We start from the raw sequence: 72,089 nt of genomic DNA, 5'->3' as shown, positions 1-72,089 counted from the left end.
CAATGACTGTTCTTTGCTGCAGTGTCCCACTCAGTCCACGTATCTCAATCCTGTTGAACATCTTTGGGATGAGCTGGAAAGGGCTGTTTGCTGCAGGCCTACACCTCTGTTGAATTTCAAGGAACTGCACGACACACTTATGTCTGCATGGTACTCCATTCCTGCACAACATTTTCAGCATCTTGTATTTTTGTGACACCCTGTATATATATATATATATATATATATATGTAAACTGCTCTGCCATTAATATCTGGACACCCCTTCACAGATGGGGAAACAGGTCCATCACAGAACTTGCTATAAATATGCCCACTGGGCTTCGTACAGACAATTGCAAAAGTGGGCATGCAAGATGACACGTTCAACAGAATTATCTCAACAGTTTAACAGAATTGATCACCTCAACAAATGCTAGACACCAATTAACATTGTGTAAGGACCACAAATCCTGGACTATAGAGCAGTGGAAAACAGTATGGACAGATGAGTTGAGGTTTGCACTTTACCAGTCTGATTACTCTATTATCAGCAAGACAACGCACTCTACCAGTGCGTTGTCTTGCTGATAATAGAGTAATTTGAGGACACAGGTGTGGAAAAGTTGCATTGGCCAACCCAGAGAGGTGATCTGAACCCTATCGAGCATCTTTGGGATGTATTGGATCTTCGGGTACATGCACATCGAGATCGGCCAAAGAACAAAGCCGAACTGGTGGCTGCGTTAAAGGCCGAGTGGAGGAACATATCACCTGATATTTATAAAAAGCTGGTGGAGAGTATGCCGCGAAGATTGAAGGCTGTCACAAAAGCAAAAGGTTTCAGCACAAAATATTAAATGACACAATAAAAGCTCTTTTTTTCCTTTTTTTTTTTGTCTGAAGGCAGGTGTCTGGTAGTAATGGTAGGGCAGTGTATATTATTATTAGCATATGGAGCAAGGAAGCCTGAGGCTTATGCTGCACCAGCCAAAAAAAAAAAATTCTGAATTACCCTGAGAGAGAGACAGAGAACAAGAATCAGAAGTAGAAGGGAATCACCAAGAAAGAGAAGAATGATGATATCCAGCTCAGGTCCCTGGGTGTGCCAAGCCCATACTCACCAGATGTGAGCCCTTCATCAATACAAGACCATGATCTGGCCTAGCAGCCCCTATACACAGTTCAGAGAACTTCATATTTCTATTTAAATTGTACTGAACTTATACAGTAATAATCAGACAGTTCCAGAATCATACCAAGTTTCAGTGCCATTGCGATTTAAGCAAAATGTTTTTTATGTACTCATATATTAACTCAAGAATTATGCCACTGAACTGCAGTTTATTTTCATTGAATATTGCAACAAAGATATTATTTTAAAATATTATTGTTAAAAAAATTAAAATTTTTTGTTAGAACATACATTTTATAAAAATATTATGGTTATCCAGTTGTCGTCTATATTTGGGAGTGAACATTTTATTCTTTAGAACATATCCTCTCTTTACACCATTATATCTATGGGAAGATCACTGTCATATGAGCCTTCACAGGTAGCAGGGTTAGTAGAATCAATATCCTCTCCGCACCGAGTGGAAAAGACCTGAGTTTGAATTCATATGAAGAATTTTTATAGGCTTTTTGTACAATGTGTTCAAGTAAGTTGTCTCAGGTGAGGGCAGGATGGTTTTTACTCCAGAAAACTGACAAATCAACCACAGAACATATGCAGTTTACAGGCAATATATATACAGGGTGTTTCAGTTAAACGTTTCAGAACTTCTAAGAGGGGTAGAGTACATCCTGACAACTTGAAATCATATAGCAATGTGGGGTCGGAAATGCTTTCCTGAAGCGGTGTTGTACACAGAAGCACCATAAAGAAAAGAGACCGTAAGTGAGAAATCGTTTTAATAATACATGAAAAGAAGCAAAAGGTACATGGATTAAAGTAAGTGTTCGAAGTTTCTTCCACTTGATCCACCTATCTACTTGATCTTTCTGCAGCAAGTATTGCCACAACTTTTGAGAGATGAACAGATTTCTGCATCGACGCAACAGACAATGTGGTTCCAACATGATGGAGCCCCTGCCCATTGTAGCGGAGATGTTCGTAACTACCTGGATGTCACATTTGGTCAACAGTGGATCGGACGTGGCGGTCCCGTGCGTTGGCCTGCTCGGTCACCCGACCTATCATGTCTTGATTTTTATTTCTGGGGTCATATGAAATCGCTAGTTTATGACACCCCTGTTGACAATGCTGAGGAGCTGGTTGCAAGAATCGCAGTAGCTGCCGAAGAAATTCGAAATTCGCCTGGAGTATTCCAGAATGTTCGGATGTCCATGCGTCGGAGATGTGAGGCGTGCATTGTAGCCCGTGGAAGAAACTTCGAACACTTACTTTAATCCATGTACCTTTTGCTTCTTTTCATGTATTATTAAAACGATTTCTCACTTACGGTCTCTTTTTCTTTATGGTGCTTCTGTGTACAACACCGCTTCAGGAAAGCATTTCCGACCCCACATTGCTATATGATTTCGAGTTGTCAGGATGTACCCTACCCCTCTTAGAAGTTCTGAAACATTTAACTGAAACACCCTGTATATATATATAGCACAATATGGCCTAAGTTGCTGATGTGCCTTAAATTCTCCAACAACAACAACTGTCATAAAGAATATCTCTTATGGAATGCTGTCCACAATCACAAAAAGCAGCAAACCAGAAATTGGCTTCATTGTACTTTCTATAAAAAAAAAAAAGTTAGTTTGTAACAAAAAAATAGTCTTTCATTACGGTCTGTAATGAAAAAGTAAATGAGATCAGAATTCTTTCCTTGCTGTAGCAAGTTAGTCATGATTGGGAAAAGAAATTTGATATAATTTACTTTCTGTGGTACAAGCAGAACCTATGACCGGATGTCCTTTCACTTATCACTCCAAAATAATATTCAAGAAATATTGAGAAAAAATTCCTAAAAATATGTTTTAACAAAATTTTGTAGTGCCTACCCACATCATATGACTATAAGGATAGACAAGCTAGCTGAAATAGTTATGTTCCTTGGAAGTAAATACCGTTAATTTGTTGCTAGGCTGAAAAGCTGAGTTGATGATGACTGTCTTGAGCAAGGTGAGTGGTGGTCAGAGGTGCATTTATAAATATGCAGGCTCCAGAAAAAATATGCATATAGGTCCCTTCCAGGTTCCCTATAGAGGGAACCTGGAAGCATTTTTCAAATAATAATGTTAGAAAGACTAATCTGATTATCAATTTAACTATCTTTAAGTTTTTTTTTTCCTAAATTTGGAATTTGAGGGTATTTTTTTTTATTTAAAAAATATATTATCTCTCACTGTTATTATTACTATTAAACGTCAGATGTACTAAATGACCTTTAACTTTCCAGATGTCATTAGATCAGGAATAGGAGCTTTTATTTGGGCTGCGCTACTTATAGCATGGACAGTGACATTCCAGATATACAGAGCTGAATGGGGAGAAACAGCTGACAGTTTATCTTTCATTATACCAATAGGAGTACCATAAAGCCATAGAAATATCACCTGATGCAAAATAGACAATAATTTTAAGAAAAAACCTTCCAGCTTTGCTGTGTATATTAAAACAACAAAAAAGAAAAGGAGAAATAATGAGGATCCAAGTTATAATGAACATTTGTAATTCAGAAATTGTTTGGTTATATGACAAATCTACCAATCAGTATATGTATATACTTTTTTTTGACTATTGGTAATATACTTCATGCAAGCAATTGTAATATTAATTTCAGTTGAATATTTGTGTGTGTACTTATTCTATATTGTTAGTGATTAAAGTTTTAATTACACACATTCCACATTTCTGCAAAATTTAAGTAATAAAATTTGCCTCCATATTCCATCATTTATTAGAATTTTTTGGGTAAGTAAATATTCTTATTTTTTGGGTAGAAATATTCTTGCTCAGATTTTAACGCAAAGATTAACTTATCTGAGTTTACATCATGAGTATTAGCATTAGTAGAGGCATATGATATGAGAAAGCAAGCTTATGCAACATCAGACAGAAAAAAAAACCCTTTTCATTTCACCCATCCATTTGTTCCAAATGTTTGTCTAGTTCTGCCTTGAATCTATTTAAGCTATCAACTACCCGCTGGCTAAAGGAAAATTTCTGCACAGATATTCGACAACTCTTTCCTCAGTTTTAGTTTATGCCTCCTCAGGTTTGTAATTTGAGAAAGAGGAAGAATCCCATCAGCATTGAGCCTGCTCAATCCATTCAACACCTCAATCAGATTGTCTCGCAGGTGCCTAGTCTCCATATGCTGCAATTTTCAGAACTTAAGCCTTTCTTTGTAAGAGAACCCCCTTTGTTCCCCTCAACAGTCTTTTGTTGCCCTTCTCTGTACTCATTCTGGCAACTCTACATTTGCTAAGTACTCAAATGTAGTAAACCTGTGAGCCATTCAAGGATAATCTTACAAAAATTTTGAAACCATGTTTATATATTTTATTTTTCTGGTAACAAAATTGATGTGTACGATAAAATACTTTCAGATCCCATTGTTTTTAGAATCACAATTGGTAATATTTCATTTTAATTGTAGATATGTTCAGTAATAAATAAATGTGACATATTGTGAAAAATGTTTTTGAATAACATTGTTAAAATGGTAAAGAAAAGATTATGGATGATTCTCATCTCTTCCTATCACATCTGATTATAAGCAGAGGTGGATATTAAAAACATTAGACAAGAGTTGTTATTGTCAGGTTTTTTTTCACTCCCTTTTAATTATTTTAAAGCAAAATGAAAAGTAACAAAAAATCGGTGATTTTATTTACAGCAAGCACAGAATGAATTACATATGAATGCATCATGTGGCAAGCAGGATCACATTAAGATGAGAGCCTAGAGGCAACTGGATTCCAGTGCCAGCAAAGTGAATAGTATCAGTGAATTTTTTTCTTGTAGTGTGGGACAGTTGAATACAGTATTATTGGGGCCTTTTCCTGTAATTGAGAAGTTGGCCATTTTCTTGTTTCCAGGCACTTTTGACTTAACTCTAGAATACTATACCTCATAAAGTTTACAATGGTCTCCATAAATTTAAACAAACATATCATGCATTAACTGTTACCATAAAACTTAGCATGAATGTATTTTTTTGCATATTTCATTGCTCATATGCAGTGGCATGATTATATTTTGTTAGTAGCTATTCCTTTTTTACTTATTTGTTATTCTCTTGCCAGTAATTATGACATCACTACCCTGGGGTGCAACTTTTGTCAGCAGCAAAGTTATGTAAACTATTAAAAGGTAAATATACATATGCATTAAAAAAAACCAAAAAAAAAAAAAAAAAAAACCTGTTTATACTCTGTGGTCAGTGGAGTTTACAATAAATCATCAATCGTACAGGAACTCCCCGACTTATGCAAGGGTTGCGTTCTCTGGAATGCTACATAAGTTGGAATTTCCCTAAATAAGCATTTAGGAAAATTCCACAATTGCAATTATGCAAGCTGAATTTGATAGAATCAAAAAAGAAATGTTCAATGAATATGTAAATAGAATTATTAAATTTTTTTATCTCATGCGCAGGAAAAATTATGAAAGTAAACAAAATTTCAAAATTATAAAATTACAAAATTACTGAATAATTTTGAAATTATAAAATTTCAAAATTATTCATTTTCTCAGATTTGCCAGACAAGTTGTACTTGCTACCTGGGAGTCTAAAACGCTGATGGAACTGATATTCGGGTGACACTCAAGTCAAGTGGACCCAATTTCGGCGAAGTCCGGACGGTCTGTGACAGCCAAATCCTCTGCTTGCACCTTCACGATGGTGGGACTGTTAGTAATCCTGCGTATAACTTCCATGCACGAGTACATGGTGGGTGACCACCCAGGTGTGAACCAACATAAGCAGGGGTCGAATGTGGTGCCCACACCACATGGAGGAATGCCGCCCCTCTATGTTACCAGGCAGTACTAGGTGGTAGATGACTCTCATCAACCGGTGGAATACCACCACTTTGCTTATCGGAGGCTTGAAGTGGTGCAACCTATGTTTATCTCTAGAGCTAAGTTCCGGTCAACCCTTCCCTTTTTCTTCCATCATGCAGTAAGATTGATGACTTTTGAGCTTATGATGGACGTCGTGGCGAGATCCAATATTCCTTACATTTCGAGGGTACAGCTCTAAAACGGTGTTCGCAGGCCGGCCGCTAGTTAGTACACCGGACCGAACCTATTGGTAACTCTCTAGAAGGCTTCTGGATCAGCTAGTGTATAATCTTGCTACCTCTACTCTGCCAGATAGTGACTGGAGGGAGTCCAAGTAGTGTGTATGCGGGGAGCATTGTCGAGGCCACGTTATGTCAAGGATCTGGATATATTCTTACCACGTGTACGCCATATCAAAAAATTTCATTACTTCATACAGCATGTCCCACCCACTTTTTCTTATTGAATACACCATGAATTGTCAAACTAATAGAGCAAGCTTATCTGTGAAAAGATCTAAACCTCCCAAGGACTTCCTAATTCATTTCACAAATATACGTGGTCTCAGTTCTAATCTCAACGATGTCCATTTCCACTTGCAGTCTGCCAAACCCCATGTACATTTTCTGACAGAATCTCAGTTATCGGTTGATTCAACTACTGCTCATCTCAGATGCCCAAATTATTCGCTGTATGATTCCTTTCGCCTCAAAGGTGGTACTTGTGCATGTCTGTTCTGATATTCCCTGTCAGAGACTTGGCAATTTGGAATCTCCTCTGGCTTAAAATCTCTCTACCTCATTGTGTCAAATTCATCTGTTGTCTCTACCATTTTCCCAACTCCACTAATCACTTGGAGCTCTTTGACTTCCTCTCTTTGCAACTTGACTTTCTCCAGTCCAACTTTCCTAACAGTGAGGTAATTTTCCTTGGTGATTTTAATATTCACAACTCCAGCTGGCTTCCATTTTCTAGTCACACCGACCCAGCAGGTCGAGATGCTGCTTTTGCAATTACTAATGACCTAGCACAGATTGTTCATTTACCCACAAGAATACCGGACAATCCTAATCATACAGCCAATACGTTTGATTTTTTCTCACAAACAACCCTTCTAAGTATATGGTCGAAGTGAGAGGTCCTTTAGGCACTTCAGATCACAACTTGGTGATTGTCTCTTCTCCAATGGAACCTTTATCTCATGGCTATTCCCAACCTCGTGTTGTTTGGCATTACAAGAAGGCAAAATGGGATGACCTGCGAGACTTCTTTTCTTCTTTTCCTTGGTCGGATTACTGTTTCAAAACTTCTGATGTCAACATTTGCTCAGATCGTGTCTGAAATTATTCTTACAGGAATGGAATCCTTTATCCCACACTCCACTTTAAAACCTCGTCCTTTATCTAAACCTTGGTTTTCCAATAAATGTGCTAAGGCTGTTCAAGAGAAGAATGTTGCATATCGTAATTGGCTTGTTTATAATTCTTCAGTTTCATTTATTGCCTACACCAAAGCTTGCAACAATTGTAAAGCAGTTATTAATCAGTCCAAACTAGAGTTTGAACAGGCTAAGAGTAGAAAACTTGCTTCTTGCCCTAATGGTAGCCGAGCATTCTGGTCTCTTGCCAAAGCTATTGGCTGCAACTTTTGCCCATCTCTGCCAAACCAGATGGTTCTGTTGTCACTTCAGCCAAGGATAAAGCTGGCCTGCTAGCATCCCATTTTTCTTCCAGCTCACGTATTGATCTTGGTAAAACACCTCCCACCATTACCGACATGCTGCATTCAATGACTGCCGTGGTCTTTCGTCAAAAGGATGACACAAGGATTTTGGCGAATCTTGATGCTAAGAAAGCGCCAGGTCCCCAATGGTATTTCTCCACTTTTTCTCAAAACCTATGCTCCTGAACTTACTCCTGGTCTTTGCCACCTTTTTTCACTTTCTTATTCCAAAGGTGTTTTTCCTTCTGCTTGGAAATTTGCTCATATTCAGCCAGTTCCTAAAAAGGGTAACAAATCCCTCCCATCCAATTATCGTCCCATTGCAATTACTCTTTCTAAAGTAATGGAGAAATCAATTAACTGCCAACTCTTAAACTACCTAGAAACATTCAGTCTGATGAACGATCGCCAGTATGGATTCCGTCAGTGTTGATCCACTGGTGATATTCTGGCTTATGTTACCCATTTATGGACTAATTCAATGGAAAGGTTCGGCGAAACACAAGTAGTTGCTCTTGACATCTCAAAGGCTTTTGATCGTGTTTGGCATAAAGGTCTTCTAAACAAGCTTCCATCTTATGGTTTGCCAACTGTTTTTAGTAATTGGTTATCCAGTTTTCTCTCTGATCGCTCACTGAGGGTGATGGTAGATGGCTCTATGTCTTCTAACTTCTCCACTAATGCCGGTGTCCCCCCAACGTTCTGTTCTTTCCCCCACTCTTTTCCTCTTGTATATTAATGACCTTCTTCCATTGACTGGAAATCCTATCCATAGTTTTGCCGATGATAGCACATTACATTCCACTTTCCATTTTGAGAAACCTTGTCTTGCTCAATCAGCTTCAACGTCTCGAAAATCTGCTACCAATTCCTTAAATGCCGATCTTCAGGTAATTCTCCAGTGGGGCAAAGACAACTTAGTTGATTTCAACCCTTCTAAAACTCAGTCTTGTCTTATATCTCGCAAAAGCATTCTTCTGCTCCTATGTTTATCTTTAGGGACACTCCGATTTCTAGGAAAGATGATATATCTCTTTTGGGCATTACCCTGACTTCTTATCTCTCTTGGCGCAAGCACAATACAAATATTGCTTCCTCTGCATCTAAAAAATTTGGTTTTCTCTTTCGCTCTCGGCATTACTTTTCTTCCAAACAGCTGCTCACTCTGTATAAATCGCAAATCCGCCCTGCCATGGAATATTGTTCCCACATCTGGGGTGGTGCTCCCAAAAACCTCTCTCAGGCTTCTTGATTCCAATCAGAAGAGGGCAGTTAGGTTAATTAATGATTCATCTCTAACAGTCTCTCTCCACTCGCTTTCACATAGACGTACTGTTTCTGCTGCATGCCTCTTCTACAGATACTTCCATGGGCACTGTTCTTCTGAATTGGCTTCTATAATTCCCGCTCTCTCTTTCAAAACAGTCCGAACACGTGCCGCCAACATCCATTTACTGTCCAACTTCAAATCCACAGAACCAACTTTTCATCTTCCTCATTTATTCATTCAACTGCCGTTTTCTGGAACAACCTTTCTTCATACGTATTTCCTGAAAATTACAATCTACAGAAGTTCAAGTCCAATGTCAACAAATATCTTCTTTTGTCTTCTCAACCTCCAACCCAAGCACGGTACTAAGTACTATAGGTTCTAATACCTCTCTTGTTTGGGGTTCACATAAAAAAAAAAAACCTTTGGAGCATCAATGCCAGAATTAACTCTCCAGCTGATAAGCATGCCACTGCGGAAGTTGAGTGCTGTGGAGATTTAGAAGGGGGTTTTTCCAACACATCCCAAAATTTCTCTGCAGCTGCAGAATCGGCACTGGCGACTTTACCGCTTAATTTTAATGTTTTGGAAACCAGCATGATGCTTGAACCTATTAAACCACCCATTGCTTGCCATGAACTTGGCTTGAGGTTTGCTGTACTTATCCTTAATATCTTCATAAATACTTCTTGCTTTTGCTTGAATGGCCATTGAACTCAGGGCCACTCGCTTCTGAATCTGATTTTCCATCCATATTATTAATAGCTTTTCCATCTTCGATATAACACTTAAATGCTCTTTTGTGATCACTGTTGGGGTGGACTGGCCCCGGTGTGAAATACGCTGATTCTTGAACATGTTCTTTTATATGCACACTGTCCCTTAAAATAGTATTCACTGTTTATGCAGCAAGACCTAATTCCGTCAATAGATGACAATCTTTGTCCTGCTTTGTACTTCTTAATTAATCATCTTCATTTCTAAATAAATTTTTGTTCTGTTCCTTTTCCCTGCAATGCCAGCTCTTGCACTTTCCATTGGTCGCTTTCCCTTCATCATTGTAATAAGCGCCAACTGGGCTAGCCAGGTCGGTAAAGTGCCTGCCTGGTAACCCAACGGTCGCAGGTTCGAATCCTGCCTTGGGCTTGGATCAGAGTAAAATGCAAAAACTTTGGGAGGTGCATTATGGTCAAAGAAGCCGATGCGCCAACAACTAAAAAAAAAAAAAAAAAATTGTAATAAGTAAATAGGAATGAAGAGAAGATGCTGAAAATTAGTTTTTTTATATGATTGAAGATATCAATGAAGGGGAACACGTTTCACCATAATAACCTAAAAACCCACAGATTTCCAGTTATAGGAATTATTGCAAATGCAATAAGATCGAGTTTACTACCTGTTTATAATAGAAAAGCCCAATAAACCAGAAAGTGCAAATTGTTTTATGCTGGTGACCTTCAGAAATTGATTCTTATAACAAATATATGATAACGAAAATGTAGTGCAATTTCCATTATAAAAATGACCTTTTAGAGAGTTAAATAGCTGTTATATAGCGAAAATTTCAACTTCCGAGGTCTTGGAACAAATTACCAAAAAAAAAAAAAAAGTGTTATTGGGTTCACATTACAATATTTTCACGATAGCTCCATTTATTCCTACGGGATGGAAAATGTGTTTCCACAATTTTTTTAAGTTTGCGCCGGCCGGCAAAAACTTACATAAAGTCAAATTTGCGTAAGTTGGGGAGTTCCTGTATTTAATAGTCACGGGCTTGAACTCAGAGTGCATGCGACTGCACTCATGCTCCTGACCACTTGGCTACGTCAGGCATAAAAGGTGGGATGGGTTATGCAAGTCTCAACTGAAGATTTGATTCAAAGGAAGTAACCACTTACTAAACCCTCCATAAATTTTACAAGTAGTAGTATTAATGCCTTATCATTTGTATTGTAGAGTTAATATAGCCCTGCACACCAGCCACCAATCAATCACACAATAAATAAACATAAACAAGTATATATGACAGGAAGATAACTAATGACTGTTCCATGGTGGGAGGATAATAGATAAGTGAATTTAGTAGTTTCATATCAAATGCATTGGTAGAAGTGCCAGATTACTAGACGGTAGAGTTGACCCCAAGTGCAAGAATTAAAGTTTAGCTCACCTGAGCCTCCTTTCTGGGTCTGAGGGGATTTTCCTTTGTTGAAATTTGGAGCCCTTGCAAGGAAAGAGCTTCTCAATGATACTGCACAAAAAACTATTGATCATTGAGATGACTGAAAGTGCATAAATGTGCTCCCTTTATCCATTAGGACTGTCAAAGATGACACCACTTAACTGTCAACGCTGCAAGAAGCCAATATGATGACAGCATTGATTGAGTAAAATGCTACCTTCAGTGAGCAAATATGATGTAAAATAGCTTCAGGAATGTACAAATTTGCCATTTTTGATATTCTTTGTAAATAAAATTTTTTTTTTTTTCAGTCATAAATTTTATAAGAGGTAGTATCAGTTGTACTCTAGGATTAACATAGTGATAACATATTGATTACACAGTGGTTCTTTACACATTTGGTCAGGTTGTATGGCACATGTTGTCTTTGGAGAAACATTGAACTTGCTGTGTCACAGTGCAATGATTTACATCCCTTGGGTTGTGTGACCCGCTTCTCACACTTTGTGATTGCAAATCTGCTTATGATTAATTATACTGAAATTATTTTCACAATGAAGAAATGGAGTAGCCAATTTGAATATGTAGCTTGGGCCAATATCAATTTAATGAGGAGAGATGCAGTGTACTAAGAAGTTAGGGTGTGCGGAATAAAGTAATATCAGCATGAAATTAGCACAGGTTATTTCTTGGTAAACTGGTATATGCTGTATATCTTGTACAGAATGGTGGTTTATTTTACCACATTGTTCACAATTTCTTCACCTATATAATATCCACTTATAAGGATGTCAAGGGTTCAGCAGTTATATAGCATACTTAACAAATGAAAGAACCAGATAGTTTTTTTTTTTCTATTTTTTATTTTTCTACTTTAGCAATAGCATTAGTAGAGGCATATGATGCAAGAAAGCAAGCTTATGCAGCATCAGCCAAAAAAAAAAAAAAACTTCCCATTTCACCCATCCATTTGCTCCAAAAATTTGTCTAGTTCTTTATTAATACTTTCTTTATAAAATAGAAACACATATTTTATTATGAAAATATATTTTGTTTATATTGGTTAATAAGTGAAATAACCATATTTTCAGTATTTAAGTTTATAATAGCTTTAATATTTCAAAAAATATTTACATTTGCATAATTCATATATAAAAGTACTGGACCTCCTAGTCCCATTATTATCTGCATAATTGAATAATTAAAAGTTAAGACTAGCCATGTACACAAAACTAATAAAATTCATAAAATTTGTTAAGAACAGCAGTTGCAGTGTGTCTGGAATTTGAAACACTTTGAAATGTGAAATGAGTAGGTATGGCTCACAAGCACATAGTAGTAAATGATGCAAGCAAGCTTAGACAACATCAGTCAAAAAAACACATTGGTCACATCTATCCATCTCTGATAATTTGTGTAATACTTCCATGGCTTGCTTAAGGAGTGAGCCAATGTGGCATTGGCTCAGGGTGCCAAAGTTTAGGGAGGTCCCAAAAATCAATAGAGCAACAGAAAAAACAAAACTCTCAGTCAACAAGAAACAAATGACAAATGAACAGTTTGAGAAAGGAATTCTATAAGCTATTAAAACAAACTTATCTGCTGCTTGATTGGTATGACATTTTGAGCTAAATAAACATAAGCAAAACCCTCTACAAGAAGTCAATCTAAGTATGTCATAAGCTGTCTTCCTGCCTTCAAAATCAACTTAATACGGCAAATATTCCAGAACATATGATAAATTTAGATGTCTTCTACGCACAATGAAGCTGGCAACTGAATTGGAAATTTAACCTTAATTTGAGCACACAAGGATTCACTGCTGAAAACGAATCTTTTGTAATGAATTAGAGGATAAAGTTTGGTAGAGAAAGAAAATATTAGAATACATTTCTTTAATGTTTTAGACAATGCAATCCAGTCATTAAAACATAGGTTTCAGTTGGCTATAAAGCATAATAGTCAATTCCAGTTTCTGTATAGTTTACATTATGCCACAGAAATGAGTGGCAATTGTATGGATTTAGAAATTCTGTTTACAGACAGCAATCAGAAATGTATCTTTGGTATTGATTTAATATGTGCTAAAAACCATTTGAGTCAGTTATTCTTCACCGAAAATCTTGCAATTGTATTCTCAAACAATTTGACATTGACAAATCTCTTTGTGCCACTGGGAATTCTTATGACATTAATCAAAACTTGGTTGGCAATACTTTCACTACCTTATTTTTCTCTATATATATTTTTTGTGAACTTCACTTTTTGAGCTCAGTCATCTTTGGTATGCTTCCTTTCTTTCCTGTATTAATTCCTTAATTTCCATATTCAGCCAATCATTTTGTTTAATCTTTTGAGATTTTCTATTGCCTCTCCTGCAATTTTCTTCTCTGTTTCCTTTAGGTATTCATATATGTCTTTTACACAGAGCCGTGCCAAGGGTGAAGCAAATGAGGCACTTGCCTCACGTGAAAAGCTGAAGGTGCCAAAAGAAAGAAAGAAAGAAAGATTAAATAAGTGCCATAATGTTGCCATCATTAACAGTAGGGTGCAATTTTTCATTCTTGCCTCAGGTACTAAAATGACTCTAAATGGCCCTGCTTTTACACTCTCCCCATAGGTTGCATCTAATTCCTGATCTAATCTTCATTGATACAGACATCTAGTGCTCTCATGTTTTAGTGAGTCCACATTGAATCTTTCAGTGTCAAGTTCATTCCTCTCAAAGCCTTTCTTCCTTCTCTCCTCCTTTTTTGGTACATCAATGGAAATGACAATGTAGCATTTACCAAAAAGTGATCAGAACCACAATTTGCTCCTATATGGGCCTTAACATCACAGACAAAAATTGTACTTTGGTGTTTAGTGATCTCATAATCAATTATTGATTTTAGTCCAAATTATAAAAGCTAATTTAGAAGAGCAATGCCCATGGAAGTATCTATAGAAAAAAGCATGCAACAGAAACAGAATATCTATGAGACAGAAAGTGGAGAGACTTTGTAAATAGGTTATTAATTAAACTAACTCGCATCTATGGCAAGGGGAAGATTTAAGATGTGGGTGAGAAACTAGGAGAAAAGTAATGCTGAGATCAAAAGAGAAAACCCAGTACTTTAGATGCAGAGAAAGCAATATTTGTGATGTGCTTATTACAAGAGAGATGAGAAGTCAGCGTAATCTCCTATAGAGATATATGACCTTGCCTAGAAATCAAAGTGTCATTGAGGATAAGCAGAAGAATCCTTTTTTTGCAAGATATATGACAGGACTGCATTTCAGATGAATTGAAATCAACTAAGTTATCTTTGCCCTATTGGAGAATGACCTGGAGATCAGCATTTAAGGAATTTGTAGTGCATATTTGAGAAGCTTAAGCTGTTTGTGCAGGGCAAGTTTTCTCACTCTGGAAGGTGGAATGCAATGCTATCATGCAAAACTACGAATAGGATTTCCAGTCAATGGAAAAAGGTTGTTAATAAACAAGAGGAAAAAAGAACTAAACTTAGGGTTAGTTCTTTCTGCCTTAGTGTAGAAGTTGGACAACAGAGCCATCTATAATGACTCAGTGAGTGGTTAGAGAGAAAACCAGATACACAATAACAGAAAACAATGTGTAATCAATTAGATGGAGTGTGTTTAGAAGACCTTCATGCCAAACATGATCCGAAGCCTTTGAAATATCAAGAGCAACTGCTTGATTTTCACCAGTCATTTCCATTGAATTTTCCTACCGATGGATAACATAAGCCAGTATATCACCAGTGGATTGACACCGACAAAATCCTGATGGGATCAGTAATCAGATAGATTTCTAGACAGTTTTAGGAGTTGGCAGTTGACGGACTTCTCCATCACTTTGGAAAGAGTAGAAATAAGTGCAATGAGACAATAATTAGATGGGAGTGATTTGTCATGCTTGTTAAGAACTGGCTGGTGAGCAATTTCCAAGCAGAAGAAAAAAACCCAGTAGAATGAGAAAGTAAGCCCAGAGTACAGGTTTTGAGAACAAGTGGAAATATACCATCAAGACCTGGAGCTTTCTTGGCATCAAGTTTCCATTTCAAGGAGCTGAAATATAATCCTGAAATCCTTCTGTGCCCCTGATTAATCCTGTTGTTCTTCTCAGCACCAATTAAATGCAGCTTCCAGTTTTTATTTCACTTGTGTAATAAACATTAAACACCACTGGCCGAGCTTAAAAATTCTTTAAATTATAGTTTGGTTCTTGTCTTGGTAATTTTTAGCATACTAACTAGGTAAAGTACAGTATGCCAGCTCGTACGGTTTGTGTGTTAGGTCTGTGCAAGTGTGTATCATTTGCAAGTTTTGTTACTCGAAAATAATGCATGGGGAAAAATTCATTTTAACTAATTACAGCTCTGATTGAAGAGGACTTCAGAATTCTTGTGTAATGTTTCAAACACAGGCTTCTCCAGTGAGTAACAAAAGTACTCAAATGTACAACAAATGTTAAGGACTTACTAGATTTCGGCTGTAGACAATTAATTTGATTTTTTAAAATTTAAATATTATTTTAGAGGCATGGTGTGCAGGTATATCAAGAACTGGAAATTGGTAAAATCATGAACACTTAAACCTGTGTGGAGTGTAATCATTTAATTTCTTAACGAATTACAGATTATTCTCAGATGTTTTGTGGTACTTCCTGTGCTACTTATTCAGTGTGGTCCTGTACATTGAAGAAGTGGTACAGAAAGTATGTGGTACTTTTTCTTAAAAGGCATCTTTTTAAGTTTTCCATTTCAAACTCACATCTTGAAAATTTTTGCTACAATACACAATAATATATTTCTCAAAATGATCCTTGTAAATTTTTAGCGTTTAATCATTCAAGATCATTTTATACGCAAAGTACGACCTTTCTATTTCTAATGAAGTGACTGGGCTGTATTTAAAAATGAGTTTTGGAAGCTCCTGCTTGAAATAGATTCATTTCCTTTCCCGTTTATAAATTCATCTATTTTCCTTAAAATGTGAAATCCTAAGTTCTTTTCTAAAACATTATTGATGTTATTTCTTTTCCTATGCTTTCAGGCATGGCTGAAATTTGCAATTAAACTTTTTCCATCTCTCCAATTGTGCTGCCAACGAAAGTCCTTACATTTCAAGTTCTGTTTTACAACTAGGTAACTAGCTGAAATGGGTCTGAATGAACAATAAATGTTTTCTAGTCAAATAATCAGAAGGCATTGCGTTAGACTACTAGCTGCTGAATATGTATTATCCAAGGAATCGAGAAATATTTTTATAGAATCAAAATTTTTAGCATAAAACGATGCCATTGTACATAGGACTGTTTGCCTCTGCTCTAGTCCAGGATTTGCACTCCTTACATCATGTTAATTGGATCTAGCTACTGTTCAGGTGATTAATGGCTTGTGAGCAGGTCCATTGTAACCCATATCATGGAGTGTCCTTCATATTGTACTGGTGCTGACATTAGTCCTGATACCTCCACAGAGGGTTTTGTGTAACTTGAGACAATGGCAAATTACGATTTGTGCAGTTCTTCGCAGAATTGTTGTGTTCTTAGTTTTCGGGGTTTACCAGGCCGTTTTTTTGACAGATTCAGCCCCATTCCTCTTATTTTTTGCATATGACGCCACCAACCGTTGACCTAGGGATCCCTGGAGTAACTGCTGTCTCATACAGAACGCTTGCTTATGTGGCATCCTGCTATCATTCCATGTTGGAAGTCTGCTTATTCTGTTGAATGTGTCATCTTGCGTGTCCTTTTGAATCTCAGTGTACATATTTATACACTGGTGTGCAAAACTTAAGGACCACTTAGGTTTCCACATATGGCTTCTCATAAGAGTGGCCTAGATATGGGAAACGCATACCAAAGGACAGAAAGTATGTGGTACTTTCTTTTCTTAAAAGGCATCTTTTAAAAGTTTTCCATCTCAAACTCATATCTGGAAAATTTTTGCTAAAATACACAATATATTTCTCAAAATGATCCATTGTAAATTTGTAGCGTTTAATCGTTCAAGATTATTTTATACGCAAAGGTACAGAAATGAAGAAACACCGACATAATGGAAGCAAAAGGTAGAGACTTTATTCAGAAATTTCAACTAGCACTGGCTGCCATGATACAGATGCATCACTGCCAAAAATGGAACAAAGGGAAGTGGTGCTCCTCAGTAGGAGATATGGCTACCCTAATGTTGATGCAGGTTTTGCACTGCCTGTCCATACTTAGAACAATGTTGTTGTTAAGTTCTTGTGGTAACATTGTCCTTTCCTGTCAGCACCATCTTCAGCAGGTGTGGACGTGCTGCTAGTTGTTTCCCCAGAGCATCCCATGTGTTCGATGGGATTTAGATAAATGCAATGGGCAGCCCAATCCATACGAATAATGCCTCACTTTCCAAAAGCATATCAACAGCTTAAGTGTGATGGGGTGTGGCATTATCCATAAATACGAACTCGGAACAGACGCACATGGGGAAGGATTACCTCAGTACAGTATCATGCACCAGTTACAGTACCACCTTCCAGTATCTGGAGTTGTGTACATCCATCCAACATAATGCCTCCCCAGACGAGAACACCTCGACTGGCATATCGATCCATTTCAGTGATGTTTGCGGGGTGATACCATGTGCCAACCTCTCGCAAGATTAGCTGATGTCCAGAATTGCTGCTGAGACTGAATCTACTCTAATCAGTAAAGAGTACCTTACCCCATTGCGCTGCTGTCAGTTCTTGTGTTCGATGCACCACTATAAACAGTGTCTCAAATGGGCAGGTGTTAAAGGGACACAGCATACTGGCCGTCAGGCAAACAGTCCAGCTTTGTGGAGTTGCCTGTCCACAGTAAACCATATCCTGCATCCTGTGCAGCTGGTTTGTAATGGATCCCGCTGTCTGTTGTCGGTCCCTCTTGGCCTGAAGGAGTATATAGTAGTCATCGTTGGGTGGTTTTTCGTGGATGACCACCACTGGTCCTTCGAACATCTGTATCTATCATTCTGAAGGTCAACCATGCATGAGACAATGTACATCTCATGTGCGATACCAAACTCTGCAGTCACACTTCGACCATCTCAATTATTCGGCCCTGGGTAAAGCCATCGAGATGTTGTCTGTAGCACTATGAAACCAATTGAACACTAACAATCATGCTCACCATTCGGTAATTTGCACATAACAGCTGCTTTTATCTGTTTATGTGAGCCCTCCCATCACAATTCAAAATTTTGTGTTTAGCAGCTTTCTACTGAACGGCCCGCTGTCTGTTATGCAAATCCCCACAGGCTGTTTCATTGGATTTTGTGGTTGTTACCTTTAGAAAGTGTTGGTCCTTTTGTTTTGCATGTGTGGCAGGTTCTGTGACGTGTTGCATGCACAGGACCTGTTTCCCCCGTCCACAGAGGGGTGTCGGATATTAATGATAGGGCAGTGTATAACAACTATGATGGCTATATGTATTTGCATAGGCACATGTACAATTGCATATAATCCAAAGTTTAGTGATTATTCAGTTACCATGCAATTTACAATTATTAAAAATTGTCTATTCAGCGATAGCAATATTAAAGCGTTTTCTTGATGTAATAAGAAAACTTAAAGAATAATCTGTAGACCTTCCTTCCCCCTCGTGTTTTAGAAGTCGGCTATTCCTCCTTCTAGCAGCACACATTCCTGTGAAAATTGGCAAATGTGATAATGCTATACAAAGTACTTGCTTGACAATGGCAAGGGATGGAAAAAACCTGATGGAAAAAAGGGATTGTCAGGTACCAGCTGAAGGGTGGAAATAACATGTAAACCGTGAATCTTGTGAATGGTTTGTTAAGTGCTGTAGTTAAGGTGTTCCAACAGTAACAGGATCAACGGCAGGTACCCACATCTGATCATTGGTCTTTGTGAACATAAGCTGTCCATCTCGTGCAAGCTGATAGACGAAAATAGTGGAATAGCTGACTGTGGATTTTAACTAGGCACAACCATAGTGTAGTGTTTATTGTCAAGCAACATGGGTGTCTACCCAGTGTCACACTAAAAACTCTAAATGCCAAAGATGGCATAAGTTTTGCTGTTGGTTTGCAGTGTTGTGTTGGTCTGTTGTTCCTCTAGCATTTAGCCACAAGACCTAGTGAGACCCATCCACTGCCCTAGAAGAGCCAGTCAGGTATAGGAGATATATGCCTTGGGCAGGTATGCAGGGCAATCCCAGGTCTACACCTGAGCTTACCAGGGAGGTCCTCAGAACAGGGAAAAAACTAAACAGGTAAGTGTGTGAGACAATGAAGGTAGGACAGAAGAGATGAAGATAATAGATTGTCCACCTGCAAATAGGAGGGTTCAGAGGCCAACTCTGAGGAAGGAGCCCATCCTCTACATGAGGGAGGGGGGGGGGCTGTTCACTGTCATCAGGTGCAACCAGTGGTTTTCCAAGACCATGATTCAATGAATCCCCCTCAATAGGAGACTAAGAGTAGGCAACTGGTCAAGATGCCCATGCTTACAGCCACCTATCACCAATGTGTAAAAGTTTTCACCTGAATGGTGGCATCAAATATTGGAAATTTTTTTTTATGGATATTTCCTGCTATGACACATAGATGCTGGGTATGTCAACAAACTGTGGACAGGAAACACTCCAATGAACTGAACTAGTCCAAAAGAAACAGGCAGGTGGCGGCAATGTTTTACTGGGAAACTCTTGGTGACCTTATACCCCTAGACTGCACTCACTGCTAAAGTCTCTTCACTGTGGCTAATCAGGTACATCCCTTCAATGGGACAGCCTTCTCAGATGGCACAGGAGTGTTCCAACAGGATAATGCATTCTGCTGTTCGCAGTATTGTTTGAGAGTGATTCACCAAACACAAAAGTGACTTCTAAGTACCTTGGCAGCTGGATTCGCCAGATATGAATTCCATAGAACATCTCTGGACTTAAGTGGATCCTTCACCACAGACTATTGTAGATCCATGCAATGCAGTGGTGACATATGGTACAACATATCTCCTGCAATATTCAGAGGCCTTTGCCATGTGGTGGTGGTACTGGCAGCAAGAGGAGGCCATACCCACTATGAAGTAGGTGGCCATGTTTTGAATGGGCAGTATTACATTTTCACATACTGAACTGTGCATTGTCTATTCTCTGAAGTTGGTATTACATATTATTATAGCATACTACAACATGCAGTCATGGCAAGGAATTGGCAACTATCATCCTCAGTTTACTTTTTTTTCTTTTTGCATGTTTGTGTTCAATATTTCAATCAGTATTAATACACAATCAGTATGCTGGGTACAAATGTTTATTTGTATATTTATACTAGCACCAAATTACAAAAAAGGTTAATGTATACCTATAACTTTTTTTTTAATCTTTATCATAATTCAGTATCACTACACAAGAACAGAAAAGTAATTTCTGAAAGTGACCAAAATTTTAGTTGCTATAAATTTTCACTGAGGAAAGCTCCATGAAAATTTATAAACAAAATATATATTTTATATTCAATAATAATACAAATTTTTTTTAATCCTTGGCTGCTAGCATGACATCTGACAGACACAAATTTTTTTTTTTGTAAATGAAACCAAATTCCTCCCACAACTTTCTCCACAGTATTCTCTAAATGATTATGCAACATTTTTCAAACTCAAAACTTTGGATTATGTTTAACTTGAGAAAAGTACCATTATTCATGGTTCCGCCCAAGTTGCTAATATCTTTTTTTAATAAAAAAGATTTCTTGTGATTCATAGGATTTTAATTTTGATAGCCTACGAATTACAAGAAATCTGTTATGTGATGTTTAACAAGCACAAGGCAAGCAAAAGCATCCCTTTCTTGTACTTTAAATATTCATGAGGTGGCTGGGATGTCAGCAAGAACAGCCTAACCTTGCCACTTAACTCTGGTTTCACAGAAACTGTATGTGAACAGCTAACAAAAATATAGACATTTATGCTGTATTTGTCAGATGCCATGTGAGGGTCAGCATTTCAATTTTGGGGATGACTTAGAATATTCTAAAAAATATGATATAAACATTTTTTATTATTGCTGGTTTCTTTTGTTTAATTCCATTCAATATTCTGTAGTTGAGTTTAGTAAATCATAATGGAAAATCATTTTCAATTCAGCAAAAAAATCTAAAAATTACTTTTTCATAAACAAAGAAAAAAGTGTGTCATACATTACATGAGTGTGTGTGTTCCATTTAGGGTGCAAGCAACAGAGGGTAAAAACATTAGTATAATGGAAGTTGATAACGTGAATAGGTAAAAGGTTACAGCATTATAAATGCATTACACAATGGCAGTGAATCCTGACTGAGTATGAGAACTTGCCATTCCCTGCATGTGTACTCTTGCAGAGAGGTTGAAGAGCAGTCTATAACTTAAAGAGCCAAACAAATAAAAACTCACAGCAAAAAGGAGCTTTTGTGAGATATTTTGGCTAATTCAGAGTACATAAACTGCATATAGCTGAACTGGTTTGCATATAAATGGGGAAAAAAAAAAAAAAAAGGTTTTCCCAAAGAAAACCACACGACTGAGATCAGCTAACTTCAGCCCACGGGAGAAAGAACTACAGAATTTCAGAGGGATATTTCAATATGGTAGTTGAAAATCAAATAAAATTTACATGCTTTACTGTACTGAGTTTCAATCATGGGAGTTGTTCGGAAGAACCAAGTTTTCCAGGTTTTCAAACTCCAAATTGGATTATGTTTAACTTGAGAAAAGTACCATTATTCATGGTTCTGTCCAGGTTACTAATATCTTTTTAAATTGTATACAATCACCTAAAACAGGCAAATTTGCTTTATACATTTAAAAATCTTGACAGCTGTTTTGAAGCCAATTGAAAACAGCCATCTTGGCATGTCTCACATTTTTAAATGTACAGCAGATTTGCCTTATAGATGATGCTATCTCTTAAATTGAAAGTGATAATGTTTAAGTATGACTAAATGCAACTAGGCATAATATTTTTAAGGATATAAATTATCTATATAATATTGGTGTGGATACATCACAGACAACTCTTAAAAGAAAAACTACGATAATAGTGTAAAGGGAATCATTTTACCTGTATCTCATATTGTGCTCATCCTTCATGAGTTGCCATGTATTGCACTACCTCGAATAAGTAACACTTTAATAATAGAGAAGACTATTTTTACTTATTCTCAGTGGGAACCACCACCCAGACCACACCGTTTCAAGGCTTGTTGGCTTTTAATCCGACAATATGAGAGATCTCATATTGCGGGATTATCTTCACAGCTGGGTTGACATGTCTGCAATACCAGGATACCCACTAAGGATAAGTAACAATAGTCTTCTCTATTAGTGAAGCATTACTTATTCGAGGTGGTGCTGTTGTTGTTGTTGTTTTGGTTTTTAGGAGCATTAGCAACTAAGGCCATATTGCTCCCGGATATGCGGTGGTCATTCCCTGATCTTTCCGCATCTTCCATATTTGGTGGTGACGGGCTCGAACCCCGGTCTAATCAAGAAGCATGTGATACGCACTACTGCTCCTTCCCACCTGGCTACGGAGGCGCCCTCAAGGTAGTGCAATACATGGCAACTCGTGAAGGATGAGCACAATATGAGACAGGTGAAATGATGTCCTTTACACTACTACTGTAGAGTTTTCATTTAAGAGTTGTCTATGATGTATCCAAACCTATATTATATACTTAAGTTGAACACCCAGCCGTCATCTTCAATGGAAGCAAAAAGAACCCCACATTCACGCACAATTCATACAAAATATATTTGACCTTTGTAGAGAATCTTCTGGGTATTTACACCTCAGATCTTTACTACACAGGCAATAAGTGGTGAAACCACTTGTCACATGTTTGCTGCTGCTGTCTTGTAATACATTTTGAAACTGCACCTTTCACCAATTCAAATTAACGGAGATTTTGTTTTTCTTATCATATTTCTTGCTAACACCACACACATAGATCAACATAACAAATTTGTAATACTAGGTGCTAAGAAGGAACTTGTAAAAATGTGAAATTTATATAATTAATGTCACAATTACTTTGGTTACAATAGGACATTTTTAAGTATATGACAAAGATGTGATGCAATTAACCCTATAGCCATGGCATTACACCTGTAAGGTGTAACTGAAAAATAGAGCCCACATTAATTGCTCGCTGAAGATAATATAGTTTTCTGTACCTCCCTAAATATAGACAAATTTTCACTCTATAATTTTTGAATTTTTATTTATAAAACTGCCATGTGATCTAATGATTATTAATGGTTTCTAACAGTCTTAAACTAGATCTTCTTGAAAGATACATTGAAATAATTTACTATTTTTGAATAACAAGAATGGAAACACAGAAAGCAATCACTTGGGATAGAGAGTTAGTGATATGTAAATTTTGTGTGCTTCACAATGCATCAAATTTGTAATAAATTTTGAAAATGAAGTGAATAATGGCATTTAATATGATTAAAAAACTTAAACTTTCTTACTTATATGTAAAGAAAGTAATCTTGCCACAAAAATTTAGTCTGTTGAAAATTAAGTAATTTAATTATAAAATAAAACAAACCTTTGTTTTATTTTATTTATTAAACTCAATGGGATTTGCAGGGAGGCAACTTTAATAAATGCAATATTCAATGCTTCAACAGTTTTGCCTTTAATTAAAAATAGGACAAAACTGTTGCAGAAAAATAGGAGGTAGTATCAAAAGATGTATATATAAAGGCTTTTAAAAATACAGGCTAAAATATTGAAAGATACAGTGAAAAAAATATGAAGGAAGGACGTTATAGGTCATGATGCACACTGGCCATATGAACATTTCAAAAAAAAAAAAATAAATAAAATAATAATAATAATAAATAAAATAATAACTATCAGCATTATTATTATATTATACCAATTATGATCAAAATTTGAAAATCATAGAGCGCGTACAGGACATTTCAAATATGTAGGATAAAATAGAACAATAGAAGCACTGAATATTGCTTTGCTTAATCTTTGAAATTGTAAATGCACATTTTCATCCTTCCTCTATTATTAGGTTCCTATACTATTGTAACCAAACATTTTAAAAGAAATGCACAAGTACTATAACTGATTTAATAAAGAAGTGTAAAATGCCCAGAGTAACTTACATACATACAATCCCCATAAACTGTACAAATTACATGAGCTAGCAGAATTATATTATGGATGGCACATGAAATAATTGTTTATCTACAGTATTTTTACCTAAAATACAGATCATAAATCATAACTATAAAAAAAAAAAAAAAAACAACAGTTAAATCAGTGTTTACATAATGCTTTCATGGTTTAGTTTAAACCACATATCTCCAATTCACCACGTCATCATGGTCATTCAACCATTGCAAAAAAAAAAAAAAAAAAAAATCCAGCGAGTTTGCATTTTTGGTTAAGCAATTAATTTTTCAAGGCTTTATTTCTTCACAGCTGTCCTGGTATGTATGGAAAAGTGGTTATTCCAAAGATTATCAAATTGCACAGTTTTTAACTCAGTATTAGTATCAAAATGTCTTCAGTAATCCAAACCAAATATGGTATTGCTCTTCACACAGTGACCTTCAACGTATGCACACAACGCTCAGTACTAGTGGCAGACTGTACATCTTATTGGCATGAAAACATTATTAAAAGTAAAACAGTAATATTCTATAAAATAAGCTTAATGAAAATAAAATGGAGTTAGCTTTAAAAAAATTATAATGAACCAAACTATGATGATGAAAATCTAATAAATGTAGAATAATTTCAAAATTTAAGGGATCACCTGATTAATCCTTAAGCAATTAATCAAAAATGAATCAACAAATCCCTTCAAATATTTTTTAGAGCAAAGGGCATAATTGACCAACAGTGTTATTTTTTTTTAGCGTCCCAAAAATTACCACTCCTTGTATAAATCTAAATGCCTTGAAGTAACTTTTGGGACACCCTTTACATATATATATATATACACACACACACACATATAATAGTCCTAATTTTATTCTAATCCAGAAATACAAGAGAAAGGATAGACGTTTCATTCTAACCACACCAAGGAAATTTTTCCATGCTGACAATCTGCCAGCAATAAAGAGAAAAGAACCAGACAGTCAAGCTTAGTGTATCTATCAGCCCTACAATTAAAAACAGAGCAAACTTGAAGAAAATAGGGTGAAGTATCCAAGCAACAGGCAAGTAAAGGACATAATGCACACAAAATAAATGCATGTTCAAAAAACCAAATAGGAATACTTTACTGTGTTAATCTAAATCAACACTATACTGCTAATAGGATGTTTCTAAAATTAATACTATACATCTAACAGGATGTTTCTAAATTACAGGAAATGTAAGAAAAAATTGTACAGAAAGCACTGCACCTACAACAACTACTTCAGAGAGTTATTATCCAATCCTTTCACATTCATTACTGGCAGATCACATCAATGAAGAAGTTTCATAGTAGAGTAGAAAGAAACGTCCACTTGTTATCTCCTTAGACACATTTAGGTGGGAATAAATCATTTACAGTGGTCATTAAATTTATTTACAACTTGATAACAGCAAAAGATAACCTTTTCCCTTCTAAAAATAATTTGGGAATAACAATGAGGTAAAATCATCTTTTTACCAAACTATTGGTTTATTTACCACAGATTTAAAAGGAAAAGAATATAAAAAAATGACTACATTTAAATGCTGCTTTTAGATGAATGATAGACAGTTCAGAGTATGTATCCTTATTGAACAATACACAAAACTGATTTATATAAATGTACAAAAATAAAAAAAGGGATGCATGAACACAATGTACATTTTAATGAGGATGTATAGAATCTTTTCTAACCCTCTCTATGGATAATTATGACTTCTAACACCTGAGGTATAATTTCCTTTATGAAAAAGGTAAAATCCTGACACCATGTTCAAATAAAAACCATTTAATAGTACTTTCACAGGATTTCATCTTTATCGATTGTTGCTAAACATTTCAGCAAACTTTATTAAGTAATTATATTATATTTGTATGAGATCACTACTGTGATGCAGGGAAGCTGCAACCTGGTGAATAAAATCACACGGGTTCCAAGTTCAAGTAGAAACAGCTTATTCTTCAGATATATATTTTGGATAGGCCGTACCACCTTTTCCCAATGTTAATGTGAAATTAATTAATTAATTAATCACAGAGTAAAAACTTCAAACTAAATCATAAAAATAATTATAGCAAACAGGAAAAGATAGTATAAAAGTAATTTTCCATTAGCAGTGGAAAACGATGCAACTTATCTGAAATATATACCACATTCTGTTTATACCTGTTCAAAACAAAGTTTTTCAATTAAACACGGAACCGGTATAATTTTTATCCCTGAAGTTAAAGCTAACCATTATTTGTTAAACAGCTCCAGTTGTTATGCAACATATTTTTAGTACTATATGTCAGTTGAAGAGAAATATTATCCTCAAAACATAATTTTATTAAATGATTTCTATATTAAGTATGGTCAGCACTTCATTGAATCTTAATTATGGAGTTCTCTTGTTCCTCAAAAATACATGATCATTAAAATACTGTACTTCATTCTGCATTGCTGAAACACAATACAGGTCTTACAAATAGTGTCCATGAAGTAGGCTGTCACATTTTGATGGCAAGTTTTTGAATTACAAGAAAAAAAGTTTATCACACATATCAACATGTGGCTGTTTATGGATATTCTGCCCTACCAAGTAAGCTATTTTGTGCGCATACTGGCATGGAGCTGGTACTCTAACAGTTCCTGGCCAGTTATAATATAAATGAGTTAGTTTGTATGTTAACCTCTGCATGTGATCTGGCTTCATATTGTTAGTATCGTGAATAATGACATAGTGAGTGGGAGATACTGTACCTTGTCTCACGTGCTGTGAAACTAAAAAGAAATCACACCATTTTTTTCTTGTGATAGTATGATCAACTACTGCACCTGGAGGAGGGTTTTCTAAATTGCTACCATTTCTGCTTAACTGATGAAAAATCCTGGTGTTGATTCTTTTCTGAACTACAACAAATGAAAGCATGGGAGTGTAACTTCCATCAAATCTCTTAAAGCAATTATATAGCTGTTCAACCTCATATTTGCTTACTTGTGCAAGCTGTCCATCACTCACCCCATCTCGAAAAATAAATATCCTTTTAGGCAAGTCATGATTTACGTTGTGATACTTTTTCAGTGCACAAGTAATGGACATCTGAAGGCAATCACCAAGCTCATCTCCTGGATTTTGAAAGGTAGTCATACTGAACCAGCGTGTCAAGCTAGCGTTTATACTAGCTACGAATCCTAAAACTGACTTCTTTGCCCGAGAAACATCATGATATGCATCAATTCCACAAACCATTATATTCTTCATTGGTATTTCTAGAGCCCATAACTCACCACCAAGTTTACAGTTGATCTGAAGAGCAATCTTTGTTGTTACACTTCTGAGTTTTTGATAATTACTTATGGTTTTCACATTTATTACCTGTGATGGAATGGGCATATCCACACAGCACAGCTTCTTGATAGCACTGTAACGATCATCTCTGGGTGTTGGAAAAATTACAACTGCTACTTGCACTGATGGGTTTACTCTCTCTCTTAAGCATCTTAGGTAAGACTCTGTGCGATCATCTGGCAGCTCACCTTTAATTGGATTAGAAACATCAATTCCCAAGGATCTGCATACTTTACCCATCATGGAAATAAATTCATTTGCCTTTCCAGAATCACGCCTTGTATAAACTACCAACCACCCTCTTAAATCTACTGCAGTTCTTACATGATCTTTTCCAAGCTCTCGTCCCCAGTCACCTGTAGGGCCAACTTCATATGCTTCTCTCTTGAAGAATACCTTCTCTACAGGCAGTACTCTACCATCAAATGAAACTGACTGTTCTACTAAAATTCCCCAACTCTGTAAGGTCTGCTTAGCTGTTTCAGAACTGTTAATATTTTCAATAAATTTTTTAAGGGCAAGCTGTCTCTGATTTGGTGTAACCCTTGTGTGTGACGAAATGTCTCTCATAACTCTGAAATCAGCTCTCATTTCATCAGTTAAGCCAGTCATGTAGCACAGCTCAGGAATTAGACAGATCAGCTGGGGTTTTGTTTCATTTGCCTTTAGTTTTCGTTTATGAATTAGAAGAGGTTGATCAGAATCTTTTATATCAATATCATAAGACTTTTTATAGTAACTGAGATATGAAATTTGTTCTCCTGTATAATACTGAAATGTAGAACGTGGTGTTTGATCCCAGCCAATATCATCAATTCTGTAAGTCTTGTTGTTATAACGTGTTAATACTACGCATCCAATGAGGTACTTTATAGCAGCTTCTTTGAAGTTTCGTTTCTGGGTATTCACAAGTTCATGTAAAATATCTCTTGCCGTTACAGTTCGCAAGACTCTAAATGAAGCATCACAATTTAGCATTACACCTCTTTCATAGTCATGAATGGCTGTAACATATCCTGGCCAAATTTCCAGTTTGTGTTGTGGAACAGGAATACCACCTGCAGCATCAAAAAAATTCCTTCCTATTTGAGACATTTTAAGGATGTACATTATTTTACGAAAAAGAACATTATATAAATGGATGCGGTCATTCACACCACATGGACCAATATATTTTATAGTGACTGATACAACTGAACCATCTGTAGGTAATTTGGTGTATGCAGACATGAGCGGTCTCACCAAAACATGAGGAAGATACAGTTTGGAACCATCAAAAGTTTTGGTGTTTCCTGTTATTTCCTTAACGTCTGGTTGGTTCATAAGCTTAAACTTCATGGACCTGCTGTCCACTGGAGGTGAAAAATCTACATGATATTCAAAAACTCCTTTTCCTTCTTGTATATTCAACCTGATATAATTCACCTCTACATTTATTTTTTTACCAGATGTACCCTGGTAACTTTTTATTCCCAAATCTTCCATTTCAGAAACTGGTACTGAGGGAGTTGGAGAAGAAGCCGGTACTGAGGGAGATCGAGAAGAAATCGGTAATGAAGGAGTTGGAGAGCTGCTTTGTGAAGTGGATGAACCTAGTGAAAGATGAGATGTTATATTTGGCTTCAGGCTACTGTGCCCCAACAACAAATGTCCTCGTCCCCTTCCTAATGAATACTGCTCAGGTTCATTCTTTCTCATTTCACCTTGAGTGCTTGTGCTTACTGGCTCAACAGTAACTTTAGCTTTTGACTCTTGTTCTCTCATCATCGTCAGAAGAGAACCTCTTCCACAGCTTCTAAACTCTGATGCACGACCCATAGGACCTTGTTTTCCAGGATCATTCTGACTATCCCCAGCACCTTCTTCAGCACCAGGTCTTCTGGTTTGAGCTTTCATTGCTGCAAGAAGCAAAGCACCTCGACCACCTCTCCCACATCCTTGTGTCGGGGGAGTAGCCATTAATCTAAAAAAGAAAACCATTAGTAAATCAATACACATACAATAAAAATATCTGAAAAATATATAAATAAAAATTCATATGATACTCAATCTTTAATTCTGAAATAATAAATAAAACCAAAAAATGTGCAATCCAAAATATTCCCCCAATGCTAGTGAATAGATATAATCAGCTGTATGCAAAGTAACAGAGGCTATACAAGTGTTAAGGAAACATCATAAATATTTGTACTTTAGGCAGAGTGAAACATCACAAGTTTTTCTGTTAGATACTACTACAAACGTCCAAAATAAATTATAGTTCAGGAAGATAGTGAAAAATGTAATAGCATTTACAGAGAGCAACCGAGCAATCCTAGAAGCAGGAAATATGTAATCTCAACAGTCTCTTTGCAAACAGTGACCAGAAGTCTAGAAATATGGACTGGCTATCATAGATTGAAAATTTAAGCCATGCCTCCATAGCACACTTTGAAAAGAGTTATGGAGGCATGGCTTACATAAAAGGAATTGCCCGGGTGGTATGTTAGGAACAAGTAGGGAATGAATGTTTATTTACTTTCGATTTTGATTTTGTACTTAAATGTTAAGTTTTTGTCAGTTACAATATGTCTACAGAAAAGGCTGCAACATCAAAATCAGTTTAGGGTAGGCCACTGCGAAGGCAGACACGTGAAACTCCGTTTAATATTCACATTATCACGTTCAATACTGAAGTGTAGGCAAAGAGAGAGGGGAAAAAAAAAAAAAAAAGTGGCAGATGGTTTTAACAGATAGATTCACAAATTTTGTCTGAAGAAAATAAGGCCAAACCACCAAGAAACTTCTCACTATTTTGAAAACAAGAGTTAAACTTGGATTTTGAAGGTGAATATTTATGATAGCTTCTCACATAAATGGGCCTTTCATGGAAAACATAATAGTAATAGAGGAATGTGAGGCAAGAAAGTAATTGCATGAGCTTATGTAGCATTAGCAAAAAAAAAAAAAAAAAAAATCCACACAACCATTCCCTCTAAAACTTTGTCCAGTTCCTTCTTGAATTTATTTAAGCTGATCAACTTCCACAATGACAGATGGAAGTTTGTTCCAGCAATTAACTACCCGCTGGCTAAAGGCAAATTTCTGCACAACTGTCTTCCCTCAATTTGAATTTATGCCCCCTTAGGTTATAATCTGAGCAAGTGGAAGAATCCCATCAGAATTCAGGTGCTCAACCCATTCAAGGCCTTATACACTTCAATCAGATCACCTCGCAAGTGCCAAGTCTCCAGCTGCTGCAATTTGCAGAACTTAAGCCTCTCTTGGTAAGAGGACCCCTTTGTTTCCCTCACCATTCTTGTTGCCCTTCTCTGTACACGCTCAAGCAACTCTACATCCTTCCTAAAACGAGGCTTCCAGACTTGTAGGCAGTACTCAAGACATGGCCTGACCATTGCCTCATACAAAGGGATAATCACCTGCTAGCAAAATTCCTGTATATCATTGACAAAACTCCATGACCTACTCTGGCAGCCTGTCTGCACTACTCAGAAAACTTCATATCTGACTGCACAATTACTCCCAGATCTTTTTCATTATCTACCACCCTAAGTGCAGTACCACACAACTGGTACATTCCTCTGGGGTTACTTTTACCCATATGCAGTACTTTGCAATTGTCAATGTTAAACTTCAGTTGCCACTTCTCAGTCCACCTGCCGAAACTTTCTAGATCCTGTTGCAGTAGCACACTGCCATTACTGTCATTAACAACTCTGCCAACCTTTGTATCATCTGGAAACTTCGACACTAAGCCAGATATACCTTCATCAATATCACTGATAAATATACAAAACAACAGTGAGTCCAACACCGAACCCCGTGGGGCTCCACTAATAACATTAATCCACAAAGAGCAACGTGCCAATCTAAATGGCTAAATTTTGACTGAAAGGTAGGAAATAGCATACTGGCAAGTTACCTAACTTCAAAGAATTACAAAATAAAAAACAGATCATCTGATTGTATATCTTGATGTATTTTAAAGTAAACAGCAGTTGTCCCTGCTGTTTACTTTACAAGCCAATTCTGTCACCATAATTGACAGCACAAGCTATCATAGTGTGAAAGTCAATAAAACCTACTTTAACAAGTACATCTCTGGAAAAAAAAAAATCTCACAGAATGGTTATCAAAAAATTGATGTTTATGTTCATTTCACGTGACACATTATGAAAAAATGTGCCACATGAATCGAAGCTCAGAAAACCAATGGCTTTTATCATGCAGCTGCAGCTATTTAAACCTTAAATATAAAAGGCGAGTTAATTTCAGCACACCACATGAAATTTTATGGATCCACCCTATTATATATACTTTGTAGTTTAACAAACACCCTCTCCAGCAAAATGGTGTAATTATTTGATCTTTTTATTATCATAACATTTAGTTCGAGTGGCATAGAAAATTTTAATGACATGCAAGCATTTATCATCATAACTATAGAAAATTGCATCACTAAAATAATGTATCGCCATTTTTCTGGGTACTTTCACAAATGCATTACACATGTCTGTCTATTCATCTAGATGTAACAACTCAACTCGAATGAATACATTTCACACAATCTTATATTTGACCCTCTAAGAAAGGTGTGTCAAATCATAAAAATTTTTTAACAAAGGTTGTATCTCTGAAATACAGAAATCCAACTTATTTAAAAAGGTTCTTGGAATTCTATCTGTGGCAAAGCACTGACTGAAAGAATGAATGAGCAATGTGGCAGATGAACAGAACATAATACAATCTTACAATAAGGCTTGAACATAATACATTCTACTAGAAGAGAGGCAATTTTCTGAAGAATTTTATTTTTAGTTATAACTAGGGTATGTAAAACTAGGCCTCATTAATTACTTAATTTTATTTACTTATTAATAATACGTTTATTTAATTTATGTACTTAATTTACTTTTCCTTTTAACAATCATAAAACATGGACGAAATCAAATAATTTAATTAAAAATCAGACATAACTGTAATGCAATGCACATATTTCTTAACTAGTTCTATTTGGGAATAATGGCCAATTTTATAGATATTAACATAACCCTATATTCCTTTAATCATGTGAGCATAACAAAATTCAATGTGAGTGAGTATAGGTATATGCGAAGCCTAATAGTGGAAGAAGCAAAGGGCAGCAGAGAAATAAGAATGGCAATGGGTAAAAAGCTTTGAGAACCAAAGAAAAATATTTTGTGAAAGATTAGGAATTGGTTTAAGGAAAAGACCGGTATGATTTCTAGTATAGAGTGTGACAGTTTATTACACCAAAAACCAAAGATAGTAAAAGACTGGAAAGTTTTCAGATGTGAGTATAGAAGAGACAACACATAAAATGGGTTGATAAAGTGAGAAATTAGGTTTTGAGAAGAGATGTTTGACTGAAATAATAAGGTGGAAGAGAAAATTTTTAATTCCTGAAGCTGTCACCCTCAATCACGCAAGGAGGCAACATGTTCCAGGAAGTAACAATTTGCACACTAAAAGAAAACTTCCTAGAATCTAAACCTCTTTTCTGGCCTTTAGTTCTAGATATAACCATGAAAATTTTATCTTCATTCATTTTACTATACCCTCTAAGAGACCTATAGGTTTCAATCAGGTCTTTCCCTATGGTGTCCGGCTGACAAGCTGTCTAGTCCACATACTCAAAAGTCTTTCTTCATATGGGTGTGCCTTTGCACATGTCACCAAGCAAGTTTCCTGTCTTTGGACGACCCCTTATAACTGCCTTATATTGTGGGATTATGACCTCCCTATGTCTGAAAGCAAATGTTTGATGAATTATTGATAGGACACCACTGGCTCTCTTTGTTACCAGAGAATGGCATATCTGACCATACGAAAATCGACAAATCTCTCTTCTTCTACTGTTTTTAACTCAACACTCAAGTGTATGAGTTATTTTGGGGTTGCTATTCCTTAAGTGTAAGACCTTGCATTTTGCTGCATATAGCTGTCACTTTTCTGACCATCCCTGAATAAAATCTAAGTTGTAATGAAGAGGTGCCATTTGACACTGATCACTCTCTTGGCCTTGACATCTGCAAATTTTGACATCACATTCTGATGTCAAAATTTGCAGGTCGATTTTTGCACATCACATTCTTTCAATGTCAATTAAGAAAATCAGAAACAACAGTGGTTGCAGTACTGATTTTGAGGGTCCCCCACATTAGTCCAGCGAAGAATAACCACTTATCACAACCTTCTGCCTAAAAGACACTGTGTGATCTATTTAACTTGGATCCAGGTGCTTGAAGAATTGCTACTCCTATAGGCAATGAGGTCAATGCGGCCCCGTGCAAATAAATTTTAAAAATTAGCAAGAAATAATTCAAAATTATTTACTTTTGGATGCATTTTGTGAGAGTGAAAGAGAAAATAATGCGAGAGTGAAAGAGAAAACCCAATGTTTTGGATGCAGAGGAAGCAATATTTGTAATGTGCTTAGGCCAAGAGAGATTAGAAGTCAGCGTAATCCCAATAGAGATATATGATCTTGCCTAGAAATTGGAGTGTCATTGAAGATAAGCATAAGAATCCTTTTGGCGAGATAGAAAAAAGGACTGAGTTTCAGATGGACTGAAATCAACTAAGTTATCTTTGCCCTACTGGAGATCAGCAATTAAGGAATTGGTAGTGGATATTTGAGAAGTTTAAGCTGCTTGTGCAGGTCAAATTTTCTCAAACTGGAAGGTGAAATGCAATGTGCTATCATCAGCAAATTTAGGAATAGGATTCCTGGTCAATGGAAGAAGGTCATTAATATACAGCAGTACCCTGTTATAACGCGGTTCGCTTTACGCTGATTTGCTATAACGCATATCTGACTATAAAGCTGTCACAGATCACTATAATGCTCTTTTACAGATTGCATTTTTGGCATATTTAACGAAATCGTTTCATTTGATGGAGTCGATAGCTTGAAAATGAATATAAAAATACGGTTAAAACGTTCCCCATGCTCAGTGAAATTTTCTCACACGCTAATTAAATTGCAGTACAGTGACTTGCTACGTAGTTCCAAGATCAACATTTTAAAAAATTATCAAGTATATTGCTTGTAATATTTGTGCTATATGCATTTTTGTAATGTTTTTTTTCTTCTTTTGATATGAAACTTCTTTATCCGAAGTCTAGTCATCATTCAGTACAGTATTAGACATTGTGCGTAATGGACAGTTTACTCGAACATTGTATCGTAATTAATGCAACCAACGCAGTTACATTTGCGAAGAGTTAATAATGGCCGATAAGAATGAAAAAGCAACAAGGTCTGGGCGCAGTATGAAGACTATAAATGTAAGAAAAAGACTGTTGAAAATTAAATTAGACGTTTTGAAGCGAATCGATTCCGGTCAAAGACAAGCGGATGTGTGCTATAATTTAAGACCTGCAAGTTTAACTGTAAGAACAATTATAAAAAAAAATAAAGAATTAATTTTAGCAGCGGGAAAGATAGCTGTTCCATTGCAAGCAACTAGGGCTAGGCCAGCTATTAGGATTGAAATGGAAAGACTAATTTTATTGAAGATAATATCCAATGCAGAATTCAGTTAAGTTAAATATTATAAATAAAAAATAATTATAAAAAAAGAGAGATTAGCTTATATGATGATCTGAAAAAAACTCGCCTAAAAAAAAAAAAAAAAAAAAAAAAAAAATTGGAACCATTTAAAACTAGTAAGGGCTGGTTGAATAGATTTAAAATCCAGGGAGAAGCCACAAGTGCAGATCAAGGAGCCGAAACTTTCAAAAAAGAACTTGTTAAAATTATTGAAGAGGGGTATTATGTATTATACTTCTCAACAAGTTTTTAACATAGATGAAGCAGGACTTTTGTGGAAACGAATGCCTAAAAGAAGTTTCATATCAAAAGAAGAAAAAAAACATGCCAGGTTTCAAAGCGGCGAAGGATCGGTTGACTTTATTTTTGGGTGGTAACGCTGCGGGGGATTTAAAATTAATACCCCTTTTAGTTTATTTGGAAGAGGACCAAAGTTCAACCCAAAATCGACACATTTTTTCATGATTAAATTCATCAATTAAATTCATGATTTTAATTGGAATTTTAAGTTTAATTTTGATACGTAAGTAGTTACCACATAATTATATACGTATGTAACGCAGAATATTTTATATGTACAAATATTTGTGCATATTTTCACTACCGTTTATTATTGATTAGGAAATATCCTATGGCACCAATTGCAACTCACAAACACATATGTTACATTATGGGAATGCGGCACTCGCTTAGTGCGGATTCACTTAGCGCTCTGTTTTTCAGGAACGATTTATCAGCATTAAGCGGGGGTCACCTGTACAAGAGGAAAAGAGTGGGAGAAATAACTGAACCTTGGGTAACACCAGCACTAGTGGAGAAGTTAGAAGATAGAGAGCCATCTACCATCATGCAGTGAGCAGCCAGAGAGAAAACTGGATATCCAATTAGAAAAAATGGTTGGCAAACCATAAGATGGCAACTTATGTAGACCTTTATGCCAAAAATGATCAAAAGCCTTTGAAATGTCAAGAGCGACTGCTTGAGTTTCACTAAACTTTTCCACTGAATTTATCCATAGATGGGTAACATACACCAGAATATCACCAGTGGATCGACACTGACAGAATCCATACTGGCGATCATTAATTGGATGGAAGGTTTCTAGAGAGTTTAGGAGTTGGTAGGCAATTGATTTCTCCATTACTTGAAAAAGAGTAGTAGTAATTGCAGTGCAACAATAATTGGATGGGAGTGATTTGTCACCTTTTTTAGGAACTGGCTAGATATGAGAAAATTTCTAAGCAGAGGGAAAAACACCTTTAGAACAAGAAAGCGAAAAAAAGCAACACAAAACAGGAGTAAGTTCAGGAGCACATTTTAAGAACAAGTGGATAAATACCACCAGGAGCTTTCTTAGCATCAAAATTCTTCTGACATCCTTTTAACGGAAGACCATAGGAGGCATTGAATGGAGCATACTGGGAATGGTGACAGGTGGTTTACCAAGATCATTAATACACAAGGTTGGAAGAAAAATAGGATGCTAGCAGGTCAGCTTTATCCTTGGCTGAAGTAGCAACAGAACCATCTGGTCTTGACAGAAGCGGGAACAGAGATGGACAAAAGTTGCAGCCAATAGGTTTGGCAAGAGACCAGAATGCTCGGCTACCATTTGGACAAGAAGCAAATTTTGGGATGCTACCTTTATTTTCAATCTTTTCTGAACACAACTGTGACACATCCATTTTTTATATTAAAAACATGTCACTGTAGAAATGTCAATTGCACATTGCTGCTCTGATTCCAGATGATGCTTTCAGTGACACAAAGTCAAAGAGACTTTGTGTCACTGAAAGTCCAGTTTGCTGACTGGAGAAAGCAGGTCAATAAAGCCAGCTTGCTGTCAATAATTATATGTGAAAGACGTCAACTCAACGTGCATATAATTAGGCATAACCCGATTGCTGTATTTTTTCTTTGTGCATGATAATTAACACAGATTTCTCGAATTTTTAGTAGAAAAATCAAAGGACACACACACACACACACACACACACACCCACCCACCCACCCACCCACCCACCTCTGGGGTTGATTGAGGAACTCAGTGAAATGCTTTGATAAATCCAAATGACATGTCAAACTACTTGCTGACACCCATCAGGAACATTTGTCAAAACAGTTAACCAGGTTGGATAAACGTAATTTTTCTTTTAGAAAACCATGTATTGGACTTATGTTCACTACTCTGATGATTTTCACTACCAGTGAAGCCAGACTGCAGTTACCCATAATGTACTGGCACTTCATCAGTCTGAAGGAATCTTTCCCAACTCCAATGATGCCCTCATAATTACTGGATATAGCCATCAGCTTCAGGAGCCTTACACTTTAGGGTCAAAATTTTTTCTAATAAATAATCTTCTGTAATTTCAACTGCCCAGGTTCACTTGCGCAGTTTTCTTTCCTAAAATTTAAACTCTTGCTACTATTCACATTGTACAACTTAGAAACCTGTGATCACTCCTTGCAAATGGTTCCTACATTGTGATGTTACCTGGTTTACCAGTGATGATCAGGTATAGAAGTATTCTTTTCCAAAATACTTTGCCTAGCATTCTGATAAAATTAATAATAATAGAGTTGATTTAAAAATTGTGCTCTCCATGTTGAGCTTCCATCCTACTTGATCCAATCAATAAGGGGAAAATTGAAATCACTCATAATCAGACACTCACCATTGCTCGCCCATTCCATCTGCATGTAAATGGCTCTCATCGAAACCTTCACAATCTTCTGGTGTGTAGATCACTTCCCACACTCATTCTATACTAGCATGTGTAACTTCTGAATATGTGAATGCTTTTGTTGCACTAAGGCAGATTTTGATAAGCATGATATCCCCCTTATTCTTCCTACATACAGTGTACATAGTATAGTGAAACCCATCCACACCTATTTCTGGGTGATATAATGTTTCAGTTTAGTCCTATTATGTCAGCATTAGTTGTCCTAAGTTTGAATTCACTTAATTTTAATTACAAAACTTCTGACATTACCAGAGACATGTTAAGACTTAGTATGATAGAACATTATATGTTCTATCATACTAAGTCTTTGCTAAAGATATCTGGCTACTGCCCTGATGCCAGCCAGTGCAAGTAATAAAGATGAAAAATCACAACTCTTGTTATGGTCAGAAACTGATAAAATGATATCAATAATATCTTTCTTATGAACTTTTTATTGCTATTTGACAAAATTTACTTTTTGTAAAAGAATTAGTATCAGTATATCAGTATTGAAATTACTTAATTACATAAAAAATTATGTAATAATATAAACTTACTATGGTTTCAGAACTAAAAATTGGTTTCTAAAAAGACTGTGTGTTCCTTTATACTTGACAACTATGAACACCTGCAAAATGAGATTTTTTTTTTTTTTTAAACTTTTGCAAAAGAAAGAGTGAAGTATTATATAAATTTAAAAATGTCCTCACTAAGGCCTCTGTAATCATTAAAGGTCAACAAGCAACTTTAAAAAGAAACAGTGAGGGCAACATAATATTTCAATTTATTCATGATTTAAGAAAAATAAAGTAACACTGCATTATGTTTTTTGTTGTAACTGTCTGGGGACACTTTTGTCCCTCATTAGTCACAACAGAAAACATAACACTGCTTCTTTACTGAAACTGATGTTAAAAATAAAATATCTTATTAATGATTCTAAAAAAAATTATATGTATCATAAACAAAAATATTTTTAAAGATCAAAAGTTTGATTTTTCAAAATCCTAATGTAAGATCTCATAGTGAATTTTTTCAGGTAGCTTGTATTCAATACAACTTTATAACTGGCATTATATGATATACAAATTATATTCCAATCAAGGATTGATCTCCTCTAACAGTATATAACTTTAGTAATATTCCAGGACTTTTACTTATGAAAATCAATCAAATATAGGAGTGAATACATGTCAGAATTCATACTCTGCATATAAGCTGGTGTGTTAACTTAGCTTGTTGTCCTTATATTATGATTTTCAAAATCTTGCTCTCAAACAGGCACAAACCTTGATTTTCTAAGCAATCTTTTTTTTTTTTTTTATTGGTAGATAAAAATAAAAATATTTCACTTCCTTCAGATTTTTATAACTGCTAAAGCTTCACTGGACATCTATCTGTAAGTGTTTTCTTTTTATCAAGAATGTCTAGTATTAACTTTAACATAGAGTTAATGTATAGTAACTTTTGACTATTATTTAAATGAAATATAGAGCATGCCTGTATGTCTGTCTTTGTTACAAATTTTGTGATGTCTTGTAGGGATAATTTTTCCACTTGTGTGATGATTTGAGATGGGCTTGTGTGCTCACACCTTGGCATGAAGTGAAAATTCACTTTATTTTTAATAAAAAAAAAATCAATATTTAAAAATATTTTATTCTTAAAAGACGTAATAAAATTTATAAATTACATTAAATAAGTTGGTAACAGGTTGCTTGATGCATCAACTACTTTGGCCTTAGTTCACTGGTTCACAAACTACTACGGCATATCTTTTTAAACATCTATATTCATAGATACAGGCCAATTTTTCTAAATTTTATATATTTTTCAAAACTGGCCTGTGCTTAAGGCCAATTTTGAAATTTCTTTCAGACAACTCTGACACTGTTTCAACTGAAGGAGCCTCTAAGAATTCCTCCAATAGTCAATGAGATTTGAGCCAAGACTCTCTCCAAACCAAGTGACAAACTCCTATATTGTCACAGAAAACAGAGATTAAACTATATAAACAACAATATTCTATAAGCTGAACTATATCTCTAATCAATATACTCTAAGCTGTACAAATAAATGTACCTGTTCAAGCAGCTCTACATCCTTACTAAAATGAGGCCTCCAGACCTGTACACAGTACTCTAGGTGTGGCCTGACCATTGCTTTGTACAACGGGATAATCACCTCCTTGTCCCTGCTAGCAAAATTCCTATATATCATTGACAAGACACCATGACCTGCTCTGGCAGCTCATCTGCACTGCTCAGCAAACTTCATATCTGACTGCAGAATTACCCCCAGGTCTTTTTCACTCTCCACTTCCCTGAGTGTAATACCACACAATTGGTACATTTCTCTTGGGTTACTGCTATCCCTATGCAGTACTTTGCATTTGTCAATAGTTGCCACTTCTCAACCCATTTGCCCAACTTATCTAGATCCAGTTGCAGTAGCATACTGTCTTTACTGTCGTTAACAACCCTACCAACCTTTGTATCATCTGCAAACTTGGACATTAAACATGATATACCCTCATCAATATCATTGATGAATACACAAAACAACAATGGGCCCAGCACCGAACTCTGGGGAACTCCACTAATAACATTAGTCCACGAAGAGCAGTGTCCACTGATTACCACTCAGAAAACTTCATATCTGACTGCACAATTACCCCCAGGTCTTTTTCATTCTCTACCATCCTGAGTGTAGTACCACACAATTGATATGTTACTGTGGGGTTACTGCTACCCATATGTAATACTTTACATCTGTCAATGTTATACTTCAGTTGCCACCTCTCAGCACATCTGCTCAACTTTTCTAGACCCTGCTCCAGTAGAGTACTGTCATTAGCAACCTTGCCAACCCAACCTTCATATCATCTGATTACTGATATACCTTTATTACTGTAATAAACAAACATTCCAATCTTCGTATCATCTGCAAACTTAAGACATTAAGACTGATATAAGCTCATCAATATCATTTATAAATACAAACAACAATGGTCTTAGCAATGAAACCTGAGGGATTCCACTAATAATATTATTCCACAAAGATCAGTGATGGTCCTGTACTTCTTTAACCAGTGATTTCATTGTTTTCTCTGGAACAGGAGTTAATCTAACAGGTCTATAATTACTCATATCACCTTTTGATCCCTGTTTGAGAATTCTGAATACATTCACACATCTGTAGTCCACAGGGCCCTCCCCTGAATGTAAACACACTCTCATAATTTGCTGATTTGCTTACCTCCTTTGCTGCCTCCCTTAACATAAGTGAATAGATCCCATCCACCTTGGACACCATTTTTATGTCTAACTTCAACAATTTCTTTTCCACTTTCCTCTCAGTTATCAGAACATTATTTAGCTCCTGTTACAGTTTGATAAACTTCTGAGAGTGTATGTGCAAAATACCTGAGGATTATCAACATCAAATGGCCCAATGTGATTCAATCCCCTTCTTCTACTGCTCATATAAGTAAAGTCAGCAATGCTTTTCTTTGCATTATTTTCCAGAGATTTCTCATATCTGCCCTAGCTTACCTAACTGCCTTTGTGACTTGATTACAGACTAGTTTTATATCTACCATGGGCTTCTGCATTATCTGATAATTTATAAGCATCCCATGTATTTTTCTTCTCTCAGATAATACTATAGTCAGGTAGTAAACAAGACTATAATCAGAATGAAACACCTCACTGCACAGAGATAAAACATTTACTTAATTAACAGCTTCCTATACATTCAGATTAAAAAAAGACAGTGTCTCTGGCACTCAGGGCATTTTTTCTATTATTAATAATATTATTATACGTTTTAGAAGCTATAATGTTTACCCTAAATAGCAAAATGTTTCATTCTGATATTAAATCTTATTTTTTGTTACAAGATATAGTGTCTTGGTTGTTAATATTTTCAAATTGAGAAACTTTTATTTCGATTTTTGTATTTAGAAATATAATAATGTAGCACATACCGCATAGCAACATCTGCTAATAGTGTTGCATTATTACACTCTTACCTCTTCTTTCACGAGTAACAAGAACAGTAAAGTAAAGCTGATTGTTACATTTTTGTAGAGTTATCTGCAGAGGAGAAGACTCTGTGCTTATGTTGCAGAGAGCACGAGGAGCTTAAGTGCCAAATCAGCATCTGATGGGATTATGAGAGCTTGAGGAATAGGCATGATACCCTCAAAAAATTAAAGAGGGATCTTTCAAGCACTCAGCTATCAAGCAACACGTGAAAGACTACACTCATGCAACACAAGATATGATAAGGTAGAATGAACAATGCAACCGGAAGTAGCTATTGTCAGTGGCTCTATTCTCAGACAAACAGGGAACTGTATTTTGTACAAAGGACGGATGGAGTGAGAACAGGATATATCTTCCAAGTACAAGGGTTGACGATGTAGAGCTACTACTATCTTTTAAGGGCACAAAAGGTGATGCTGTTTTAGATGTTGGTACTAATGATAACAGAGTAGGAGATTAAGGATTTACTTAACAAGAATAAGGCAATGTTCAGAAAAAATCAAGCAGTTGGGATTAAATTTGGGTTTTTGAGGTTTGCCACAAACATCCTCTCAGATAAGACCAGCTAGGGATTGCTACCTGGGAGTCTAAAACACTGATAATCAGTTAACACTTCAGTCCAGTGGAACAAAATTTTGGAAGTCCAGTCATTCTACTACAACCAAACCCCATGCTTGCACCTTCACAATGGTGAGACCAGGGCTGTAGTGGAGGATATACAGTGTATACCCTCTGGATTCTTTTAGGTGAATAGCATATACCTTCTTTTTTTTGAAAGACTTGAAAAAACAAAATTAAAAAATAAACTGATTAGAATTTGATTCTTAGGCAATACTTATAGCTATTAAGTTAGGCAATACTTATAGCTATTAAGTTAGGCAATATATATATACGGGTATACAAGGTATACTGTGCTTATTAATTGAATTCCAGAGGGTATACAAGTATACCCTCTGGAATTCGATTAAAAGCACAATATACTCTCTGCATACGTAACATTCAGAGAGTATACCTTCTGCTAATTTTATGACTACAGCTCTCAGTGAGACTGTTAGTAATCTTGAGTATAACCCCACTGTGGAACTCCTGAAATGCTGCATGCAGGTGTGAACCACAGTTAGTAAGGGATCAAAGTGTGGTGTCACAGCGGACAGCATTCCATTCTCATCAACCAATGAAATACCACAATTTTCTCCACCATTTACATCTTTTGAGGTTATGGTGGGCACCATGGCAAGATCCAATCTTCTTTACATCTTCACAGCTCTAAAAAACAGTGTTCACAGGCCAGTCACTAACAGTAGAGTGGAACAAACCTATTGGTAACTCTAGGAGTCATCCAGATCAAATAGTGTATAATTTCATTACCTTTAGGGCAGAAACACACTATTATCAGTTCACGAGACTTCACTCATATACATATCTAATGTCAAATGTGGGGGACCTATATTTACCAATAATTTTTTGCTCAGAGACGCAGTGTTCTAATTAGCTGTATTCACAAGATAACATGTCGGGCTTCAAGGCCGAATGACATTGTCAGGAAGTCAGATTTTTCTGTTCAAACACAAATTTTGTTAGGCATGACAAGAGGAAATGCTAATAGAAAATTAAATTAGAAGTAAATAATCTGTTTTTGGCACACAAGTAAGAATATCCGAAAACAAATAACAACATCAAGGACGTTGCCCCTGTGCCTATTCCGAAGCACCCTCCACTTTGACCAGCTACTCAGCATACTCACTGCAAATGTCCAGTCACAGGGACGCTCAAAAATGTCCAAAGTAGGAAAATTGACCAACAGAATTACAAATTGAGAGGACGAACAAGTCGATCATTTCAATTTGCACAACTCATAACAATTTCTTACAAGTTCAATTTTTAGGGATGAGAAGTAGTTTTTTGTTGTTATTAAATTTCATTAAAATTTTTGTTTCGTATTTTGACAGAATAAGTCCTTATTCAAAATTAAACTTGCAGTATTTCAACTTTCCTTTAACATATAACTAATTTTTCATTAGCGCTGATTGAATTTTGAAATTGAGTATTTTGCCCTTGAATGTCATCCTTAATTAGAATATACAGTATAGGAAATTAAATTGTTCTTTATTCATCCATAAGTACATCTTGAAACGATTTTCATCTTCTTCTAAGTCCTGCAGTAAATGATGGAATTCGTCCTTTTCTGTTCTCTTGCAGTTGATGTCGTGTATCCATTGCGTACTGTTTTGTTTTCTTGACTATAAGAAGCGCATGCATTTTCTAAATCTTCTTCAAAATCTGAAGAGGAGGATGAACTGTGGCAATTCATTTCGCTTCAGCTTTCCTCAAAGAGAATGACACATATACAACGTTACAGGTTGCCAGACACACCCCTTTTGGAAGTATAACAAAATTTCCAAGATACCTCCTTTTTAACATTTGAAATGGGGTATTTGAAAAAAGCAGAATTCATAAAACAACCTGTTGAGATGATTATTTAGGAAGAAAGAATTTGATGATAAAGTTGTTGAAATGCACCCTTAAAGACTCAAATACGACATTCTATCCTATTTACAAAGAGGATTATAGAATATTTATATTACGCTTACTTTGTAACCTTTTACATTCTACTTGATTTCTTTTTTATTTCATTATAATGGTTTAAGGCTCAGGCAACAAACTTTTTTTATTTAAAATTCCCAATATCAATATCAATTTGCTGTATGAAGAATATGTTCTGTTGAAATCATTCCATAGAAATATTGAGACAAGACCTCAAAAATACCACAGATGTTTGCATAAAAATTTTAAATGTGTATATGATACAGAAACAGAAAAAAATATTAATTTTGTGTTTACCTTTTCTCACTCAAATGCAATGTGTGAGCGAGTATTTAGCTCAATGTTTAACATGTGGAAAAAGAATAGAAATAAGAATGTTGAAGGAGACCTGTTGCAGAAAACCAATCCCAAGATATCATGCAAAGAATTTTACGCATGTGCACTAAAAAATTAAAAACTGTTAAAGAAAATTCGCTCAAATGAAAAGTATTGCTAGGTAATATTTTCTTTTTGATAAAATAAATCAGGTTTATTGAATATGTATTTGTAAACAATTATGTAAAACATTTGATGTTAATATTTATAAAAGCTTCCTTTAGTGTTTATAACCTTTGCAATAAAATTTTCTGAATTAAACAAATTAAAGCACAAGCTATAATTTGGTTAATTTTATTAAAATTTGACTAATTTTGAATTCCACAAACTTAAATCAACAAAATATAGAAATAAAATGGTTGTTATTAAAATTGTTCGGTTTTCTTAAGATATAATGCAAGTACCTGTAAACGAGGAATGAATACCCCAAACATAAGCATGAGTACTTCGAGATCAAATTTTTAATCTGACCACCCTAAGTTACAGTTTCTTCTCTGACCGATTTCGCAGTTTACACTAAACAGGGACCATAGAGTACTACTCTGTGACAGGGACATGACGAGATTCACATGACGTGATAATAGTGTGTTTCTGCCCTTACTCTACCCAATAGTGACTGGAGGAAGTCCAACCAGGGTGAATGTGGGAACATTGTCAAGGTCACATTATGTCAAGGAGCTAGTATATTCTTGCTGGTGTATGCTATATTGAAAAATTTCATTACTTTGGACATGTCCCCCCCCCCACTTTTCTTTACTACTGAATACATCACAAAAGTCAAATAATAGAACAAACTTAACTGCAAAAACATCTAACCTCCCTCAAAAACTTGCTCATTTATTTCACAAATATATATGTGGTCTCAGTTCCAATCTCAATGACATCCATTTCCAGCTGCAGTCTGCTAAGCCCCACTTACTTTATCTGACAAAATCCCTATTATCAGTTGCTTCCATCGCTGTTCATCTCAGTTATCTTAATTATTTGCTGTTCCTTTTGCTTCAATGGTTGTAGCTGCATGTCTCAGCTTTGCTCTTCCCTGTCAGAGACTTAGTAATTTGGAAACTCCTCTTTTCAATCTCTGGCTTAAACTCACTCCACCCCATTTTGTCAAACCATCAACTGCCTCTATTAGTCTCCCAACTTCATTAATTGCTTGGAGACCTTTGACTTCCTTTCATTGAAACTCAACTTTTTCCAGTCTAACTTTTCTAACAGTGAGGTAATTTGAGTTGGCGATTTTAATGTTCATGACTCCAGCTAGTCAAAACGCTGAGGCTTTTGCAATATTAATGACATTACACAGATTGTTATTTAACTTCCACAATACCAGACAACCGTTATCACACACCCATTCTGATCTCTTGATCTATTTCTCAAGAACAATTTTTCAAAGTACATAGTCAAGTTGAGCGGTCCTCCCACCACAGATCACAACTTGTTTTTTTTTTATGAAAACCCCAAACACAAGAGGTATTAAGGTATTAGAACCTATAGTACTTAGTACCGTGCTTGGGCTGGAGGTTGTGAAGACGAAAGAGGATATTTGTTGACATCAGACTTGAACTTCTGTAGACTATAATTTTCAGGAAATACGTATGAAGGCTGTTCCAGTAAACGGCAGTTGAATGAACAAATGAGGAAGAAGAAAAGTTGGTTCTGTAAGTTTGAAGTTAGACAGTAAACGGATCTTGGCTGGTGGCAGCACATGGGTTGAAAAAGAGAGTGGGAATTATAGAAGCCAATTCAGAAGAACAGTGCCCATGGAAGTATCTGTAGAAGAGGCATGCAGCAGAAACAGTGCGTCTATGAGACAGAGTGGAGAGACTATTAGAGAGGAGTCATTAATTAACCTAACTGCCCTCTTCTGAATGGAATCTAGAAGACAGAGAGGTTTTGGGAGCACTGCCCCAGATGTGGGAACAATATTCCATGGTAGCGCAGATTTGTGATTTGTACAGAATGAACAGCTGTTTGGAAGAAAAGTAATGCCAAGAGCGAAAGAGAAAACCAAGTTTTTAGATGCAGAGAAAGAAATATTTGTAAAGTGCTTGTGCCAAGAGAGATTAGAAGTTAGGGTAATCCCCAAAAGAGAAAATCGGAGCGTCACCAAAGATAAGTATAGGGGCAGAAGAATCCTTTTTGCGAGATTTTTAGCATTAGTAGAGGCATATGATACAAGAAAGCAAGCTTATGCAGCATCAGCAAAAAAAAAAAAAAAAAAAAAAATGCTCTCATTTCACCCCTCAGTTCGTTCCAAATACCTGTCCAGCTCAGCCTTAAATTTATTTAGGCTATCAACTTCCACAACCAAGGATGGAAATCTGTTCCACCAACCTACTACCTGCTGGCTAAAGGCAAACTTATGCACATCTATCCAACATCGGTCTTTCTTCAATTTGAATTTAATAAGACAAGACTGAGTTTTAGATGGATTGAAATCAAATAAGTTGTCTTTGCCCCACTGGAGATCGGCATTTAAGGAATTGGTAGTGGATATTCGAGATGTTGAAGCTGATCGAGCAGAGCAAGGTTTCTCAAAATGGAAACTGGAATGCAATGTGCTATCATCAGTAAAAATACGAATAGGATTTCCAGTCAATGGAAGAAGGTCATTAATATAGAAGAGGAAAAGAGTGGGGGAAAGAACTGAACCTTGGGGGATACCAGCATTAGTGGAGAAGTTAGAAGACAGAGCCACCTACCATCACTCTCAGTGAGCAATGAGAGAAAACTGAATAACCAATTATAAAAAACAGTTGGCAAACCATAAGATGGAAGCTTGTTTGGAAGACCTTTATGCCAAACACGACTGAAAGCCTTTGAGATGTCAAGAGCAACCGCTTGTGTTTCACCAAACATTTCCACTGAATTTGTCAATCAATGGGTAGAATATCACCAGTGGATAGACACTGACAGAATCCATACTGGCGATCATTGATCAGACGGAAGGTTTCTAGGTAGTTTAAGAGTTGGCAGTTAATCGATTTCTCCATTACTTTAGAAAGAGTAGAAGTAATTGCAGTTGTGTTGTTTGTTATTTGGTTTTTAGGAGCATTAGCAACTAAGGCCAGTTCGCTCCGGGGATATGCGGTGGTCATTCCCTGACCTTTCCGCATCCTCCGTATTTGGTGGTCACGGGCTCGAACCCCGGTCTAATCAAGAAGTGTGTGCTACACACTGCTGCTTCTGGCCACCTGGCTACGGAGGTGCCAAGTAATTGCAGTGGGATGATAATTGGATGGGAGGGATTTGTTACCCTTTTTAGGAAATGGCTGGATATGAGCAAATTTCCAAGCTGAAGGAAAAACACCTTTGGAACAAGAAAGTGAAAAATGCCGGCAAAGAACAGGAGCTTTCTTAGCATCAAGATTTGTCAAAATCCTTATGACATCCTTTTAGTGGAAGACCACAGGAGACATTGAATGGAGCGTGTTGAGAATGGTGGGAAGTGTTTTACCAAGATCATTAATACATGAGTTGGAAGAAAAATGGGATGCTAGCAGGTCAGCTTTATCCTTGGCTGAAGTGACAACAGAACCATCTGGTTTGACAGAGGTGGGAGCAGAGATGGGCAAAAGTTGCAGCCAATAGCTTTGGCAAGAGACCAGAATGCTCGGCTACCATTAGGGCAAGAAGCAAGTTTTCTACTCTTAGCCTGTTCAAAATCGAGTTTAGACTGATTAATAACTGCTTTACAATTGTTGCGAGCTTTGGTGTAGGCAGAAAATGAAACTGAAGAATTGGAAACAAGCCAATTACAATATGCAACGTTCTTCTCTTGAACAGCCTTAGCACATTTATTGGAAAACCAAGGTTTAGATAAAGGATAAGATTTTAAAGTGGAGTGTGGAATAAAGGATTCCATTTGCAAAAGAATAATTTCACTGAAATGATCTGAGCAAATGTTGACATCAGAAGTTTTGAAACAGTAGTTTGACCAAGGAAATGAAGAAAATAAATCTCACAGGTCATCCCATTTTGCATTCTTGTAATGCCAAACAATACGAGGTTGGGAATAGCCATGAGATAAAGGCTCCATTGGAGAAGAGACAATCGCCAAGTTGTGATCTGAGGTGCCTAAAGGACCACTCACATCGACCGTATACTTAGAAGGGTTGTTTGTGAGAAAAAAAAAATCAAGAGTGTTGGCTGTATGTTTAGGATTGTCTGGTATTCTTGTTGCTAAATGAACAATCTGTGCAAGGTCATTAGTAATTGCAAAAGCCTCAGCATCTCGACCAGCCGGATCGGTGTGACTAGAAAACGGAAGCCAGCCAGAGTTGTGAACATTAAAATCATCAAGGAAAATTACCTCACTGTTAGGAAAGTTGGACCGGAGAAAGTGAAGTTGCAAAGAGAGGAAGTCAAAGAGCTCCAAGTGATTAGTGGAGTTGGGAGAACCGTAGAGACAACAGATGAATTTGACACAATGAGGTAAAGAGATTTTAAGCCAGAGAAGATCGAAAAGAGGAGATTCCAAATTACCAAGTTTCTGACGGGGAATATCGGAATGGACATATGCATAAGTACCACCTTTGAGGCAAAAGGTGGTACAGCGAATAATTTGGGCAACTGAGATTCTGTAGAAAAAGTATATGGGGTTTGTTTGTGGTGTCTTCTCCAGTGGAGCCCTTCTCTCTCTCTCTCAGCTGCATGCTGTTTCACATTACAAGAATGAGAAGTGCTCTGTGAGATTTCTGTTCTTCTTTTCCTTGTTTGGATTAGTGTTTAAATCTAATGAGAATGTTTTTTTATATCATGTCAGTGGAATAATTCTTGTAGGGAAGAAATCCTTTATTCCACATTCTCAAAAATTTTCATATTTATTCTACATTCTCAAGCATTTTCGTATTTCGAAAAACATATGTGTCTTAGAGAGCTAGTGGTGAACAAAGTAAACAAGTGTTGTGTAAATCATGAGCTGTGTTTAAATTAGAAATAAAAATACAATTTGTTAATTGTGTTCTTATGCGCACATACCTCAACCACAAAATATAAGGTATAAGGTATGTTCGTGTCAGATGGCACCTGGGATTTCTCCCATCTCCGCATGTGTTTCGCTGTATCGAGGACAGTACAATGTCAAGCCAGAGACTTGAAAGTGTGTGGGCTGTGTCTGTGCAGTGTGATATGTTGTGCCCATTGTTTATTGGGCACAACATATCACACATACCAGCTTATTGGCTACCTAGTGGGGCCCGACGTTTCCCATACCCTGCCACTGGAGGCTAGCCGGATGTATCGAGTATCACAACAAATTGCTCTGGCAGGTCCTACCACCTAGTTTCCTGGGATTTCAGTGGCTAGGACCTATAAAAAAAAAAAAAAATTATGCATTTGACATTAATGCTTAATGGGATTGCTGTTAGGAAATCGCTGGTTGGGGTTGAATGCTAAAGAGATTTGTTAAAGGCCTAATAAGTCGGGCAAAATTTTGATGTTATTAAATTTAGACATGTGAGGCTATATGCTAGATAAAAGCTAATAGTGTTAGTTGTCTTAGAAATTTACACACAACCGGTAGAATTTAGACGTTGATTAGAATTTGGGGGCATTGTTAAGGGAGTACTCGATCGATTTAGTGAGAGGGGGGAGACTGAAGACTGGGGTGAAAACATAGAAGAATAGGGACGATAGAGTAGACATCCCCAAAGAGGTCAGTGGAGACGAGCCCCACCAGGCAAAGTATGGGGGGGTAGGCAGGGAGGAGAGGAGACAGAGATCCGTCTCCTCCCTCCTGCCTGGGGATGGGGTTTTAAAGGGAACCAGGTTGGAGTACCCAGTTCAGATTGTCAATGGCTTGTTGGCAGCAAAGCCACAGAATGTCGTCGTCAGTGTCATGTCCAAGGAGTGTCGAATCCGGTATGGTCAAGCTGCCCATCCCGCTCCGGGGGTGGGATATGTTAGCTGGCAGTGGGGAACCCACCAGGTGAGGGGGGTGGAAGACACACACATATACTTCATTCATAATCTGCATTCTCACTCTACTTGCATTCTTTTTATTATTATTATTTTTTTTTTATTTATTTTATTTTATTTAATACTTTTTTCTTATTTTATAATTTTTTTCCCAAGTTTTTTATATATATATATATATATTTTTATTTTTTCCACTCAACTCATTCATCTTTTTCTCACACACTCACATACCTCAACCATACATGAAATTTATCACATTCTTGCCGAAATAAGCCTGATAGCTTCTGCTACATTTGCGGAGAAGTGGTAACAAAATTACAGCAGAAGCCACTGTCATAACTTGTGAGAAAAGCCCATGAACTCTATTTTGGATGTAAGGTCGGAGATCAAGCTAAAGTATGGGCTCCAAAGATTTCCTGTAGCTCATGTTCAAGAACTTTAACAGGCTGGCTTAGAGATAGTTATAAATGGATGCCTTTTGCTGTTCTGGTGATATGGCAGGAACCTTGAGACAGCACAATTGATTGTTACTGTTGCTTAACCAATATTTATAGTTTTTCTGGGAAATCCAAACCTAAAGTAGAGTATCCCAACATACTTCTCTAAAGCCCATTCCTCATGATGATACAATGCCAGTGCCAAAGTCACCAGAAACTTATGGACTCGACTCTGATCATGGATTGGAAAAGGAGTCTCCAGATGACAGAACTCAAAACGAGTACAGATCCAGACTTTTCAACTCTTGATACTGCAAAGCCACATCTAATCACTCAGGTGGAACTGAATGATTTGGTCAGAGATTTGGATCTCTCCAAAACCAAGGCTCAATTACTAGGATCACAACCTCAGCAGTGGAATCTTCTTGAAAAGGTTGTAAAGGTGTCTTTTTATAGGAATAGGCAATCTAACATAACAACCTATTACTCCATGGATGGTGCTTTGGTTTAATATAACAACGTCCAGAAAATTATGAAAGAGTTACATCTGGAGCACATCCCTGAGCAGTAGAGGCCTTTCACTGATTCATCCAAGGTCAGTGTGAAAGCAGTTTTACTCCACAATGGAAATAAGTATCTATCTATACCACTGGCCCATGCAAGTTAACGTAAAGAAAATGTAGAGAATCTACAGATTTTTTTGCAAAAAATATGCCATCAAAAATACAAATGGAATATCTGTGCTGATGCAAAAGTGGTAGCTTTGCTAAATGGGTTGCAAGGTGGATACATTAAATATTGCTGCTTTTTATGTGGGTTGGACAGCCAAGCAAAGGACTGCCACCACAGGGTAAAAAAATGGCCGATTGTTTAGAAACTACACCAGGCCAGAAAAATGTAGCACATTCTCCTATGGCGAATAAGTCAAAAATCTATTTACCTCCATTGCACATGAAGCTAGGTTGGATAAAAATATTTGTGAAAGCAATGGACATAAAAGAAGGATTTTCCTGTTTGAAGCAAAAGTTTCCTCGAATCAGTGGGGCCAAGATAAAAGAGGGAATTTTTGTGGGTCCTCCAATCAAACTGTTATTTCAAGATGAGGAATTCACTAAAAATTAAATGCAACAAAAATAAGAGCCTGGAAGGCATTTGAAAAAGTTTGCTGGAACTAGGCAATAAGAAATCACAAAATTATAGTGAAATTGTGGATGTGCTAATTTCAGCATACAGAGAGTTGGGATGCAATGTGTCATTAAAGCTTCATTTCTTACATTCCCATTTATACCTTTTCCTGAAAACTTAGGAGCAATCTCCAACGAATACGGTGAAATGTTTCACTAAGATATTTTTCAAATGAAAAAAATACCAGGGAAAATGGAGTCCAAATATTGGAAGACTACTGTTGTAATCTCATATGGGAGACACTAATAGACAATTATAAAAGGCAAAAAATAAATAAAGAAAGAAAGAAAATAAAATAAAAACAAAGCTTTGTTGTCAGATAAACACATTTTTGTATATAGAATAAGGTTAATAGACCTGTTGTTCAATATTTAATATTGTATGTAACATTTTCTTAAAATATATGATATATTTTTTCTTGGAAACTTAGTTTTTGACTTTAATCCCTTCTCCCTTAAAATTGGTGGGTGTTACAGCAATATACATTTGCCACACTTGAATCCAGCAATGTCAAATCTACAAGTATCACACTGAATTTTAACAGGGAGCGAAAAAATGGGGTTTTTGCTGACCAGTGTTATTACAGGGGATTCACAGGTAAAAATACTAAATTGAAGCACTGACATGAAATTAATCTAATAACCAATGGCATAACTATTTCATAAAAAACAGATTTGCATCTTTTTTATTTGTTAGATTAAGAAATGTTTATTGCCATTTTAATCAACTAGAGAACTAAAATCTTCCAGTTATAACTTAAAACTTATGGCATGTTTTCCACAATCGAAAAGCATCTCATAGTTCACCACTCACCTGTGTGGATATTATCACAAAAAATAAGAAAAATTCCATTAGTTTCTGGCCATGAGCAGTGAATCAGCAAAACCCTAGTGAATTTTCATACAGCAAATTTCAGATTAACAATTCATGTTTATAATATTAGTCACATTAACAGGTAAAATTAAGAGAAATTTATTATTTTTCATTGAAATACATTAATTTCAAAGTGTTTTTTTTTTTTTTTTTTAAATAAATACCAGCTTAATTTGTTGTATAGGAGTAATGTCAGTTTTGTGCAATTAATGTTTCCAAAAACTTAATTTTGGCAGATTTAAATTGTTTCTATATTATATTACCAATATTTTCTGAAAATTTAAGAATAAAACACTCAACTAGCTGCCAACTATGCAGCTAGTTGAGTCATGTGAGCAAGTTCCAACCATTCCTATTATATGATACCCAAGAGTCCAGTTTGTTTCTTAGAAAGATTTGTCTTGAAGTGGATGATTTAATTCCGCTTGACTATAAAAAAAACCAAACAAACAAATAATGAGTTAACTCTCTGGGGTTGCCATGTATTCTTTGTTCTTGTTGGACACTTCCATTTGTTCAACATATTCACAAGTTCACATATCTTTATTGAAAATCAGAAATTTCAGGAGGATTAGAAATTTGTATGCCATCAGAGTGAATTACTGGCTGCATTGTGGAAGGCATATTGAGTTACTAAATCTTAAGAAGATTCAACCTTCCACTTTATTATTCATATCATTGTAAGAGATAGGCTAATGAAGAGTATAAAAGTCATTTTTTTCCCTTTTAGCCGTTATTATATAGTTTGCTTTCATGCATCATTTTTTTGCTACTAATGTATTAAATTAACAAAATAAATCTATGGTGTGGAGCCAACTTATTTCAAGGTTATACTGTATTAGTTTGTTGCATTGCTTATGGTATAAAAAATGAACAGTTCATTATGTATAACATTTATCACTACGTAGACATTAAGTGAACTTCTGTTTTAGTGAATTAAAAATATAAATTTTTTTATAAAAAATTTAACATACTATGCTCACCTGTCAACAGCGAGAAATAAAATTGCTCATATTTAGTCACCTTTAGCACTTCAGAAAGCAACAGCATATCAGCAATTGGGCACTGCAATGGTAACACATCTCATCAATGGCTATCATAATATAAACTTACAAGATCATAGTTAAAAGTATACAAGTTTACCATATAGCAATTCATGCATAGTGTATAGAGCAGTGTTTCTCAATTTTTCGTTGCTGCGGCACATTTTTAAAGACACTAATATTTTATGGCACACTACTATATACACACATTCACAAATGGGAAGTTATTTCTGTTGGGTATATTTAATAATACACTTTTATTTGTATAGTCTAGGTGAACAGAGCTAGTACTAGGAATCTAAACTATACATAACATTAACCGTCGAAAGGCGAGATAAATAAACAATTTTTTCTTTGAATTAATTTTTATTATAAAACTTGGATTTATTATTATTATTTTTTTTAAAATTTACATTTTGTGTGGCACACAGGTTGAGAAACACTGGTCTAGAGTGTTCCTGGAAAGAGGAAAATAGTGATACATTTCCATTTTCAGAGAGAATAGAGGATATTTAGGGTTGCTAGATATATCTATATTGTTAGAAAAATGTGAATAATACTTGTACAGTTCAATTGAAAATAAAAGGGATATGGAATGCCTAAAATTCCAATTTAAACAGGGTATGGTACACAGTGTTATCAGTCAGAGAAAATCATTCTGTTAAAAGGAGAGAGTGAACTGCATAATGTGAAATTAAATAAACAATGCTAAGTAATGTACATTTTGTCGTAAGAGACACCCACTTATGGCTATTGACTGGAGGTTGCACATTGAGATATACAAATTTAAGTTATATACATAATTATCCATTTATAATTTATACATATCACAATGCTAACATACATATCATTTTCTTAGTAAATTATGCAAATTATTCATTGTCTAATTAATTATATTATACATATCATTACCTTATTTTTTTATGACAGAGAGATAGAAAGCATAAGCACAATTTGTAATTTTACAAGCAATTAAGAGAATTTTAAGGAATGTTCACATCTACACCACTATTTACAGTGAGATAACAAAAAGATAAGACATGCAACGTAAACATAACAGGAGTGCTAGTGCAGAACTGTAACATGTAAATCTTACACTGGTATAAGTATATGTATATAAAGAATGCTAAAAGGGGCGGCGTAATGGTATATTAGTATTGGCAATGGCCAGATGGTGCAAGGAAGCCTATGCCTTTATGCAGCACCAGCCAAAATAATAAAATAAATAAATAATAATAATAAGAAGAAAATTAAAAAAAAATAATAATTAATAAATAAGAGAAAAGGAAATGGACAACCTAAGCATTTCCCTCCTCCCATAGGTAATTATCCCCCTAGTTCAAGGATCATTTATAACAGCAAAAATTTTGTCCTCATCAATTTTGTTTATGCCTCTCAGAGCCTTAAACAACTCAATCAAGTCTCCTCTAAGGTGCCTAGTTTCCAAGCTCTGCAACCCACATATTCAAAGTCTTTCCTCATATGGACACCCTTTTGCCGATCTCAACAGGCAAGTTACCTGTCTCTGTACCCTTTCAAGAAGCACAATGTCTTTCTTTATGTGTGGTCTCCACACCTGAACACAGTACTCCAAGTGTGGTCTAACAATAGCCTTATGGCATTAGCATTAGTAGAGGCATTTGATGCAAGAAAGCAAGCTTATGCGGCATCAGCCAAAAAAAAAGAAAAAAAAAAAAAACCCACTTCCACTTCACCCCTCTGTTCGTTCAAAATACCTGTCCAGCTGAGCCTTAAACTTATTTAGGCTATCAACCTCCACCACAAGGGATGGAAGTCTGTTCCACCAACCAACCACCCGCTGGCTAAAGGCAAATTTCCGCACGTCTATCCTACATCTGTCTTTCCTCAATTTGAATTTATGCCCTTTCAGGTGATTTTTCTGAGCTTGAGGAAGAATCCCATCAGCATTGAGCATGCTTAAACCATTCAAGGCTTTATACACCTCTATCAGATCACCTCGCTGGTGCCTAGTCTCCAGACACTGTAATTTGCAAAACTTAAGCCTTTCTTCGTAAGAGCACCCCTTTGTTCCATTCACTAATCTTGTTGCCCTTCTCTGTACTCGTTCCAGCAGCTCTACATCCTTCTTGAAATGAGGCCTCCAGACCTGTATACAGTACTCTAGGTGTGGCCTGACCATTGCCTTATACAATGGAATAATCACCTCCTCATCCCTGCTGGAAAAATTCCTGTATATCATTGACAATACTCCATGAGCTACTCTTGCAGCCCGTCTGCACTGCTCAGAGAACTTCATATCTGCCTGCACAACCACCCCCAAGTCCCTTTCATTCTCTACCACTGTCAGTGTAGTACCACAGAGTTGATACGTTGCTCTGGGGTTGCTGTTTCCCATGTGTAGTACTTTACATTTGTCAATGTTAAACTTCATTTGCCACCTCTCAGCCCATCTGCTCAACCTTTCCAGATCCTGTTGCAGCAGCATAGTGTCAGTAGTGCCCTTGACAACCCTGCCAACCTTTGTATCGTCTGCAAACTTGGACATTAAGCTTGATATACCATCATCAATATCATTTATAAATACAGAAAACAATAATGGACCCAACACTGAGCCCTGAGGGACTCCACTAATAACATTAGTCCACGATGAGCAGTGTCCATTGATTACCACTCTCTGTCTTCTCCCCCTCAACCACCCCTTTATCCATAGCAGCAATTTGCCTCCAATGTCACACTGCTCCAATTTGTGTAGCAGTCTTCCATGTGCAACAGTATCAAAAGCCTTTCTAAGATCCAAGTATATAATATCAAAGTTATTCCTTGCATCCAGTTCTTTTGTGACTGCATCATAGTATCCAATCAAGTTGGTCAGGCAAGACTTCCCCTTAACAAAACCATGCTGTGTCTGAGCTATAACTGAAGTCTTGTCTAAATGATCCTGCAGTGCTTCTTTAACCAGTGCCTCCATTAATTTTCCTGGAACAGAAGTTAAGCTCACAGGTCTATAATTACTTGTGTCAGCCTTTGATCCTCCTTTGTGAATTGGGGTCACATTTGCACATTTCCAGTCTATGGGTACCTCCCCTGAGTCCAAGGAAGCTCTCATAATTATGGCTAAGGGTTTGCTTACTTCCTTTGCTGCCTCCTTTAATATAACTGGATAGATCCCATCCACTCCGGGTGCCTTTCTCGTGTTTATCTTCAACAGTTTCTCCTCCACTTTACTCCCAGTTATTTCAAGATTCTGTAGCTTACTGCTAGAGTTGAATACACCTCTGGCATTCCCCTTGCTGAATAACTCCTCATGTGTGAATGTCGATGCAAAATATTCATTTAGTTTGTTAGCTACCTGAGCAGGATCATCAACAGTTGATCCATCAATATCAAGTGGACCAATCTGATTCATCCCCTTCCTTCTAGAGTTTACATAAGTAAAGAACTCTTTGCTGTTTTTCTTTGCATCCCTTGCCAAGGATTTCTCGTAATCTGCCTTCGCCTGCCTAACCTCCTTTGTAACTTGGTTGCATATCAACTTGTATCTATCATAGGCTTCTGTGTCACGTGTTAATTTGTAAGTATCCCATGCATTTTTCTTCTCTGCCATATGCCTCATTAGTTCATCTGACATCCATTTTGGCCTAAACCTTGAACAATATTTCTTAGTTGGTATGTAAAGCCTAGTAGCTTCCAAGATAAGTTCTTTGAATGCTTCCCATTTTGAATTTGCTGTTGGTAACATCATCAGTTGGTCCCACTGTATAGAATTTAAATACTGTCTCAGTCCATCGTAGTCGCCTTTACGGAAACAATAACCCTTCCCTTTACCCCTAATGGTAGTTACCTCTTTGAGTAAATCCCACTTCAGCACACTGTGATCACTGCCACCTAGTGGTTCATTTATCTGCAGATTCTTAATGCATGAAGAATCACTGCTGATAATCAAATCAAGAGTATTACTCCCTCTAGTTGCCTCCCGAATATGCTGATGTAGAAAACAATCATCCAATAAATCCACAAAAGCCCTGCTAGTGCGTGAGTAACCAGCCCCCAAATTCCAGTCAATATCTGGGAAATTAAAATCTCCCATTATAAGAATCTCTGATTTACTGGCCCACTCTATTTCCCTGTACAGTTCCTTATTATACTCATCAGAGTCATTAGGCCTATAGCACACTCCTACTCTCAATTTTGATCTCCCAATGCTTATGCCACACCAAACTGACTCAACACTGCACTGTCCCGCGATGTCGACTGGCTTCACTTCCTTGGTTTTTATGTGTTTCTTAACTAATAGCATAATCCCTCCCCCCTTCCTATCCTGTCTATCCTTTCTGTAGACGTTGTACTCCCCAAATTGCAGTTCTGCATCCCTTATATCTGTGTGACACCACGTCTCTGATATCCCAACAATATCTGCCTTTGATGTTTTGAGCAATACCTCAAATTCATCAAATTTATTTACTAAACTCCTAGCATTGGTGTACACACAAGTATACCTGCACCTGTTTCTATTCTTAGCTACCCTAACACAACCCATGTGTTTACTTGTACCGCAATGGCTCCCAGCAGTCTCTGAAATACCATGCATCTTGTTTTTCAGGCTTCTGCTCATTCTAATAGAAGCAGTGCAAGAATCTCTTTCACCTCTGCCAGTGGCTACTGTCAATCTATTGGTCTTTGTCTCCCCCCAAGCTAGCAGTTTTCCGACCCACCTAACACTGCCTCGATAGCATCAGCAAATATTCTTGCACCCTTTCTATTTAAGTGTATCCCATCCCTGTAGAAGCAATCTCTCCTGTTAACAAGTACAGTCCAGTCTGAAAAAAATTCTACCCCTTGAGCCTTGCACAATCTTTCCAGGGCCGAATTGATCGACAAGGCTCTCATCATATACTCCCTCCTATCGTGTCTGGGCAGAATTGCAGACACTTTCAAATTCAACCCTAATTCTCGGCTTTTGTTCAGCAGTGACCTGTACTTGTTAAGTAATTCTGCCGGTCTCCTACTCATAATATTATTAGTGCCAACGTAATGGGATTATGACATCCTTATCTCTACTAGCAATTGCTCGATAAATCATCGATAGGGCCTTCCTTGCAACCTGTCTACAATGCTCAGAGAAGTCTGACCGTATCGTAACACCCAGGTCCATTTCCTCCACTACCAGCTTTAGTTCAACTCCGCCAAGTGTACAAGTTATTTTGGGGTTACTGTTCCCCAGGTGCAATACCTTCCACTTTGCTGTATTAAAGCATAGCTGCCATTTTTCTGACCATCCCTGAAGTCTATTTAGTCATTCTGAAGAAGCTCTGCAACGTAGGAATAAATCACTAGCAGTTACCACATAAAATGAATATGTCATTGTTGATACTATATTTTGTCCTTTGTCACAAATCTTTACTTTTACAGGAAAGAGGTGGGGGAAAATCATTCCATGTTGTGTCAGCCATATTATGGTAAGCTCAGAAAAGATTTTCGTACAGTGCTGAATTCAAGTTAAAAGTGATCTAGTTTGCAAAAGTGAATGGAAATCGTGCTGCTGAATGTAAGTTTGGTCCTCCTCCAACTGAGAAAACAATCCATGACTGGCTACGGGAAGAAACCCTACCGAAAACGTCACGGCAGAAGGCCACGAGAGGCAAGTCAGCAAAATCGCCTGATTTAGAGAGGGAATTGAAGATATGGATTGAGGAGCAAAGGGCAATTGGAATTTCTGTGTCCACAAAGATGGTTCAGCATGAGGCAAGAAGAACTGCTGATGAAAAAGAAGTTACTGATTTCAAAGGAGGACACAATTGATGCTTCAGGTTCATGAAACGGAATGGACTAAGCATGCATAGACGCACCACACTTTCCCAAAAGATGCCTGAAAGCTATGAGCAGAAGGTCCTTGAATTTCATCGTCTTGTCATTCAATGTTGGAAGACACATCAGTTTGAGCTGGGACAGATTGCAAATATGGACGAAATCCCCCTTCAATTTGATGTCCCAAGTAACAGAACTGTTGATAAGAAGGGGGTGAAAACTGTAACTGTGAAGACAAGTGGACAAGAAAAGAGCATTATACAGTTGTTCTAGCTTGTTGTGCGGACAGAACCAAGCTGCCTCCTATGCTGATTTTCAAATGCAAAACAATGCCAAAAGAAGACATTCCTCGAGGAGTGATTGTCCACGTTCATGACAAGGGTTGGATGGATCAGAATGGGATGAAGATCTGGTTTGAGAAAGTTTGGAGGAGACCAGGTGGGCTGTTATGCAAACCTGCCCTATTGGTGCTTGATCAGTCCAGGGCACACATAACAAAAAATACAAAGAAGATTGCTGCAGAGCAAAAAACAAAACTTGCCATCATACCTTGACATCCCAGCTCCAACCACTTGATGTCAGCATTAACAAACCCTTCAAAGCTGACATAAGAGACGAATGGAACCAATCGATGAAGTCTTCTGGGGACAATTTGACACCAGCAGGAAGAGAGAAGAAAACCAACTATAGGAGAAGTTTGTAACTGGGTGAAAAGATCCTGGGATATCAAGATTGAGATCATTGTCAAGTCATTTAAGAAGTGTGGCATTTCAAATGCCATAGATGGAACTGAGGACGAGGCAATATATGAAGACAGTGATTCGTCATCAGACAGATGAGGACAAGCTAATGGATGGGAGTTTTGACAGTTATGAATTTTATGATGAATAAAACTTGAGTTCAATAACTTTATGTAATACATTTTTTTTCAAATTTCGGGCCCGAAAATTAAGGTGCGTCTTATACATGGGGAAAAACTTATATGATTAATCTGCCCTAAATCCTCCATGTATTACACTTAAGAAAATATTTCCCAGTAGAATGAATAAATTGTTAAATTTTTTTTATTTTTTTGTATACTTGGGTTTCTTGAGATTTCCCCATTGTATGTTTCATTGATATAATTAATATATATATATATTTTTTGTTGCTGTTGCAAAGAGAGAGAATTTCACTTTGAATGTAGATTGTAAAATTATCCAAAAATCCTACTGCCTCATGTTAATAACAACATGTGCATGAAAGGTGTGATATGAAAGGTAAGTATAAAAATGAATGAACCTCATGTAAATTATTTAATTGCAAAATGATACAAGTTTTTATTAGTTATTATTGCATGTCAGTCTAAGCTTATTCATTTCTGTGACTGGTCTGCCATTTTCAAAATATTTCTGAAACACTATTGTTCCACTATATCACACTATACCAAGAAAAATTTGACAGATAAGACAATACACAGACTAGAACAAACTAAGTTGTTCTTTTAGTGCTTAGTGCACAAGTAAATCACAAAATGGAAAATAGTGAAAAATAAATAAAAATAAGCACTTCAACCTGCATAGAGCATTATGTCTTGTAAGTTCTTCAAGAACCAGTGGAAGTCTCAGGTAGAGGTTAAAGCTCACCCCTAAGATCAAAATGTGGACTTTTTTCCCCTACTACATTATGACTAAAGCTTAATGATCTCCAGAAGACTGTTTTATCCTCCACCCACACAAAAGAAAATTGAGTCTGCCACTATAAAGGACTACAAACTATTCTCAACGTTTCATGGTACTTCCCATATCACTTCTTCAATAACTATGAGGACAGCAGAACTGGCAAATGTGCTTATTTAACTACTAAATTAAGTTACCACATATCCTGTTCTGTGTTCACAGTCACCGAAGAAGAAGATGTACAGGAAGTATGACGAAATAATGACAAATGATACAAGAAGGCAAGCTTATGAGGCATTAGGGAAAAAAAAAAAAAAAAAAACTTCTGACATCTCCTGTCTATCCCTCCAGTAACCTTTATTTCCTTCATCAAGTGTTTCCTTTTTCTACAACCCACTCCAGCATATGCACATCCTTTCTAAAATTAGGCATCCAGACCTGCATGCAGCACACAAGATGCAAGCTAACCATTACCTTGTACAACGGATAATCACCCTCCTTATCCCTGCTAGCAAAGTTCCCATATATCATTAGCAAACCCCATGAGATGTCCTGGCAGCCAGTCTGCAATGCTCAAAGAACTTCATATCTGACTGCACAATTACCTGCAGGTGTTTTTCATTTTTCACTATCACTATCGTGTAGTACTACTATGCAACTGGCATGTTAATCTGAGTTTACTACTAACCATATGCAGTATGCCCCACCTTTTTATAGTTATAATAGTAATAGCCATACAATGCAATGAAGCCAGAGGTTTTTACTGCACTTTTTAGATCTTGTTGCTGTAGCTTATCCTGATTACTGTCATTAACTATCCTGCAAATGTTTACATCATCTGCAAAGTTAGACATTAAGTCTGATATATTCATCAATGTCAGTAGTAAAAATAGAAAACAACACGGGCCCACCTAAACTCCGGTCAACCATCAATAATAACATTAATCCATTAACCACTCCCACTCAACCATCCCTTTATCCAGAGCAGCAACATATCCCTTCTTTCCACTCAAACCCCAACCTGTACAGCAGCCTTTTATATGCAACAGTATCAAAAGCTTTCCTGAAATCCAAGAAAGATATCAAAATTATTTTTTTTGCATCCTTTATTACTGCATCATAGTATCCAATCAGACTGGTCAAAAAAAATTGCCCATTAACTAGAATTACCAGACACCCTAGTTTCTGAAGACATGTCCTAATTTTTAAGGCATACTCACGTATTTTATACTTGCGTCCTAGTTTTCTGTAATTAAAAAAAAAAAAAAATCTCATAATAGAATGTATTTTTATTAAATATTCTGTGCTGTGCCCCTTCGGTCAATGAATCAGAATAAATAAAAATAATGCTCTGGTTGCATTAAGTAAATTGTATTATCCCAAAATTAAACACGTGGACTGTATTGTCTCAAAATTACACAAATAAAATTATGACTTCACTACCAAGCATCTCTCTTGAACTCGATGGCACTCCGACGAGACCAGAAACCTCTGCTATCTCTCTCGAACCCTCCGGCAAATTTAGAAACACAAAGTTGCATCCGAGGCAAGCCTCATTGTCTTGCCACGCTATCCTACGTCATACTCCACACAACTTTGTAATACAAAGTTGTGTTGTGCCGAATATTTCTTCACTTACATATCACACCACAAAGTCACTTGACAAATGTAAACAATTCTGTCAACAACAAACACTATCTGCACTGTATTTTATTTCAGTGAAATAATCATATCACTGTTAATGTTGGCAGCCCTGGTCACGATCGTTTTCATTGCTTCCCTCAATATCTAGACAGTTGATATGTTCTCGCTTTTGGAACGTTTCTCTGGTCAGTACACAAGTCTTCTCAAATACTTGACTGCAGCTCCCTGATGCTGAGTATATTTGTTTTAAATAAGCAAATATAGGTATGCATAATCTACAATCTTCTAAACTGACAGTCATATGTCATAAATGATGTGTGTGTGTGTGTGTGTGTGTGTGTGTGTGTGTGTGTGTGTGTGTGTGTGTGTGTGTGTGTGTGTGTGTGTGTGTGTGTGTGTGTGTATATTTATTTATTTTTGTAGCCCCAATTATGAGTAAAAGGTGTACTGTTAACATACAACTACTTAAGGAGTTGCCTTCCTTTAAAAAAGGAAAAAACAGCACATCACATATTTTGTAATATCTGCAATACTCATATTACAAAGCATATCTCAACCATGAAAGATAAGAAAAATCTACAATCAATGATAAGTATATCAAGTGTTTTACAAAAATTTATCACATTGAATGAGGACAAAATATGTAAGAGCTGCCGAAGGTACAACTGCATATCAAACTATTATACATGGTCAGTCATTTAAATTGCATGATTGCGCCATACATTTATTCAAAACCATTTTAAAAGATTCCAGAATTTGTAAGCAAATGAATTGTGGAAGAACAAAAGCTGAGGCTATAATTGTAAATGTTTTGCACAACACAAAATAGAGAAAACTTTGCATGATCTGGAATATATTCCTTTCATTACTGTTTACAATTTTAATACAGTATTAAGATTATGAGGATGGAGAGATTCAATCAAAAAATTCTAAAAATAACAGAACAAAATGAGACTTCATATACAATTTCTTCAATGACTGTCGATGAATTAAGAGAAACTAAATTACTTTCAAAATGCATTGGATTTTCGGGAGAAAACTAACACAAACTTTGGGAGTGTTGAAAGAATTGGATGTGAAAATGTTTTTTATAAACTAAAAATGCTGGTCAATGACAAAATAATTGGAGTTGGGTATCATTTACATTTGTTCATAATACGGTTCACTGTGGCAATTCACAAGCATTTTTCAATATTTACTGTACGAGTAAAAAGTAAAAAAGTAAATTGCAGCCATTATCAACCCACTGCAGGATGGAAGCCTCCTCAACAATTCATGCTGAGGGAAATGGACCATAATCTGCCGCGTTGGTCCAGTGCGGGTTGGCAGATTGATCGTATTCAGCAGTCAGGGGTTTGAACCCCGGTCTACTCAAAGAGCGTGTGTTACTGCACTCGGCTACGGAAAACTGTACGAGTAGCTAAACTAAATTAACTATTTAATTTGGTAAAGATTTAGTACTCGGTGCACCCTTCAAAATGGCGGCGAGGAGAAGAGGGGGGAAAGCAGTGATTGACGGATTGTGACTCCGCCCACTCACTGCGTTCCCGCTATTCTCCTCGGCAAACGGTACTAGGTGACACGCGGGCGGCACAGCAACAAATACGGCGGCTGAAAACAGGATAAATCCAATAATTTCAAAAGTTCAAGTTACAAAAATACGGTTTTCGTGGATCACAAAATATCACGTGACATTTGAATAAGTCGGATACAACCGAAAAGAAAAAAAAAAGGGGGGGAAAAGGTAATTTTCGCGAAAGAAAAGGAACGGCAAATGAACAATTATTAACAATAAAACAAACAAAAATGCACGTTTTTCTAAGCTATATTTTACAAGCATTAACAATGAGATTCGCTGAAAAGGAAAAAAAAAAAAATAAAACAGTAATTTTAATGGGGGGATTATTATTTTTAGGGCAATTATTTTTAGCGCAAATAGGGGGATCATTATTATTTTTTTTTTTCTGGGGGCTCTGCCCCCAGACCCCCATTTCTGTGGGGGCTTCTGCCCCCACACCCCCGATATACGTATTATTCAGCCTTTTCCAACACCAAACAACTTTTCTTTTCTTTTTTTTTGTTTGTTTAAAAAAAATTCGCACCACGTGCAACCCTTGATTCTTCTCGCCCGTACATTACTAGACGGGAATCCCAATCCCCTGCCTTTCTGCCCGGACATGAAAAAAAAAACAAGTAATTAGTATTATTTGTAACAAAAATTAACACCACGTGTAACACTGAAAATTGCTGATGCCCGTCAACAGAAATGCTAAAAGCAAAAAATTAATCACAAGCAATCTAATAATCACTGATCTAAAATCTAAAAAAAAATTAACACCACGTGCAACACTGAAAAAAAAATTAACACCATGGGCAACACTGAAAATTGCTGATGCCCAACAGAAATGCTAAAACGACAGAAAACCACTCACCTCATCAATTGAATTATATTTTCAAAACAACCCAACATTTGGGAACTAATATTTCGCAGGAAAAAAAAAAAAAAAAAAAACCACCCAATACAGCAGACACCCGTCTCAACCATGGGAAACCAAAGAGTAAGTCACCAACAATCGAATACGCAAATAGAGGGTTTTTTTTTTTTTTTTTTTTTCTGGGGGGCTCTGCCCCCCAGACCCCCCGTTTCTGTGTATCATTTACTGCATAATACGATATACGCTATTATTCAGCCTTTCCCAAAACCAAACAACTTTCTTTTTTTGCTTTATAATTACGCATCGATAAAATCAGATAATATGCTAATCAAGTATTAACACCACGTGACATTTCTAACAGCGAAATTAATAACACGGGTGACACGCACGGCGTGGCACGCGTGCCAGATGTTTCCATATGTTCAGGAGAACACGTGACACTGGGCGGAGTCAGCACCCGTCAATCACTGCCGTGTCGGCGAGTGTAAAGAGGGTGCACCGAGTACTAAATCTTAGCCTTTAATTTAATTTAGAAAGAGTTTTGTGAATATGTAGGTACTGAATAAAAAATGTCTTTGTATCACAGTGAAACTAGATGCCTTGCACTATTCCCTGCTGTTGAATGCATATTGAAAATTTTTGGTGCTTTAAAGTCATTTTTTCACATTGGACAATCCATCAGTAGTTTTAAATGAATTCTTCCTTAACATGAGTGCTATTTGTGGTTGATACATTCATTCATGGCTGTATTTCAAGAGGATATGACAATAATGAAAAAGGAGAATTCTGTGATAGAGGTATATCAGATTGTACAAAAAAATGATGTTCTTTGCAAGGAAAAATAGATAAGTTTCTGTCACTCAAAATTTATTTATTGCAAAAAAATTGGTGGAAATGGAAAAGTTATGACATTGACAAATTTAGAAATTAAATGAAAAGTATGTTTATTCAATGATGATTATTACTACTTAGCCACATGGTGCAAGGAAGCCTGAGGCTTATGCTGCACCAGCCAAAAAATTCCCTGAGTTACTTTTTTTTGTTAGTTGTTGGCACATCAACTTCTGTGGCCATAATGCACTTGCCAAAGTTTTTGCATTTTACTCTGACCCAAGCCCGAGGCGGTATTCGAACCCACGACCTTTGGGTTGCCAGGCAGGCACTTCACCCACCTGGCTAGCCCAGTCGGCCTCCCAAGTTACCCTGAGTGAGTGAGAGAGAGAGAAGTAGAAGGGAATCACCAAGAAAGAGAAGAATGATAATATCCAGCTCAGGACCCTGGGTATGCCAAGCCCAGATTGCTCACTGAGGGTGATGGTGGATGGCTCTCTGTCTTCTAACTTCTCCACTAATGCCGGTGTCCCCCAAGGTTCAGTTCTTTCCCCCACTCTTTTCCTCTTGTATATTAATGACCTTCTTCCATTGACTGGAAATCCTATCTATAGTTTTGCCAATGATAGCACATTGCATTCCACTTTACATTTTGAGAAACCTTGCCCTGCTCAATCAGCTTCAACTTCTCGAAAATCTGCTACCAATTCCTTAAATACCGATCGCTAAGTAATTCTCCAGTGGGGCAAAGACAACTTAGTTTATTTCAATCCTTCTAAAACTCAGTCTTGTCTTATCTCGCAAAAAGGATTCTTCTGCTCCTGTGCTTAACTTTGGTGACACTCCGATTTCTAGGGAAAACGATATCTCTCTTTTGGGGATTGACTTCTAATCTCTAATCTAATCTCTAATCCTTCTAATCCCTGATCTCTATGATTAGAGATCTCTAATCTCTAATCCTGACTTCTAATCTGTAATCCCTGACTTCTAATCTCTCTTGGCACAAGCACATCACAAATATTGCTTCCACTGCATCTAAAAAACTTGGTTTTCTCTTTTGCTCTCAGTGTTACTTTTCTTCCAAACAGCTGTTCACTCTGTACAAATCGCAAATCTACCGTACCATGGAATATTGGTCCTGGGGTGGTGCCCCCAAAACCTTTCTTAGGCTTCTTGATTCCATTCAGAAGAGGGCAGTTACATTAATTAATGATTGATCTCTAACAGTCTCTTCACTCACTGTCTCATAGACGTACTGTTTCTGCTGCATGCCTCTTCTACAGATACTTCCATGGGCACTGTTCTTCTGAATTGGCTTCTATAATTCCTGCTCTCTCTTTCAAAACAGTCCGAACACGTGCCGTCAACATCCATTTACTGTCCAAATTAAAACTCACAGAACCAACTTTTCATCTTCCTTGTTTATTCATTCAACTGCCGTTTTCTGGAACAACCTTCCTTCATACTTATTTCCTGAAAATTACAGTCTACAGAAGTTCAAGGCCAATGTCAACAAATATCTTATTTCGTCTTAACCTCCAACCCAAGCACTGTGCAAAGTACTATAGATTCTAATACCTCTCATGTTTGGGGTTTACATAAACCCCAAACAAAAAATTTTATACAGTTTAAAATCTTACAATTCATGGAAATAAAAGATGTTCCAAAATGAAATGATATACAGAGTTCTTTTGATTTTTTTTTTTAATGAAAAAGGAGTAACAATGATAAGTAATGACTATTTGATCAATATATCAACTTTAAGGAATTAATTTCTAAGAAAAAGTTATTAGCCCACAGAAAGTGGAATGAATATTTTAATCAACGCAACAGTTCCGAGCTTTTAAAAATTGCTCAATATACATTTTCTATTTTTTGCCCACAATGGGAACGTAGAGCATGTATTGTCATTAATTAGCAGTCAATGTAATGTAATTAGCAGTCAATGGAACATTAGAAATAAAATGGAAACAAATACTGTGAATAGTAATTTTTGGTTAATTATAATTTGAAAACGGATTGTAAAACATTTTATAATCACTTACTTTGTAATCCAAACATATTGAAAATGATTGATAGTAACGATAAATACGTATTGTAATTGTTTCAGTAATAAATATAATTTTTAAAATATCCTCGTTTTAAAACTAAAAATGTCATAGTTTTCCCCTATTTTTTCCTAACCTTTAAATTCTGGATCTGGTAACCTTACCGTTAACAAATCCATATTGTGACTCCAGTATAATTGAACTGCTGTCTAGATGACACTAAATACTTCTTTAACCAGACTCCATTACGTTAGCTAACAGGTCTGTTATATAATCAATGTACACGGATACAAAATTGCTGTCATCTGATGAAAATTAAAAGTTATAAAGTTAATTGTCAAATGTAACGGTACAACCTCAAAAAACAAACAGGAAATAATATATATATATATATTTTTTTTTTTTTTTTTAACAACCACGTTGTTTTATCAAAAACAGATCATTCGTGTACAGCTGGATACGTAATAATGAAAATATTTATGCCTTACCAGAAAAGTAAGATATTATAACGGCTTTAAAAATTCCTGTATTAAAAACACAATATAAAAAAATTAAAACAAATAACATTAAAAAAAAATTACATACCACAAAAACACAAACAATCAAAACGCCCTACAAGTCACCATTCCATCACACGAGAACAAAGCGCCACCTACTGTTAAATAAAATTTCTGTAATAACAAGAAGAAAAAACTTAAACATCAGGTCTCACAAAATAAATCAATAAAAAAAAAATAATAAAAAAAATGCATGTATATACAGGATGTCTCAAAAAACAAGGCATAACTTCAGGAATGAGTTCCTCATATGTAGACAATAAAAATATTTTATATCCGGAAATGCTAGGTTCCCGAGTTATTAACCGACATGTCTTATCTCCCGCAGGTGATTTCCTTCATCATAAGGTACTGACAGAATCTGGTGGTTTTCCATTCCGACCATGTACTCAAATCAAGAGCAAGCGGATATGCACCTTTATACGGTTTCGCGGATGGCAATGCTCTGGAGGCTCGTCGTTTGTACCACGAAAGGTTCCCAGAACGAAGATGTCCAGACAGGAAAACGTTTGAAGGTATCCATTGCCGCCTTTGTGAGCATGGGACCTTTACACTTCATGCTGCCGATAGAGGACGACCAAGATCTACGACTCCTGAAGTTGAGGAGGAGATTTTGGATGTTGTGCATGCCACTCCTGGAATCAGCACACGCAGAATAGCAATGCAACTGGCTGTTTAACGTTCGACTATTTGGAGAGTGTTGCGAGAACACCAACTGTATCCTTACCATCTGCAACGGGTGCAGGCCTTGTCACCAGCAGATTACCCTGCGCGAGTAATGTTCTGCCAGTGGTTCTTGCAGCAGTGTGGTACAACTCCTCACTTCTCTGTCTTAGAGATATTCACAGATGAAGCACTGTTCACACGAGACGGAATCCAAAACTTTCATAATCACATGTATGGGCTGAGGAAAATATTGTGAGACAATACGAAACATGCCAGGAATTTGGCATCGCCTTCGCGAGTCCATGAGCCGTCGAAGGCAGAAGGTGGACATTTTGAACAATTACTATAAGGTGATGTGAACAGTTAAGTGTCATAGACAGACCTGCAAAACTCGGAAACCAAGCTTTTCTGGAACTATGTTGATACAGAATATTTTTATTGTTTACATATGAGGAACTCATTCCTGAAGTTATGCCGTGTATTTTTGACACACCCTGCATATATAGGATGGGCCAAAAGTAGGTATACAGTACTGATCAAGTAATGGTATTTTTAAAATTTTATTTTTCATTATTATTTCTTTTCAGTTTACAGGTAATAAGAAGGATATTGTATTATTTTTTTTTCATTGATCTGTTTAGTTTACAGGTAATAAGAAGGATATTGTACACGATGATTCTAAATTATTGTCGAGGTTCTGTGGCCTATAATTTTCAAACCGGAAACAACAAAATAAAACTACTTATGGAATGTTTAAGTGTAACTCAAAAAGTTTTATTTGGCAACGGTGTACTCTCCGCATTGATGTCTGGGAGATACTGACGGCATTACTTCAAAATGGCGACTGTTCAAGAGAAGGCAATGTGCGTACTTTGATTTTTCGAAACAAAGTCCGTTATCACAACGCAAGGTCGATACAGAACTCAGTATGGAAAAGGTCCACCTTCAGATAATGTTATCCGGTTAAAGCAATTTCAAGAGACTGGTAGTATTCTGCACCGAAAAGTAGCGGGAAGACGGAAAACGTCGAAGGAAGACGTTGATCGAATCCACGAAGCGCTTTCTCCAATCCCACAAAAATCAAGACGAGTTTCTTTGCCGTTAGATATACTACAAACGACTGTTTGCGGGATTGTTCATAACCGCCTTCACATCCATCCTACAAAGTGCAGATTGTGCAGACTTTAAAGCCGAACGATAAACCTCGCGGTTTCCAATTTGCCAAAGACATTTTGCAAACATCGAAGCTGATGAAAATTACATTCGGAGATAGAGATTTAGTGATGAAGCAACATTTTACATATCAGGTAGGCTAAATCGTCATACGTGCAGAAAATGGGAATCAGAAAACCCTAATGGCATTCAAGAATTCAAAACAGATAGTCTAAAGGTCAATGTCTGGTGTGCTTTGTCATGTTCGCAAGTTTTGGAGGCCTTTTTCTTTGAGAAAAAACAATGACAGCTGTGACCTATCTGGACATGCTACAGCTGAATCTCTTACCCCAGTTGGAAAATCATCAGCCAAATGTGGTGTTCCAGCAGGATGGTGCACCGGCACATTGGGCTCTTATAGTCCGAGAAATTCTTGATATGCATTTTCCTCTGAACTGGGTTGTGCGTGGACCGATTCCGTGGCCTCCGCGCTCACTCGATCTTACGCCGCTTCATTTCTTCCTATGGGGATACGTGAAGCACATTGTGTACAAGACCCCTGTGACCTGGCTCGATGAACTGAAGCTCAGAATTGTTTGCTGCGATCGAAACAGTTACCCACAAATGCTGAAGAGCACTTGGAGGGAAATGAAAATCGCTTGGACATCTTATGTGCCACGAAAGGCACGCATGTTGAAGTTGTTTAGCATTCTGTAGTATCTAGATCGTATGTATAGCTTAGCTTAATTTTAGAATAAATACTGCACATTCTGCCGTATTTATTCAATAGGTAATAAAACTTTGAGTTACACTTTCATATTCTGTAAACAGTTTTATTTTGTTATTTCCGGTGTGAAAATTATAGACCAC

At 36.5% G+C, this 72,089-nt stretch overlaps 2 protein-coding genes across 2 annotated transcripts in view; one reads left to right on the top strand and one right to left on the bottom strand.

Annotated features, from left to right (window-relative positions):
* pen-2 (presenilin enhancer, gamma-secretase subunit) overlaps positions 1-3,680 on the top strand; it is an 18,969-nt gene extending 15,289 nt beyond the window's left edge. The window contains exon 3 of the mRNA XM_090381347.1: positions 3,395-3,680. Coding sequence (XP_090237473.1) covers positions 3,395-3,534 — 140 coding nt within the window. The 3' untranslated portion in view covers positions 3,535-3,680. The remainder of the gene's footprint in view (positions 1-3,394) is intronic.
* A 23,108-nt stretch (positions 3,681-26,788) lies between these two features.
* AGO3 (Argonaute 3) lies at positions 26,789-69,471 on the bottom strand. The gene is made up of 3 exons (XM_090381996.1): positions 69,430-69,471; positions 54,382-54,463; positions 26,789-29,668 (listed from the first exon to the last, which is right to left on the bottom strand). Exon 3 carries the CDS (start codon positions 29,662-29,664, stop codon positions 26,890-26,892), a length of 2,775 nt encoding a protein of 924 aa, XP_090238122.1. The 5' UTR covers positions 29,665-29,668; positions 54,382-54,463; positions 69,430-69,471; the 3' UTR covers positions 26,789-26,889.
* Positions 69,472-72,089: the final 2,618 nt, after the last annotated feature.

This window comes from Mastigoproctus giganteus, chromosome 9 (genome assembly GCF_048544385.1).
Source record: "Mastigoproctus giganteus isolate SK-2022 chromosome 9, ASM4854438v1, whole genome shotgun sequence".
Classification (NCBI taxonomy): Eukaryota; Metazoa; Arthropoda; class Arachnida; order Uropygi; family Thelyphonidae; genus Mastigoproctus; species Mastigoproctus giganteus.
Note: the sequence above shows the minus strand (reverse complement) of the source record. Positions and strands in the feature narration are given on the sequence as shown.

Excerpts from the sequence above, each read along its gene's own strand:
- AGO3 (XM_090381996.1), bottom strand. The coding sequence starts at position 29,664 with ATGGCTACTCCCCCGACACAAGGATGTGGGAGAGGTGGTCGAGGTGCT.